This window comes from Onthophagus taurus, chromosome 5 (genome assembly GCF_036711975.1).
Source record: "Onthophagus taurus isolate NC chromosome 5, IU_Otau_3.0, whole genome shotgun sequence".
Taxonomy (NCBI): Eukaryota; Metazoa; Arthropoda; class Insecta; order Coleoptera; family Scarabaeidae; genus Onthophagus; species Onthophagus taurus.
In genome coordinates this window covers 12,228,690-12,300,778 of record NC_091970.1, presented here as the reverse complement: position 1 = coordinate 12,300,778, position 72,089 = coordinate 12,228,690, and the positions used below count along the sequence as shown (strand labels likewise).

Here is a 72,089-nt window from a genome sequence, read left to right as displayed (position 1 = left end):
CAAATGTAAAGAGGATGATAGCTCTAAGGCGTTATAGGAGAACGAATCCTGCACATTTTCAGTATTATAAGCAGTTACGAAATTTTGTTACGGGTGCAATTCGTCGTGAGAAAAGAGCTTTTATTGAACGGAGTTGTGTGATGGAAGGTCCTAGCTTGATGTGGAGGACTTTGAGAAAATTTAATCTTGTTAGGTCGAATATCACTGATTTACCTCCCCATCTGGCTGACCCTGATATTGTCAACTTCTTTTTTTCTAAATCTGTTGCTGATGTTGTTATTAAGCCTGACTCTGAGTTATTAACTTTCTATCATACCAGCCAATTAAGTCCTGACTGTACTCCTTTTACCTTCAAGAAAGTGTCTGGATTCTATTGAGCGGTATTTGCTTTAGTTGAAGTCTACTAGTGTTGGCTCGGATGATATTTCTCTAGATAGGTTGTGTTGTCCTCGTGTTTTGAATATTCTCTGTCATATTTTCAACTTTTGTCTGATAATGTCGGTTTATCCTAAGGCATGGAAATGTGGTCTGGTGACTCCTGTTCCTAAAATGAAACCAGTTAAAGAGCTTAAAGATTTGAGGCCTATTACTATCCTTCCGATTTTGTCTAAAGTATTAGAGAAAATTATGGCGGAGCAACTAAGATCCTATTTAGATACTTATAATATACTACCAGATAAACAATCTGGTTTTAGGACTGATGATATATATAGAGCTCTTGATGCTGATAGATCTACTGTGCTTGTGTTGCTTGACTTTAGTAAGGCATTTGATATCTTGAATCACGACCTTTTGTTGGCTATTCTTAAGTTTGTTGGTTTGTCTGAGTGTGCTGTTTCTTTGTTTAAGAGTTATTTGTTTGATAGAACGCAGGCGATTAGGGTGGGGTCACAGTGTTCTGATTCTATTGAATTGGTTGCTGGTCCTATCTTATTTACAATTTATACCAGCAATTTATTCTCAAAGTTAAAGTATTGTTCTTATCATCTTTATGCTGATGATTCCCAACTGTATCTAGATTTCCTGCCTGGTGAGCAGTCGGAAGCTTGTAATAAAGTAACGGAGGATTTAAATCACTTATGTATGGAAATTAAGAGACATGCTCTTTTGATCAACCCTGACAAGACTCAATGTATTTTATATACTAAAAAGGGTAGTTTATTTGTTAATAAGGATGATATTAATATTAAGATGCTTGGAGTGCAGTTAGGACTGACCAATTCGGTTAAGAGTTTAGGTCTTATTATTGATGATCAACTTGCGTTTGGTGAGCGTATTAATTTATTATGTAGGCGTGCTTATGGTTCCCTAAGAAGGCTCTACTGTAATTATTGTGATGTTGTATTTGGTTCATGTTTATCCCAGGAGAGTTTAAGGAGGGTTCAGGTTGTGCAGAATTCGTGTCTTCGTTTTATGTACAATCTTCGAAGAGATGATCATGTATCGCAAGTTTTGTTATCTAGTGACTGACTGAATATGCGACAGAGTGTTGTGGTTCACTACTTGTCTTTCATCTACGGTCTTATTACATCCGGCAAGCTGCCTTATCTGAGTCGTAAAATTACGTTCAGGACGGATGTTCATAACTTGAATCTCCGGCACAGATTTTGTTTAAACATTCCTTCGATAGGTCTTCAAAATTCAAGTGTTCATTTTCGTACCAGGTTGCTCGTTTTTGGAATTTGATTCCTGGTTATGCGGGGTGTGCTGACTCGGCTCGTGCGTTCAAACTCATTGAACGCTAGGCAAATTAGCTAGGCGTATAAACCAAGTATGCATTAAGAATCTAGTCAGATAGGCGTATTCGTGTTTATCATCAACCTAACCTTACTTTCTGTCATAAACACATGTGAATTCGTGACAGTTTAGTGTGTTTATAGTTAAGAGTCAAGTGCCAGTAGATTTTGATAATAAGCAATAAATAAATAATCAACTATGTACGGTGGAAAATCTAGGTCTGAATACATATTGCACATGTTAAAACTTCCTGAAGAAAATGGTGAGTAACAATGGATGTATACCTGATATTATTCTTGATTTATATACCTAATTATTATTACGCTAGGACAGCCTTCCTGTTCTTATGCTGCACAACAGGAAGCTGCACTAGACATAAATGAAATTGATTTAATAGAGCAAGAAAACGAAGAATATTATTATGATTCGGATGCCGACCCTGCTTATAAACCCGGTTCGTCTTCGAACGTTGACGGTATAGTAATTGAGCAAGTTAAGGTTACAACACCAGTAGTAGCAGATACCGAAAGAAATACTGTAGATTCTAATAAATTAGATTTGCAACAGAAGAGAGTGAGAGCGAAACGTGGCGACCCAAATACTTGGATAAAAACTGCGAGGAAACAAAAAAGAAACTTAGGAGTTTCTTACACAACAACTTCAACAAAAATTAGGCTAGAACGGAAATCAAGAAATATAGGAATTGAGTGTCCCTGTTTACGCAAATGTCACCTTGCAATTCCCGATGAAGGTAAATCACAAATTTGCTCTGCTTTCTGGCAACTTGGCGATTTGAATAGGCAGCGCGATTTCATTGCAAGTAATGTGATCCGTCAAAAATCTGTCAGAAGTTGTACAGAGAATTCAAGAAGACATTTTTCTGTTATGTACTTCCTGAAATTTGAAGGAAAAAAAACTCAGGTCTGCAAGAACTTCTTTTTACAAACGTTGGATATTTCCGAAAAGATGATGTGAGCAGCTTTAGAAAAAGCAAGTCGCAATGTTGCTGATATTCCTTCTCCTGATAATCGTGGTAAGCACCGTCCAGGGGTTAAGCATACAGAAGAAACAATTAAATTCGCAGAGAACCACATCGATTCTTTCCCCCGTGTGCCAGCACATTGGTGTAGGAGATATACTAAAAAAGATTATCTAGAATCAATTTTAAATAAAGAAAAAATGTATTCACTCTACAAAAAGAAATGTACAGAAATGAACCAAAAACCTATTTCTGCAACATCGTATAGAGAACTACTGATAAAAAAAATATATAGGATTTCACATTCCTAAAAAAGATCAATGTTGGTATCATTACTTCGACCAAATAGCCGCATTGGAAGAAAAGAAAAGCGATGCTTTAAAAGCAAAAGAAGACCCTAGCTATATTTCTGCCAATTTTGATCTTGAAGCTGTCTTGTACTCACCACTATTATTTGCTAAACCAGTTTTTTATAAACGGAAGTTAGCAACATTTAACTTCACGATATACGAAACAGCAAAACAGCAAGGTCATTGCTTTGTTTGGCCCGAATACGAGGGAAATAGAGGAGCCAATGAAGTAGCCACATGCCTTTCGAAATTTATACAGTCTCTTCCAAAAGAAACACGTCATTTAGTTCTTCATTTTGACTGTTGCCCTGGACAGAATCGGAATTCCATAGTGGCATGCATGCTCCTAGAAGCTGTAAAACACACCAGCCTCCAAATCATCGATTTGAAATTTTTAGAACCAGGGCACACTCACATGGAGTGTGATTCCATGCATGCCACTATAGAACGTGCTTCAGAGTATACTAAAATCTACTGGCCCAATGACTGGGTTAATGTCGTACGTCTGGCGAATAGAAAAAAATCGTACAATGTACAGGTGATGGAGTATAGCGACTTTTTAAATTATAAAGAATTGAAGAATAAAGTAATGGTAAGTAAGGAGCACTGTTGAGCAAAGTGACTCTGATGATGAAATTTCCCTGCAGGCACTCAAAGAAAAACTACTGCGCCGTAAATAGAAATTTCCAAATAATAAATTTTGCACCTACCAACTTAGAATTTTTCTATTTTGTTTTTTTTTCTCTTATGTTACTGTAAATGATCTCTTTAATTAATTTGTTAGTGAAACTACTATAAACAAAGTTAATAAATATTCTTATTCAGCTTACGTCTTTTTCTTGTACAGCTTTTGTGAAACATTATATCAAGACAGAAAGGCGTATGCTCAATTAATAGAAAAATATCCATGATGTCAAAATTTTAATTAACATGTCTTAATAATAAGCTTTCTAATTGTATATTCCCTAGTGACTTGAAGCCCTCGATATTATTTACTTTAGTTATTTTTATAACGGTTATTACTGCGGTCTTTCGATATTTGCCGACCTTATAGGGTGCAAGTTAAATCAGAGGCACTTTTGCCTTTTCTGCTCTTGCACCCATTGAGCTTGAATTGTGAATTGTATATTTCTTGATTTATTCTTATTTTGTTGTCTATTTGGCTCAATAAAGTATTATTATTATTATTATATGTGCGGCCGCGCGGCGCCAGTGACGCCATGTACAGCTGGGCAAATAAATGAGAGTATAGAGCGGAAAAAAAACAATATTTCCAATGTTACCGATCTTGCGGTAATATTATGTAATATTACCAAAATTACCGGTAACATTTCCTCGGTAATATTACCCTTTACGTCACTATGTATCCTACAACCGTATAATGCTCTGATGCGGAAGATACCGGACATCCTGTATATCGTTTATTGTATTGTACTTGGTTCATCCCAATAAACAAATATGTCATCGATCTTGTTCCACTTTTCCAAAATAATTTTATTGTTACAGAATCTGTAGTAATCTTTGGTTGCACTTTATTCCTTTTTATGACATTCACTTATTCTTCTCTCATTATAATGGATAAGATATCTTCTCATATTTCGTAATCGTCTCATCCACATTACCTATCTCCACATGTTTTCTCTTCTTGTGAATGCTGAATCTTAGTTTTTGTTCCACTGCATACTTATTACCCAAAAAGTGACTTTTATGTTAAATTAATTAAAAAAAATTCCATCAATTGAACAACATAATGAAATTAGCGATACCTCAATTTACGTTAGTAATTATCTATTTTATCTAGTATATAAAAAAATTATATAAAATTTATTAAAAAAATAAAAATAAATAAAAGATGTATATAAATTAAAATTAGTATTTTTTAACAGTTTGCGCAATCAAAATCGTGTTGATAAACGCAATAAACCACGATCCAATTGTAAACGACAAACATCGAGTTCAATAATTGATGTTTTCGCAGTTCGAAACCTACAGAGTACATTTTTAAAAAAAGTACGGCAAATTCCGAGACAATTACGATTCCATAATAATAAAGTAATGGTAAAAAATACTCGTAATTTTTCTAAAAGAAAACAAAATATAAGATTGTAACGATTTATACTTTTTTCTTTAAATTTACCCATGTCATTCCAATGATTAAAAGTCCATAAAATTCTAATGATAGAATTAGCGTTAATAATTTTAGGTCTCTTTCCATTTCCGGGGTGACCACACTTCCGGTTCTTAAACGCGCCCTCCATAAAACGCACGGTAAAGTTCTTCCAGCTTTTAAAACGCGTAAAAGATCGATTGCACTAAGAATCTTAGAAAAAATATTACTTAAAGAAAAGATTTTTTTTTTTGAATAATTTTATGGTTTAATTATTTTTAAACTTACAACTCCCAATAAGCCCAAGGCTACAACGTAGCTTTCCGTGCTTTGAAACCAAGGTAAAGCACATATTTTTCCGACCACCGTTCGTTTTTTAAATGGTCTATAAAAAAAATAGGGCAACATTTTTGTGCATTTTTTTTCTTTTCTATGTCACATTGACGTTTTCAAATTAATGAATCAATTTTGACAATTTTCTCAAAATCAACAACTTTATTAGTTAAAAACCAAAAACACAACTTATTAGAATCTATATCACTTAAAATCTACAATAAAATTAGACTGTGACCATCCCAGAATCAATTCTAAAGCACTGATAACAGATTCCAACGACCACTCCTTATCTATTCAATATTACAACTTTTTCTGCCACCGTTTATTATTAGACTTATCGAAGAACAAAGAAGATTATATCGCGACTTTATATTGTTAGAAGGTTAATGACTTTAATAAAGACGTTCAAAAGCTAGTACTGTAAGAAAGGGAAAAATTTGTCGAAGCTCGTAAATTGATTTATATCACTGAAAGCCATTCAAGAGATTGGAGCAAATTATCATTTATCAGGAAATCCAAACTACTGGCCTATTGATGTGGAGAAGAGACCTGATGTTGTGTTCTGTATGCTATTTATTTTGAAATGAACTGTATTTCTTTATTTTCTTGTTTTTAAATTAAGTGACATTTACAGATTTAGGTTTTTGTTTAAAGGATAACTAAAACGCACCTCATACCTTTTCTCATTCGACAGGAAGTGTCCATTTTTATTTCGCTGCCAACTTACAACTTAAAAATAACCAAATATTACTTTAAGTCAAAAAAAACAAAAACACCAGACAGAACATGCCGCCAGCCTTGAAATATCAATATTTAAAACTAACATACATAAATGAAAACAAATACAAATTTGTAGAAAAATAGGAATATATAATATTTGTAAAATATATTCACTGAACTGAGTCAATCTTCATCTATCGGTAACGGACAAACTTTTGCAACGGCACGTTTTACCATGCCGTTTCTTGTCCGTACTAACACTACGCGCACTATATGGTCCTGGCCGGGATATAGTTCTTCTATACGACCTAAACGCCATTGTAATGGAGGTATGTTTTGCTCTTTTAACAAAACCATGGTTCCAATCTGGACGTCATGATTATTGCGCGTCCATTTTGAACGTTGTTGTAAGGTGTGTAGGTATTCATGATTCCAAACACGCCAAAATCTTTGCAACAATTGTTGCTGTTGTTTAAAATTGTTTAAACGGTAGGTTGGTACGTCGACAACGTTCTCTTGAGGTATTGCTTGTAGTGGTTGTCCAATTAAAAAATGTCCAGGTGTAAGCGGCTCCAAGTCCGTGGGGTCAGAGGATAAAGGTAATATTGGACGGGAGTTTAGAATTGCTTCAATTTGAGTAAGCAATGTATAAAATTGTTCAAAATTTAATTTAGTTTCACCTAACACTCTCTTAATATGGAATTTAGAAGATTTAACTGCCGATTCCCAAAGACCACCGAAATGCGGAGACCTTGGTGGGATAAAGTGCCATGTTATCTGATTGTCAACAAAGTATGAATAATAATTTTCATCCTTAGCTGTCTCTTTAATAAGGTTATATAAGTTCTTTAAATCATTATTAGCGCCAACGAAATTGGTTCCATTATCTGAATAAACAGTCCTGCAAAGTCCTCTGCGCGATACAAAACGTTTAAAGGCGTTCATGAAAGCTTCTGAGGTCAGTTGTGTTACCAGTTCCAAATGCACAGCTTTTGTAGCCAAGCAGACAAATATACATAAATAAGCCTTAAGTTCCACACGACTTCTACTCTTACTATCTTTTATTAAATATGGACCTGCATAATCTAAACCGATTGCTGCAAATGGTCGTGTACGAGTTACTCTGAAATCTGGTAAATCGCCTATCAATTGATCAACATTTAACGGTTTGACTCTGAAGCAAGTTGTACAATTTCTCAAATATCTACGTACGGTATTTCTACCATCCAGTGGCCAAAATTTACTTCTAATACGGGATAAAACGAATTCTGGACCAGCGTGTAAGTATTTATGATGATAATACTTAACAATTAATTTGACAAAATGATGTTTTGCAGGTAAAACTATTGGAAACTTCTCATCATAAGATAATTCGGAGTGCCTTAAACGTCCTCCTATACGAATTAAGTTATTGTTATCTAAAAATGGATTTAAGCATACTAATTTACTTTGTTTATGAACCATTTTTCCTTGTTGCAAAAGAGATATTTCTTGTATAAAAGATTGGTTTTGCACAATTTTGCATAGTTTTATTGTAGCATTATTTAGTTCTTCCAAAGAAAGTAAACCGCTTAATTTAGTTTCTGATCTTATGTTGTTTACAAAACGAAGTAGGTATGCCATAACATGTTGTAATTTTAAAAATGTTGAATAGCGGGTACATATATCGAAGTCATTCACTATCAAATATGAAAAATTAATATTTTGCTTTCGAGCTTCAGGTACGTCGTCTATCGTTACCGTGTGGTTCTGGGGCCAATGCGTTTCTTCTAATGTTATCCATTCGAGACCTTTCCACCAACATTCCTTATTTTGCAATTCGTCGGGATTAAGACCGCGTGAAACAAAGTCTGCTGGATTATCAGCTGTTGGAACATGTTTCCACATTTCGCGCTCTGTCAATCTTTGTATCTCCGCGACGCGATTAGCCACAAAAATTTTCCATTTATGCGATTCGGAATTCAGCCACGAAAGAACAATGCTTGAATCTGTCCAATAATAAACATTTTTTTATTTGTATTTTTTCATTTGTTAACATTATTGATTTAATTTTTGTCATCAATTGAGCAAGCAAAAATGCTCCGCATAATTCCAATCGAGCTATCGATATTTGTTTAATAGGTCCGACTCGGGATTTTGAACAAATCAAATGACATGATTTTTCGCCATTATCATTACTCGAACAAACGTAAATGCATGCACCGTAAGCGACCTGCGAAGCATCGGAAAATCCATGTAATGTAATTGCCACTACCTTTGCTACAATAACCGGTCTTGGTATTGCTATTTTGCTTATCATTTTGATGCTTTTAATAAAATTTGACCATTTTTGTTTTAAACAGTCCGGAATTTCATCATCCCAATCGCTTTGTAATTGCCACAATTCTTGTAAAATTAACTTAGCTTTCATAATACATGGATTAATGAGACCCAAAGGATCGAATATTCGCGCCACCTGTGATAATATAACCCGTTTGGTAATTTTGTCATTTTTAATTTCAAAATCGGTACTGTAATGTAAAGTGTCTTCTCGTGGATGCCAAACAATTCCCAACGCTCTCGTCTCAATTCCGTCGTTAATCTGAAATTTGTCTAGCTGGTTGTTCTCATTGTGTAGAACCCTGCTATCGTTCGATTGCCATTTTCTTAATTTAAAGCCCGTATATACTAGCAAATTCATCTTTAATTTTCAATGCTTCTTGCCAATCATCAGAACCAGTTATCAAATCATCCATGTAAAAATCTCGTAATATGATGTTAGAAGCTACTGCGTTAGAATTTCTACAATTCAAGCTAACCTGATGTAAAACACGTGTTGCTAAAAATGATGCACTAGATGTGCCGTAAGTAACTGTGTTCAAACGATACGGCTTTATTTCATCATTAGGGTCGTATCGCCATAATATTCTTTGAAAATCTCTTTGTGTTTTATGAATAAGGATCATTCTGTACATCTTTTCTGCGTCTGCGGTTATCACTATCGGGTGCATTCTCATTCTAACAACTATATCGAACAAATCACTCTGGATTTTTGGGCCAACCTTTAAAACATCATTCAAACTTAAGCCTGATGTCGTCTTCGCTGAAGCATCAAATACCACTCTTACTTTAGTAGTGCTACTCGTTTGTTTTATCACAGCATGGTGAGGCAAATAAATTACAATGTCATTATCACACTTATCGAAAGAAGTAAGAGTCATGTGGCCCAAATCCTCATATTCTTTTAAGAATTCATTATACTCCTGCCGTAAATTTGAATTTTTCGCTAGTTTTCTTTCTAACGAGATTAGTCTGTTTTTTGCTATATCAAAAGAATCTCCTAATGATATGTGATTATCTCGTAAAGGCAATTTAACTGTAAATTGTCCGGTTTCGTCACGTTCAAACTCTTCTCGAAAATTCAATTCATATTCCATTTCCTCTTTTGACAATTTAGAGTTTGCAATTTCAATATTTTCAATTTCCCAAAAACGTTCGATCTGCTTGTGTACATTGTCGGTTGCCAAAAAACATCTTGTTTCGTTTTTCTGTTTTATTTTTCCTAACATGGGTCCGGCAACTATCCAACCTAACTTTGTATTTTGTAATATAGGACCGTGCTTTCCCAACTTTAGCTGATCTGGTTTCATTAAGTCGTAAAATATTTCGCATCCCAATAAAACATGAATTTCGTTTGTTTCGTTGTAACTGGGATCAGCTAATTTTAAATCACTAGGAATTCTAAGATTCGATGTATCGAACGAAGCTTGTGGTAAGCTACCAGTAATGTTGTCGATAACAAGAAATTCCAATTTGTTTTGATAGGAACAGTCTGCTGATTTAATAATTGTCTCTGTTTTACAAGTTATGTTGCAAATGCTTTGGCTAATACCGGAAACAGGTGCAGCTATATCTTTTCCCGTTAACTGCAATTTATCGAACAGAAATTTGGTGCAAAAATTTGATTGACTGCCCGAATCCGGCAACGCACGACATTTAACGAATTCTCCGTGCTTATTGTAAACATTAATAATAGCAGTTGGCAAAATTATTTGTCTTGTTTTAGGAATATAACTTTGTGATGTCATAGTGATTGGCGGTTTCTCATCGTTTTCTTGTTCGTCGTCGCTCCAACGACTTTTTTTGGTATCGTGATCAATTTTTGATATTTCGCTTCGACTAACGTGTGCTTTAATATTAGTAGCTTGTCTTTGACGTAAATGAAAATTTTTGTCATGTAAAATAGTATTATGACGTTTCTGACAAATTTGACAACTTTTGCTGTTGCATTTATTAGGAGTATGACCGGATTTTAGGCAATTTGTGCATATGTTATTCCTTTTTAGTTCGTTGTAACGTTCGTTAATAGGTAATTTTAATAATTTTTCGCATTTGAATGTATAATGATCATTGTTTTTGCAAAAAGTGCAAGACAAAAAGGCTGTTTTTTCGTTATTTGAAGTAATATGCATTGATGCCTTTTCGTTTGTACGTTCATTGAATTTATTTGCAAGTTTACCGTCTAATGATTCAAGAAGTTGGCATTTTTCTTTTAAAACTTTTAAAAATTGATCCAATTTCGGCGTGGTAATGTTTTTTGAATGAGTTTCCCATTCCCGTTGTGTTTGCTTATCTAATTTTATTGATACAATATGTATTAAAAGTGTATCCCAATGTTGTACTGGCTCACCTAATGTTTGTAAAGAACGAAAATCTTTTAGAAAATTGTCGATAAGTTTTCTTAAGTTAACGTGCGACTCTCGGGTCAGTGGTTGTAGCTCAAAAATGTTTTTTACGTGATTCTGTATCAAAACCTTTTTATTTTCATATCTTTCGCGTAATAGCTCAATAGCTACGTCATAATTTGCTTCTGATATTTCGAGTGAATTTATAATTCGTAAAGCGTCATCTTTCAAGCAAGATTGTAAATAATAAAATTTCTGAATTTTATTTAACCTTGCATTGTCATGTACGAGCGATTTGTACAATTCGAAAAATCTCAACCATTCTTCGTATGATCCTTTAAATTGAGGAAGATTCAAAGATGGTAAATTAGCCGAAAATTGTGAATAAGTATCGACAATTGTTGTCTTGTTGACTGATTTATTTAATTCGGTAATTTCTTCAGCGCGAGAAATAACCTCAAAATATTTATTTTCAAACGTTTCGCGTTCCGTTGATTGACTTTGTTCGTCACCTTTTTCGTTTTCTTCGATTTCCGTTTGTATGTTATCAAATTCGTCCCATAATTTTTCTAATCGTTTTAATCGTGTTTTTAATTCCGCGATGTTTTTATTACCCAATTGTACTTCGTCTACGAACGAACCGAATCGTGTAACTTGTGATTTTATTACGGCGCGCTTGTTTACTAATTGTTCCATCGCATCGATTTGTACTCGTGAAAGGGATTAAAAGGATGGACCAAATATAAAGGACACGAACCTGTATTGCCGTTGTTTAATATTAGCGTCTGTTGCCTTCCCATCCAGCGTAATGACGTCACCAATAAAGAGCGACGCGTCGAAACTTGTTGGCTGATGTAACCTAACCACAATGTTGATATCACTTAATTTTCGATAATCCGGCTCGAAGGACCAAATGTTGTGTTCTGTATGCTATTTATTTTGAAATGAACTGTATTTCTTTATTTTCTTGTTTTTAAATTAAGTGACATTTACAGATTTAGGTTTTTGTCTAAAGGATAACTAAAACGCACCTCATACCTTTTCTCATTCGACAGGAAGTGTCCATTTTTATTTCGCTGCCAACTTACAACTTAAAAATAACCAAATATTACTTTAAGTCAAAAAAAACAAAAACACCAGACAGAACACCTGATTTATTGGACTTCTTTATATCAAAGAAATGTTCACCCAATTTTCTGCAAGTGTATGATAACTACGACCTAGCTTCGGATCATACAGCAATGGTACTGACTTTAAGAGAAAAGATTATTGAAAAGGAAAGAAAACCAACTCTGACAAATGGTACAATGGATTGGGAAAGCTTTAGATTGCAACTTGAAGGAAAAATGCGGTTGAGCGTTCAACTGAACACTAAAGAACAACTAGAAGATGAAGTGGAAAACTTTGTACGAGATATTCAGAGTGCAGCATGGTATAACACAAAAGAACTGAAACGTAAACGATCACCCTCAAGAAATTAGAAAACTAGTTGCAGAAAAGGAAAGCTAGAAGAACATGGCATCAGACCAGACATCCATTCGATAAAAGTAGATTCAATAATCTGACACAACAATTAAAACGAGAAATAAAAGAAGATAAAGGAAGAATCGGTCAAGAAATATACCGATAAATACCTTACTGAGTTAATCGCAGATAAGGGAAGTGATTATTCATTATGGAGAGCAACAAGAAAGCTCAAACGTCCTATTACTCAAAATCCACCACTCACATAGGAAAAAATATAGAGTAAAAATCAACTCTAAAACATGGTTCAGATCGGTCCAATATATTATTTAGAGTTATTTTTTTGCACTATACAGTGTGAGTCAGAAAGAATGGGAAATACCGGAGACACTAAACACCAAAATATGACGATTTAACCTAACATGTCTTATACAAATGTCAGTGGTTTTTAATACACAGGGTGCTGAATCTTAAATTTTTATTTCGAAATTTCTTGATAATTTTGAAGGTTTTTGTACTATTAACATAAAATTTGGTAGATAGATGTTTTCGAGCATGACAAATACGAATTTGATATTTGTTGTGTGATTACTCGTAGAGAGCGCTAGATACACGCTGTGCGTTTGAGATATCAAGTCATGACTATTTTGTCAGTTGAGATATGGTGAATTAGAACCAGAAATCTGAAGGAGTTTTCAATTCTGCACAAAAAAGGTACTCTTGCTTACATTGTCTAAGTCTACTGGTTTCCAAGTTATCTGCTTTTAATTGTTTCAAAGTAATTTTAAGGTTAACATTTAAAATCAATAACACATAGTAACTATAGCAATTAGTAACGATAATAATCGAGAACAATAACAATTAATTAATAACAATAGAATATTGTAACCATTTTCAAAAATCCAGTGGACTTAAATCTGGATTTCTCACTATTAAAAAACTCATTATGTCGTGGTATTTTCAAATTGGTAATAACTTTATTGTTGTTAAAAATGATTATTGCACACGGAAATTAAATCAATGTTGACAATTAACAGGCAATTGTCGAAACATAAGCGGAAAATTTACCCAACTTTGCTTATGTTAAAAAATAAATATTTTAGAAGAAAAAATACATTTAAACATTTAAAAGTAAATAATTCGAAAACTGAATTTTTTATGTAAAATTGAATGCTCTTTGTGATTTCTAGCTCTTATTGGTCGTAGCTGTCGAGTCAAAAAACTTATGATTTGATTTATCAAACGAGCAGAGTGTATCTAGCGCCCTCTACGAGCAATAACAAAACAAGTTTCAATTTCGTATTTCTCATGCTCGAAAACATAAAACTAGCAAATTTTATGGTAATAGTACAAAAACCTTCAAAATTATCAAGAAATTTCGAAATAAGAATTTAACTTTCAACACCCTATGCCTCGAAAACCACTGACATTTGTATAAGAGATGTTACGTTAAATTAAAGTATCTCCAGTATTCGGATTTCCCATTCTTTCACCCTGTATAGTGTAGGTGAATAGATTAAAATTTTACACTAAATAGTAAGAAGATGGTGTTTATTAAATAGTGTAAAATCGTTACTCTATAACAGTGTACTATATGTAATCTAACTAGATGTTGTCGTGACTCTAATTAGATACATTTCTAATCTAATCAGTGTAAAATTAGCACTGTAAATTATTAAAGATTCGTTCTAATTTTACTCTATTAATTGACAAAATATCACTAAATAGTGTGTATCTTTCACTTATTAGTGTTAATTTTTAATAGGAAGTATAGAGTATTTTTAGGTCGTTTTTAGTGTGGTGTGAGGGACCACATTGTTATCGTACTCTGTGCGCAATGGATGGACGATCGCGTTACTTAAGCGAGTTTGAGTGAGGACTGTTTGTGGGTATGCATATTGAGGGTGTATCGTTCTGTGAAATTGCGCGTCGTCTCGAGCGGTCCTTATCGGTAGTGCAACGGGCATGGCGAGAATGGTTTGAGGTAGGACATAGGTACCTACAGCCGCGGCCGGGACGGCCCTGCGCGTCCCCAGCTCTCGAGGATTACGTTCTTGTACTCAGCGCTTTAGCGTCGTGTGTGTCCTCCTCAAGACAACTTGGAGCTGTTTAGCCACTGGCAGGGGAAGGCGCACTCACTACGCGAACTGTACGGCGGCGTTTGGTAGATAGTGGACTGGCCCGTGCGTCGTGCGATACAGTGGATTCCAGTAACACCCGAGCACCGCAGTATACGTCACGAGTGGGTCGACGCTAGGCATTAGTAGGTTGCCGAGTAGAGGGACACTTTGTTTTCCGACGAATCAAGATTCGAATTGAGCACCGGTGATGCGCGAATTTTAGTTCGTCGGAGCCGTGATGATCGTCTACTCGAGCAGTGTCTGCAAGAACGCCCTATCCACCGACAACCGAGCATTATGGTATGGGGTGCGATTACATATTGTGGACGTACACGTCTGCTGCGTGTATAGCAGACCATGACGGGTCAACGATACGTAGATGAGGTGCTACGGTACGTTGTGCTTCCCTACGTTCGGCGGCTCCCAGGTCTGCTATACATGCACGACAAAGTACGACAGCACATCGGGCGTGTTGTACAGACCTTTGTGGAAGAGCACCGTATACGAATGCTTCCATGGCTAGCTCGGATTCCGCATCTGAATCCGATCAAACATGTTTGGGACATGACTGGTCGGAGACTTCTACGTTATCCGGCTTCCTCGGCTAACGTTGAGGAGCTATGGAGGCGAGTTGAGGTGGCATGGTTGGCCATCCCTCTCGCTACAATATAGCGACTTATAGACTCCATGCCACGTCGTGTAGCGATGGTACGCTAAGCTCATGGGAGATACTCTCGCTATTGATGTTTCTCCTCCCAGCAGAGTTGTGCCGTTCTCCATGTGAGAGTAAGTTAACTATTTTAGTACTTCTAAAACTTCTATTCTTAGTACTTCTATACCAAATTTTATTGCGCTAGACACACGCGTTCAGATTATACAGGGTGTGCTCGTGAATTATTTCCAACAGTGTATAACCATACTTCATCCATTTTAAAGTTTCCACCGAGTCACCATGAAAACTACATCTAATGAGTCTTCTATAAGTTTTCTGTATGTATAGTTGCACATACTTACGAGTGCGAGAAGTTTGCCCCCCATTTTTTGATTTTTAAATTTTTCATTGTTGTTCTAGATTGTTCTAGATTGTTCTAGATTGTTCTAGAGTTGTTCTATTTTTATTGTCCTCTAGATGTCCTTGCTCTGTGTCGGTACTTATGTGAATCACCCTGTATATAAATATATTTCTGTGTGGGTGGGACACAGAGATATTTAATTTTAATATATAATGTATAATAAAAATAGTGTATTTTTTGTGGTTGATCGAATAGTTGGATTATTCATTTGTTGATTTATTATTTTTCTTTTTAGGTCTGTATTTTGTTGTATTTTTAAGAAGATATGATTTTGCAAAATTAATGTCACCAGAAAAACCCTTTTTCCCTAATTTAAACGTAAAACACGTCTAGAACAATTTGAATCAGCAAAGTTTGAGTTATTTTAGATTGTTCTATGTGTTTTAATTCTTATTGTGTAATTCAAAACCACTGACGCAAGAATAACTGACTAAAAGTTCCAAAAACTTTAATTTTCAAAGAGTAAAGTATCCTCTATAGAGTTGTTCTAGTGAAAATAATAGCTGTTCCAGATTGCTTTAGGTATAACAAGTATATATTTGTAATATGGAATTGAAAATAGAAAAACTATGGTCACAGTAATCAGCTAGATATTTTGGCGAGAATGAGAGCATGTACTTAAAGCGTTTCCTTTGCACTTCAACCAACATGTATATATCAAAGGTAAATCTGTGGATAGCGCCCTACACATGGTAGTGGGGCGCATCGAACAAGCACTTGATTCGAAAGAGTCCATTCTAGGAAGTTTCCTTGACATAGAGGGAGCGTTTGACAAAACCACCCTTAGTAGCATTAACCTGGGACTGGAATCTCGAAGAGTGCCATCGGTCATCGCGGGCTGGATTAAAACAATGCTAGCAAGCAGAGTTGTTCAGACTAAGGCGAAAGGACACACAGTACAGAGAGCTGTGGTTAAGGATTGCCTACAAGGTGGGGTACTCTCACCGCTTCTCTGGTGCTTAATAGTTGATGATCTCATTCGTGAGTTAAATAATAAATATCTCTTCACAGTTGGTTACGCCGACGACGTGGCTATCTTGTTAAGAGGTAAACCTGACAATTTTCTTTGTTACAGAATGCAGCAGGCGCTTAAACTCGTTGAACGATGGTGTGAAGAACATACCCTCTCTGTCAATCCTAAAAAGACTGAGACTGTTCTCTTCACTAAACAGAAGAAACTGGGACACTTAACGCCACCCAATTTCTGCAATAATCCATTAACCTTTGCTCCAGAGGTGAAATATCTTGGACAAAGGACTTACTTGAACATCACACATTAGTTGCAAAACCAAAAAAGCAACGATTGTACTGACTCAGTGCCGAAGGGCTATTGGGAATACTTGGGGATTAAATCCGAAAGTTACGATGTGGATCTACACTTCTGTGATAAGACCCATGGTAGCTCACGGAGCCATAGTTTGGTGCTCAGCACTAAAACACGCATATAAAGCTACATTGCTGCAACAATTGCAACGACTGGCCTGCCTGCTAATCACAGGCGCTATGAGATCTACACCTACGATTGCAATGGAGACTATGCTAAACGTGCTGCCCCTAGATATTTTTATCAGGGAGGTGGCCGTGATGGCATTGCTTCGGTTGCTTTTTATATAACCATACTTCATCCATTTTAAAGTTTCCACCGAGTCACCATGAAAACTATATCTAATGAGTCTTCTATAAGTTTTCTATACGTATAGTTGCACATACTTACGAGTGCGAGAAGTTAGCAACCCATTTTTTGATTTTTAAATTTTTCATTGTTCTATTTTGTTCCAAAGCGGCAAATAGAAAAAATAAAAACTCTGCGAGAAAATCGAAAAAACGGGTTTTTTGACAAGCCCCCCATTTTTGGAAAAATCTGATTTTCTTTGTTGTTCTGGGTTGTTCTAGTTGTTCTAGTTATTGTTCTAGAAAACCAAAATTATGGGATACAGCATTACGAAATTATAACTAAAAATAGGTTTGCAACAATTGCAACGACTGGCCTGCCTGCTAATCACAGGCGCTATGAGATCTACACCTACGATTGCAATGGAGACTATGCTAAACGTGCTGCCCCTAGATATTTTTATCAGGGAGGTGGCCGTGATGGCATTGCTTCGGTTGCGATCAGTAAATGAAAAGCAGATTGTTAAAATGGGAATAGTCCGGAGCAAGCTCTGGAGTGAGGCTGTTAGTAAACAACCCCTCCTTTAAGGTAGCACAGACTACATTACACCTACTTTCTTAGGCAAGCCACACTTTGGCATTGAAACGATACCCCAGAGCAACTCAAGCTCGGGCAAAACGCTGACCATCTACACTGATGGATCAAAGAAGGCTGGAGGTTCCGGAGCGGGAATTTTCTCGCACGATCTCCAGCTGCACCTTTCCACTTCGTTAGTTCAAGCCGAATTAATTGCTATAAACATAGCAGCCGATGCGATTATCGACTCCAAAAAAGTCGGCAGAAACGTTGTAATCTGTACTGATAGCAGACAGGCTATGCTGGCGTTGGCAGGCATCATACTGCATCATCGTTGGTGAAGTCCTGTCGGCAATCACTCGAAGAGGCAAACGTATACAAAAAGGACACATCGGAATTAAAGGACATGATCATGCGGACAGGTTGGCGAAACGGGCGGCTAACAAGTCATCGATCTCCCCTGAACCGTTTGTACCACTAGCTGTTAATACAGCATCAAAACTGATAAACTCCATCTCCCACCGAGCTTTTTGCGACAGATGGGATGGGACAGCAGTAGGTGCCTTTGCTAAGAAAACTCTGCTCTACCCTGACCGGAAGACATCTCAGTTTCTGGGAAAATCGAAAAGTGACTTGAGGCTTCTCACCCACTTCCTGACCGGACACTGCAGGTTACGTAAGCACATGTTTTACATGAAGCTGGCGAATATACCCCTCTGTAGAGGGTGTGAAATGGAAGACGAGACGGTAAGTCATATTGTTTGTGACTGTCCAAACCTCGCGTACTTAAGAGAATCTATTTTCGGAGTACCATGGCTCCAAATTTCGGATATAAGGAACATACCTTTCTGTTCTATATTAACGTTCATGAAAAGATTGGGCTGGTTTTCTGACCCTTGAATGAACAGTAAATTGTGGGGACGTACAAAGGGTCCGCTGGGGCCTAAGTGCTGTGAGTAACTCACCCCCACGTGAAACTACATACATACATATAGAGTAAAGTATCCTCTATAGAGTTGTTCTAGTGAAAATAATAGCTGTTCCAGATTGCTTTAGGTATAACAAGTATATATTTGTAATATGGAATTGAAAATAGAAAAACTATGGTCACAGTAATCAGCTAGATATTTTGGCAGCCAAACCTATTTTTAGTTATAACTTCGTAATGATGTATCCCATAATTTTGATTTTCTAGAACAATAACTAGAACATCTAGAACAGCCCAGAACAACAAAGAAAATCTGATATTTCCAAAAATGGGCGGCTAACTTCCCGCACTCCATACTTACCACTCTTCGCAAGGAACTCGTACGTAAAATCTTCCGGAAGTTCCACTAATTTCACAACACAAATGTTGGCAAACATAATTAAAATAAAAATAATCGTTCTTTCTTTTTATATCGCGTAAATCAGGTCTCGAGACGCTATCGAGTTCCGACCCGTTCAGTAGATGACCGAGCAAAATAGTGCGGTGCCTACGAAGTACCTGAAGGAAAAGTACAGTTTACACGTCTTGTGTAAAATTTAATGTTTTATATACTACATAACTTCACTAACCTAAGTAAAAAAGAACTCTCCTTTAGAGAACTGTAAAAACTACTCTATTAAGTGAATAATATATGAACTCTATATTAATATTAAATATAGTGTACATTAGAGTTGTTTTTACCATGTGGTATTACAATTTTTATTCTAATTCTTGTTACCAACTACTCTAAAATTTTTACACGACACGATTTTTTCCTGTGTATCGTTAAAAACTGAAAAATCGGGAATATCTCCAAAACCGTTGAAGATAGATACTATGATACCTGTATAAAACTGAAAGGAAGTTAAATTTTACATCCAGTTATGCAAAAACTAGTATATTGTTCCATTTAAAAAAAATAAGTTATCCATGATTAAAAAGTTCGAAAATTATAGATCCCTACTTAAGAACTCCGTAATATAAATGTATAATTTTCTATTAGCAAACGTGTGTTCTTTTATTGTTAATCCAAAATAGAAAACCAAATATTTCTAGCTTTCACAGCTTCGGCAATGTTACCAAATTTATAAGACGCTGCAAATGTCATTTTTTTTAAATCGTCATATAATTCAAAAACGGTACCAGTTAGACTAAGGTATCCTTAACAAAGTACCATTGAAATTTCGAAAAGAATCCAAAAATGCAATAATATATAGGATGTTCCATTTAAAATAACAAAGTTGATGAAGTATAACTTATGTGTTGGTTCTATTCTGATGGGTTTGTGTATACTTGACTGAACATAGCTCCCAGTGAAAGTATACATTGGTTGAGATTATACTATTACCGTAACATCTATATTAATCTATATTGGCTACATGAAAGCGTGAACAATGATATTACAAATCTTTTATTTTATTAATGAGAGATATCACCCTTCGTTTTCCCATATTTTCTTGTGGATACTCTAAGTTTAAAATATAAAACAATCCGAAGGCCACTTCCATCGCAGTTAAATGGCATGGTGTTTCGAATACTTGTTCTTTTTCTATGAACACACTATACGTTTTACCGATAGTATACTATCGGTACAAAAAGTCAAGGCCCCTCACTTTAGAGATCGATATCTTCGCAACCGCTCGATAAAAAAAAAATTGCGACAGTTTAAGCTCTCTACGCGTGTAAAGTGATCAATTCTCTATCAATTGGTCTCTTACAAAAATTTGATCAAAGCAATAGTTTTTAAGAAAAACACGTTTGTAGAAAATTTGTTAATTCAATCAAAAACTGTTGCTTTAATCAAAGTTTTGTAAGAGACCAATTGATAGATAATTGATCACTTTACACGAAAATACTGCCCGTTTGACAAAATTAGCAGTGGAGTTGAAAATATTTTTAAAAAAGGGCTTTTTATTGCAGATAATGTTTAATTTTAAAGAAACTTTGACCCGCTATATCTCGTTAAGGAGGCATTTGCGACCCCATGTATATTAAGACTTTTCACCTTAATTTTTGATGTATTACCTGCCCTATAAGTCTGTCAGCGGGTTTTTGAATCACCCTGTATATTTCATATAGTTTCGTGGAAAATCACGATTTAGTTGAACGCCGTTATGTCGAAAACGGCTGAATGGATTTCATCGCAGATTTGACCAAAATATGTCAAATAATTGCGTTTATCAGATACCGTTATCAGTTTTTCAAAGTTATGTCTCTCTAATTTTTTTTAAAGCGTTTTAAGCGAATTATAAAAGTAACAGAAATAAGCTCTACGGGAAGAGGGGGGTTTCGTCCAATCGGAAAAGATAGTGCGGTCCAGACAGTACGTCGCGCCTCTATCTTACATACATAAAGAAATAAAGGCGCGACGTCCTGTCTCTGGAACAAACACTAGGACCATCTTACACGCCTATTTGGTCACCTGTATATTGTTGTTTGTTAATGATTGAATAAAATTCATGCCAAATTTCATGTCTCTGTGTGTTTCCGTTCTGTTTTTATCACGAAATATCGGACTTTTGCAACACCCTGTATATTTAAAAAAATTAAAAATTATAAAATGAGTGTCAAGTTCACGGCCGTATCAATATTAGATAAATTAAATTGAGTGTTTATTTACTTAAACTATTTTAAATTAATTACTTTTACATTTCTAAGTATTTATTTCATTAAAAGATAGTATCTATTAAAATTCAAGTGTTTACTTAAAACACTTAAAAATAGTATATAAGAGGGGTTCGTATAAATTTTGATTGAGTTTAACTCGTTTCCGTAAAATGTCGCGATTTTTAACGATTTATTTATTTATTTTTGTTGGGTTCATTTCTCAACAAGAAATTTTCGTTAAAGGTGAGCTAATCATATTTTACTTATTTATTTAATTAAACTTAAATAATTATTTTTAGGTGCTGATGTATATTGGAGAGATTACGAAGGTACGATTCCTTCAGATGCATACTCAACAGGTTATAACACATATATTGCCCAAGTTGTTTATAATAATTCATTAATGACGGGAACTTTTTATCCGAGCAAAAAAATTGTTGTAGCCGAATACGACGGGAAAAAAGAATTCGATGACAACTTCAAAGTAAATTAAAATAAATTTATTTAATATTTATACATAATTTAGTAATACTTATTAATTTTTATTAGCTATTATGCACTTCAGAACCGCAATCTTTACAATGGGAAGCTGTTAATATGGGTGAATTAGATCACGAATTTCTTCATCAGTGCATCATCGGTGGACATCAAGCCGACGGAAAATTGTACATTGGAAAAATTTACCATGAAAACGAATGGAAAATAGGAAAAGTTGTGCCACCTACCAGCATATACAATAATTTGTACGTGTGGTGGAATAATGGGGGAACTTATGTTAGTCAAGACTTTGAAATATTAATGACTGTTTAATTTTCATACTTTGCTCAATAAATCAATTCTTACAATCTAAAAATTAATTAATAACGATTACAAAAATAAAACGGCTTTAAATGACGCTAAAAAAGACACCGATTATGATCAAAATTGGCGCGAAAACATTCATTTTTGGTGCTCCGTTACAATTTTCATCTTTGCACGAGCAAACTTCTTGTCTTCCACCAAACCCGGATCGTTGATAACATTTATCCGAGTGGCTTTTATCATCCCAACCGCAAGATCTTATAATTCTACTATCTGGGGGTACTAAAAAAATGCGATGATTTTAAATAAAATCATTTTAAAATAAGTATTTAATTATTTACATCCGTTAACTTCGAAATCGATAACTTGTTTGATTTTACGACAAAGAATGTAAGTTTTTCCATTTTTTGGACACTCCATTGCAAAGCTTTCTGGTACTTTTTCTTCGCCACAAGTGCTGTTTACGTGACTGTTGCATTGATAACATTTTAAACAATTTCCTAGAACAAAAAGTATTATTTAGTATTTTATAATTCTAATGTTCCACGTTTTATATATCAAGGGTGGTTAACTGTGGATCCATCCGGCTGTACAGTTAGTTATGTAGCAAGGTGCGCCGAGTGGAATGTAAACCACTGCGTTTGCATTTGAGGTTAGCAATTGGGCCCATTGGATGTTAGTTGGCCCCTTGTACCACCCTGGAGGTGACACGGCTGGCTCAAGTTGCAACCGAACTGGAGGCCTATAAACTGTTTATGCTGGGACTTAGCGAAGTGAGATGGCATGGACAAGGAAAACAGATAACAGCTTGTGGCAAAATCCTAACCTATTCAAGGAACGAAGAAGGAAAAAATGAAGCCAATGGACTGGGTATATTGATGAGTGAACAGGCCAGAAGAAGTATGATAGACTGGACAGCGAAGAGGTCGACGAAATCAGAACAAATATTGAAAGTAGAGAGAATCTTGAAATAGCCTCTTTTCAACTAAACAATATCATACATAATGCATATGAATCAAACTGTCCAATTTATTTATTTATTTATTTATTTATTCGAGATACGAATAAACAGGGTTTTCCCCCATAGTAGTATCCACTAAAAGAAATCATACAAACAACAAAAAAAAAAGAAATCAACATGTAACAAAATCGAAAACAAAATAGCAAAATAAATAACTAATTCTAGATATAACAACAAAAACAAAAAAAAGTGTTCCTAATTAATAATACAAGCCAGATTGAACTCGAATTACACAGATATTCAAACTTAATACACTCCTGCGGAAAGACGCCAACGAGGAATAAAACATATCACACATCGAACAATGACGATTGTAAGAGTGCATCAATCGCGGTAAAGGTGAGTTGTAATGGCAATTAGTAGTAGAAGCGGGCAATCGGAAAAGACATTGATCTCGAGTGGGATAGCTAGGAATTAAGAGAGGAATGTGTCTCACAAGTTCTGGCGAGTCAACAAAACCGTTCATTAGTTTAAACAAAAATAGCAAATCCGTAGCAGCTCGACGGCCGCGCAGTGTACGCAAACCGAATACAGTGCATCTTTGCTCGTAGGAGCAATAAGGCAATGCGAATTTGTGAGCCAAATAACGCACAAATCTGACCTGTAAGGCCTCAATGCGGTCAATGTACACAGCATACGCAGGATTCCATACAACTGAAGCAAAATTAAGAATGCTGTTTACGTAAGCCATGTACAAAGATTTGATGCACTGTAGATTGGTAAATGAATTTAACATTCTAATAATGAAACCTAAGCTCCTATTCGCCTTACTGATAAGTTCCTCTACGTGGTATAAGAACAATAGTTTAGAATCGAGCACTAAGCCAAGATCCTGAAGGGTGGGGTACTCAGTGAAAGCGGTAGATGATAGAAGGAGGGAAGGGATTGAGATGTGGAAAGAGCTGGAGAGCAGGGATAAAGATGTACAGAGGCAAGAAAGAAGGGGGCAGATAAGGGAGAGCAGGTACAACCCTAAGTACGAGGAAATAATAACGGAGGGATTGCCGAAGTACCTGTCGGTGGAGGGGGATGAGGAGGGGAAGAGGATGGTGGCAAGATTCAGATGCGGCAATGAGGAGAGAGCGAATAGGTATTGGATGAGAGGTGATGAGAGGGGTTGTAGGCTATGTGGGGGGGAGTGGGAGTCGTTGGAGCACCTACTGAGGGAGTGTGACGAGCTAAGAGAGGAGGTGATCGGCTGGAAGCAGGTGCTGGGGGAGAGGGCAGAGGGAAGAGAATGGATGAGGGAGGTGGTGGCGACAAGGCAGCGTAGGGAGATGCGGGGAGGAGATGGGGAGGGGTGGGATAGGAAATAAAATGTATTGTATTGTAATGTGATATATGTAATTGTAGTATTGTTAAAATTTAATTGTTTGTGGAATGTAATGCTGAGTTTGTAGCAATAAACTTAATTATCAACTAAGCCAAGATCCTTTACCTTAGACAACACTTAAAGGTCCGGGTCCAAGCTTATAGTTTTGATTTATAGTGTATCTTTTTCTGGTGAACGTCATTTGACTGCATTTACCATAGTTTAGAAAGAGATAATTATGAGTACAATAGGTTTGCAAACGATTAAGATCCATTTGAAGTTTTTCGCAATCAGAAGAAGATTCAACTTTGGAAAATATTTTACAATTATCGGCATATAGCAAAAAGTTACTATGGTGAAAGCACTCGTAGATATCGTTTATATAAGCCACAAACAGAACCGGACCCAAGTGACTGCCCTGAGGCACTCCTGAAGTTACCGGAATAAAGTTAGATATGTAATTATTAATTTTTACAGCCTGGCATCTGTCAGAGACATAAGACGCCAACCACACTAATAACCCATCAGTCAGGACAAATTTTTGCAATTTGGTCAGGAGTACTCCATGATGCAATTTGTCAAAGGCTTTACTGAAATCAGTGTAAACAGCGTCGACCTGGTGATTTAGCATTCAGACAAGTTTGAATGTAATTAATATAAGATACGAGATTGGATTCTACAGATCGGCCGCGAAGAAAACCATGTTGCTGCCGCATAACAAGCGATTGTATTGAAAGGTATATTTTATCATAAACAATTTTTTCAAAAACCTTAGATAAAATAGGAAGAATAGAAATAGGGCGGTAATTTGAAATAGAATTTCTACTTCCACTCTTATAGATGGGAAGTATATACGCTTTTTTCCACTCCAATGGAAATACTGATTGAGGCAATGAGCGACTGAAGATAATGAAGAGCGGTTTAGCAAGTTCGGAGGCACATGTCGCTAAGAAAATACCTGGCAACTGTTGCTACAATGTTTTTTATGTTTTGCGTAGGACCACAGTTGCGATGGAAAATCAATCAAAGTAGATTGCATGTTGGTTAAGTATGATTTATAATCACTCGAGATCAATGTCGTAGACCTTCTACGTAATACTTTGAAAGAAAGAAAATCTTTTCCATTTCTTATGAAATTTTAATTTTTCTTTAATTACTTTAATTGTAGAATTGGAATACCAACTAGGGTAGCGGTGTTTACTAAAAGTGAGACACGGGACAAAATCATTAATAATTCGGTTCAACTGGCTGTAAAATTTAGTTACGCATAGATTTACTTCGATACCATTAAATAACTCATTCAAGTCTACACTGAGAAGAGCATTTTTTATTCCATTATAATCAGCACGACTAAAAACTAAAGTAAACGAAGGACCATTACGTAAAAAGTGCGAGCGGTTAGACTGGTATAAAAATTCTAAAGCGGGATGATGATTATCGAGGTCAACGAGTGGATCGTCGCATGAGTGCACAGATGTCACCGTGGCTGAATTACACAAAATCAAATCTAAAGTTCTACTATTACAGTTAACTATGGTATTAAATTGTGTGAAATTACAGTAAGAGAAAACTGTAAGAAAATCGTTTGAACGTGGGTCGGAGCCGCCGGAAGGAACTAAGCGACCTCGAGGTGAACTCCATACAATATTAGGTAAGTTAAAATCACCACCCGTGCGACGATAGCAACAAACCTCCCAGCAACAAACTTTTACCCGTAATTTCCTATCTACTTTGTTAGCTGATGCTGATATCTTCCTTATAATTAGGGATAGCGAAAAACTAAATGCACCACTTGAAAGCACTCGTCTGCCGATAAGTTGATATTAAGAGCAATAAAAAATGAAGAACACCGCGCTGTACTTAAAATAGCTCAAAATTACCAAACTTCAAGGCCTTGTGCAATTGTTACGAAATCGAATTTTAAAAAACTGTTATCACAGTCAGAAAGGGCACTCCTTCAGCTATCTTAATCCGGGTTTTCGTCGGTCAATATCTATCGGTGTCATGCTTAAATCACCCTTAATGTCCATCCCTACACGCAGAAGCGCTTAAATACTCTTCCTCTAAACAACTTTCTTATATGATAGGGAGAAAACTATAGAAACATATCTATCTTATTGAAAATTTTCTGCTCTTTCTAGTGGTGTATAACACGTGGCGATCACGCGCTTGCACAAACACGTTTTGCGCCAAAAACTACTAACGTTGTGGATTTTTCTGTTTCTAGTTAACTCCCATTTGTGACAGAGTCTGTCACGACGACCTGAGTGAAAATCATTATAAACGATTTATGGAAAAATCCCTGAAATCGGTCTAAAGATTTAACTTTTGTGCAATTTTTTTGTATAGATTTCAAAATTGTTCCCTCATTTTTAACCCTTTAACGGTTAGCGGCTTTTATAGAGACCACTTGTCAATAAGGTCAAATAGTTGCATTACCATAACTAAATCGTTTCTAAAAACGAAAAAATAATTTACACGTTAAACGGTTTAACGAGTTATGACGCAATCGATATTTTTTTCAAATGGCAATCCCCCATTTTTATTAAGGAATACAAAAGAAGATTTTTTTCTGAATTTAGTACATTCAATATTAATATTGGTTACATAAGAAAATTTTCGAGAAAAATTAGTTTAAACTTTAATTACTTCAAATTTATATAATTATTTTAAACAATTCCCTGAGTGTCAAAAACTGATTTAGTAGCTTCTTGAGGTGTGGTGGCGCGCCATCTTGTTGAAATAACTGCCGTTGGAATTGAGTTGGGTCGAAATTAGCGGGATGGAAGGAATGGCAAAGTTTTTAAAAAATTTAAACATGTCTTTCCAGTTAAGGTTTCCTCAAATCTTATGCGGATATTGGGTGTGCGCATTTTAAAGTCTACAGTAAAGTAACTAAATTTAAAGTCTACTAGTATGTTTACTAGTAACTCTACTAGTATGGGATGTAATCACAAAGTCTCCTGATTTTTCAGCATATAATACGGTGGTGAGGGAAACAAGTAGAGTTGCCATTTAAAAAAATAACCCTTTTGAGATACGGAAATTTGACGCACATTTCTGACCATTCTGTATAACTTTAATTAATAATTGTTGTTAAATTAAAGTGTATAATTGTTATTAAAAGACACCATTAGAAAGAGCAAGAAATTTTCGATAAGATAGATATGGTTCCAGAGTTTTCTCCTGCTCATATAAGAAAGTTATCGACCCCAACAAGGTTTCAGAATGGCTAAAACGTGTGAATTTAGCAGTTTTTGGCCAAAAATGTACGTGTGCAAGCGTGTGGTCGCCGCGTGTTATACACCACTAGAAAGAGCAGAAAATTTTCAATAAGACAGATATGTTTCTATAGTTTTCTTCCTATCAAATAAGAAAGTTGTTTAGAGGAAGAGTATTTAAGCGTTTCTGCGTGTAGGGATGGACATTAAGGGTGATTTAAGCATGACGCCGATAGATATTGACCGACGAAAACCCGGATTAAGATAGCTGAAGGAGCGCCCTTTCTGACTGTGATAACAGTTTTTTAAAATTCGGTTTCGTAACAATTGCACAAGGCCTTGAAGTTTGGTAATTTTGAGCTATTTTAAGTACAGCGCGGTGTTCTTCATTTTTTATTGATCTTAATATCAACTTATCGGCAGACGAAAACCCGGTTTTAGATAGAGAAAGATTCAAGCTTTCAAGTGGTGCATTTAGTTTTTCGCTATCCCTAATTATAAGGAAGATATTAGCTAAGAAAGTAGATAGGAAATTACGGGTAAAAGTTTGTTGCTATCGTCGCACGGGTAAAATCATCAATGATTAAAAGATCATCGTCTGGTCACGTACGAACTGCACTTGTTGAAGAAACACCGAAAAGGGCAGAGGGTCACCGGGTGGAAGATAGACACAACACAGAATCACCCGCGTCGCACCACACTGTACACACAACCACAAGTCTTCAGCCCCTGTAGTATAATTCGGTAAAGGTGTAACGTGAATATTTTTCCTAGCAGCCACAAGAACTCCACCTCCATCACACTTAAGGGAGTCGGAAGTATTTCTATCCCTTCGGTAGATAACATAGTCGTTGCAAAGTATCTCCCCGTCATATATTGAGTTATTCAGGAATGTTTCCGTAACACAGATCAAGTCATACGCAAAGTTAATCGAGTTCTGGTAAGACTTTACAGTTTTTGTTCGTAAACCACGTACGTTCTGATAAAAGATGGATAGGGCCATTGTTAACAAGGAAGAAAACAACAAAAGAATCAGATAAAGATAAGGTTATTAAAGTTTCAGAAGGTCAGCTTCAGATTTTATTACGGAAGCTCTTGCGCGATCATCCTTCCGTACGTGAACAATACAATTCCTCGACCAAACATATTTATAACCCTTCTCTCGACACGCCGCCTTAGTGGATTTTAACAACTCTGCATTATTAATCGTTAAATGTTCATTTACAAACAATCTATCAGTTATGTTTGGTATGGTTACACCGGGACATCCGTCGCCGTTGTTTTTGCGGTAAGACTTTGAAGCCACTATAAAGTGGTCCCGTAATCTACGAGAAACGAACTTGACAACGATATTTCGTGGGTTTCTATTAGGATCACCAGATGTAGACCGAGACGGAAGACGATGAATGGCATCCATGTCGGTTTTCGTCACTGGGCAATTAATAACCTCTCCGATTCTGGATATAGTGGAACATAGATCCTCGTCGCGCTTTTCGGGGATTCAGATTATTCAATCTAGAGTGTTGTTCAAGATGTTCGACGCGTGAGGTCAAATCACCAACTGAAGACTTAAGTTTATCGTTTTCAGCGGCAACCGATTCAAAACGCTTCATTCTATCGCCCAAACCCTAAATAAAACAAACCCCAATAAAACACAAAAGAGCATAACTCAATGTGCCTTGGTGGAATAAGGACTTTGAGCAACAGCGAGTCATGGTTAGAAGACTGTATAATAAAGTCAGGTAGATATAGCATAAAAGACCTGCTCCCAGTAATAATATACCTATATATAGCAAGCTACAGCTTTAACTATACAGGGTGAATAAAAAGTCTGGAACACCTGAAATATCTTCAAAACGAGTTTTTTTTTGAAAGAATCCTTTCAGGTGTCAAAAGCTTTGTTCGTTGGGACTGCACTACTTGCACTCACTTGCACTATGCAGTTTAGTGCAGATGTTGTGTGTTCGTTGGGGATAGTGCAGTTTAGTGCAGTTGCACTCATACTGTTCGTTGGGCCAGGTGCAGTGCAATTTAGTGCAGTCGGTGCAAGTTAGTGGAGATTTTGTTGCACCTGCTTTCGATTAAGTTCAATAAGTGCAGTGTAACTAAAATGGCGGAATATTTGAAAGCGTGTTTTGTAATAATTAATATTAATATTAAATATTAAAAAATAAAACCTTATAACAATTAATATTTGTTGTATTAGAGAACTCAGTATATTCAATCCCAGTAGAGGCAGTAGAAAACTACCCCTACTTTTTTGGTGGCTGAGGTTAACTACCCTCACCACCCCAAATTTTTTTTTGCAAGTACTGCTTATCAATTTTCGTGCAATTTAGCATGTGATTTCTTTATACGTTAAGTAGTACTTTTGAAAGAACTAATAATGGTTAGTAGTTTGGTATAGAAAATATATTTCGCTAATAATTGAAAAAAATAAAAAATAATAGTAATAATTGATGAATACTAAAAAAACGCTACTAAAAAACATTCTGCGATAATTTCATTTTCCACGAGTATTTCGCTGACAATCTCCTGTTCGTCCATTTCAAATATTATACACTTTTTTTATAAAAATCTGTTCGTTGGGACCACGGTTTATACACTTTTCTGAACTGCACAAGTTGACATGACATTGCACTGACTTACACTTCATTGCACTATGACGTCATACGAGTGCCATGTCGTGCAGAGTAGTGCAGTCTCAACGAACAAAGCTAATGACTATAATAAATTTGTCGTCTTTGCCTATGTCTAATTTTCGGGGTCAAAGGGAGCAACGTTTTTTTAAATGGCAACCCCAATTTTTTATTCGATAATATGAAAGAATACATTTTTTTGAGTATCTTAGAGCAAATTTTGCATTAGGTTACATAAGAAAAATTTTTTTTTATTAATAATTATTTGATTTAGAAAAATTTCTAGAAGGCGTTGTAATTCCCATTTTTTTTTCCATAGCATACGGCCAGTTGACTTTAAGAGTAAGCTTTGTATTACGTTCCCATGTAATAATTTTATGAAAAGAAATACATTTAAATAAATAAAATGTCAATGAATAAGATGCTCAAACTGTTATCCATTTACTATTTGACAGTGCCTAAAAATATACTCATCTTGCACTCTATCAATTATGTCTGGTTCAATTTTTCTTATCTCCTTCTGAATTCGTACCTTTAAATCGTCGATGTTCGCGGGTTTATTAACGTATACCTTACTCTTTAAATAACACCAAAGAAATCCAGGAAGTTAAGTCTGGGGAACGAGGTGGCCATTCTAAAAACCCACGTCCACATATCCATCTTTTTAAAAAAATATCATCCAGATACGTTCGAACGGGAAGGGCATAATGAGGTGGTGCTGAAACCATAGTTGTCTATCGAATTTGTCCTATTAGTGTTGGAACCACATCTTCTTCTAAAAATTGCAAATATCTAGCGCCTGTCAGATTTTCATAAAAAAAAAATGGTCCCAATGTTTTGTTTCTCACTATACTAGTCCAAACATTAACTTTTCTTGGAAACTGTGTATGTCTCCTGCATCCACCTGAGATTCCCTAAGGCCTAATATCTGCAATTTTGTCGGTTTACGGTTCCACTTAAAGAAAAGATAGCTTCGTTCCAAAAAAACAATATTTTTCGCAAAGATTGGGTCATTATTACACAGAATTTGCATTTGTTCGCAGAATTGTAGTCAAAATCATCTTCTAGTAGTTCTTGAATTAGTGAAATTTTATAAGGATGGAATTTATGTCGGTGTAATACAATTGAGAACAGTACTTTGACTCAAATTCATTTCTAAACCTACTTCACGAGAAGCCGTACTCTTAACAAAATTTCAAGTTGCGCATCTTCATCGATTGTGGAACGACCAGATCTTGCCCATCTCTGTATTTAGCAAGAATTTTACTCACCGTGGATCGTGATATTGCTGGGCGATCGTTATCCACTTCATTGAAAAGTGCGCAGTAATTTTGAATATTCAAACAACTATTCATTTATTTGTTTGTAAAAATATCATTCAACGTAATCATAGCTACGAACAAAGCAAAGCCACTTCGATTATTTCGATAAGTTCATGCCATTGCCATAGTTTGAAAGCATTATCAATTAGTTTCAACGCCTACTAGAAATTTTTCCAAAACAAATATTTTTTCTTATGCAACCTAATTCAAAATTTGCTGTAAGATACTCAAAAAAATGCGTTCTTTCAGATTATCGAATAAAAACCTTTGACCCCAAAAATGTACGCTACTGTAAAAAAAATTTAGACATAGGAAAAGACGACAAATTTGTTATAGTCTTTGACATCTGAAAGGATTCTTTCAAAAAGAACCCCGTTTTGAAGATATTTCAGGTGTTCCAGACTTTTTATTCACCCTGTATACCTACACTATGGAAGAAAGTAAAGGTGGTTTTCATACCTAAAGGTAGTAGGCGTTCAAACACCGACCCCAAGGCATACAGACCAATTAGCCTACCTTCATTTCTCCTCAAAGGGATGGAAAAAATAATTGATCAATACCTTAAGAATGGAGTGCTCGTCACTAATCTACTCCATCCGAGTCAACATGCTTAGCAGAAAGTAAAATCAACAATTACTACTCTCCATGCTTTGACTAGCACCTTAGAGGAGGCAATTCGAGAGAGAAAATGGCGGACTCGATTTAGTGACGGCAGCAAGTACCCTAGACCCTAGTACCCGAGACTCAGAACTTATATAGCGAGTCAATGCAGATTCTGCAAGCTGCAAACATGAATTTAAGAAAGTGGTGCTCTAATGATGCAACAATGATGAGCGAAAGGTGTTGGGCATATTGAGGCATACATTACATGATGAATTAGGAGTAAGTGTACAGTCAGAGGAAGAAGACACAGTACCGACAAAGCGTAAAGTTCTGAAAACAGTAGCGAAGATTTACGGCCTATTAGGATTACTTGGACCATGCACAGTAAAAGCGAAAATTCTACTGCAAACCTTGTGGAAGAAAAAACTGAATTGGGATGATGTATTAGACCCAGAACAAAGCGGAGAATGGTCAAAATGGTGGAAAGAACTAAATGACTTGCCTGAGCTAAGAGTGCCCAGGTGTATCATTCAAAACAAAAGGGACAAGGTAGATCTTCACATTTTTGCAGACGCAAGTCCATATGCATATGGAGCAGTAGCTTACATAAGATGCCTATCAAACAACGAATGCAACTATGTGATGTCAAAAAACAGAGTTGCTCCAATAGACAAATCAGGTCAAAGGGAACTTACATTACCTAAGTTAGAACTGACAGCAGTTTTATGTGCAGCGAGACTTCAAAATTGCATTGCAAAAAATATGTTAATCAATATCCAGAAGACGACTCTGTGGTCAGATTCAAAAATATCCTTATATTCGATTAGAGGAAAATCCAAGAAATGGAAACCTTACGTACAAAATCGTGTAAACGAAATACACAAATTGAGCGATAGTGTATGGAGATATTGTCCGGGAAAAGAAAATCCTGCAGACCTACTAACGAGAGGAATTTCAGCCAAAACATTAATTGAATCTAACTTATGGTTACGAGGCCCTAAATGGCTGAATGATGAAGAGAATTGGCCGAGGGATAAATATTTTCAACCAGATGTGGATAAAGTTAGCAGTTTGTTAACTATACAACGAAACGAATCCACACCGGAAACACAGCCCATATTTCCATTGGAAAAGTATGGAACATATGAGAAAATTATACGAATCACGGCTTATATTATAAGATTTATTAAATTAACAAAGAAAATGTACAAATCAAAGCGACTATCGACACAAGATTTAAATGAAGCAGATACTTATTGGATAAAATATATACAAGAAAAGGATTTCCCGAACGAGTTGAAAGCTTTAAAAAGGGGAATGCCGATACAATCATCATCTTCGATTCTGATGTTGAAACCATTTCTAGATGAGCATGGTGTCATGCGTTTATTAGGAAGGTTAGATGAAGCGCCTTTGAGCTATGATGAGAAACATCCAATCATACTACCAAAACGATCAATGTTGACGGAAAACATTATAAGGAAATGTCATGAGGGGGTAAATCATTATGGAGTAAATGCGACTTTAGCTGAACTGAGAAAGAGATTTTGGGTTCCACAATGACGTCAGAAAGTTAAAGCAATCCTTAACCAATGTTTGAAATGTAAACGATTGAAAGGAAAACCTGGAAACGAAGAATGTGCTCCACTACCAAAAAACTCGCGTAACTATGACAAATCCGTTTAACATAACAGGCATTGATTTTGCTGGTCCACTATACGCCAACGTCGCAGGTCGACGAACGAAAATATATATAATGTTATTTACGTGTGCGGTTATAAGAGCAGTCCATCTGGAATTGGTTCCAGATTTGACAACTGAATGTTGTATAAGAGGGTTGAGAAGGTTCATTGCCAGAAGGGGCGTTCCTGGTGTTGTATACTTTGATAATGCCAAAACGTTTAAGAGAACAGACCTTGAATTAAGAAAATTATCCTCTATCTTGGAATCAGAAAAGATTCAGGATTTAGTTAGAAAGCAGCGAATTCATTGAAGGTTTATAGCGGAAAGAGCTCCATGGTGGGGTGGCTTTTGGGAGAGAATGGTAAAAACCGTTAAAGACGCATTAAAAATAACTTTAGGTAGAGCATACGTCGAACGAGACGAATTAGAAACTGCACTGTTGGAAATAATTCACGAGCACACCCTATATAATCTGAACGCGTGAAGATAAATCCATAATATTTGCGGAGCACAAAGATTTACTGTAGACGAGTTTATTCAGGGAGTTTCAAGTTGTTCCGTCGCGGCATTGTTGACTGAGCCGCCCTTCCAAGTGGAACATTCCGTCGCTATGGAGACCGAAGTGGATGGAAAATACCGGTCGTTTTTAGTGTGGTGTGAGGACCACATTGTTATCGTACTCTGTGCGCAATGGATGGACGATCGCGTTACTTAAGCGAGTTTGAGTGAGGAATGTTTGTGGGTATGCACATTGAGGGTGTATCGTTCTGTGAATTTGCGCGTCGTCTCGAGCGGTCGTTATCGGCAGTGCAACGGGCATGGGGAGAATGATCTGAGGTAGGACATAGGTACCTACAGCCGCGGCCGAGACGGCCCTGCTCGTCCCCAGCACTCGAGGATCACGTTCTTGTGCTCAGCGCTTTAGCGTCGTATGTCTTCTCCTGTTTGGCCACTGGCAGGGGAAGGCGCACTCACTACGCGAACTGTACGGCGGCGTTTGGTAGATAGTGGACTGGCGCGCACGTCGTGCGATACAGCGGATTCCAGTAACACCCGAGCACCGCAGCATACGTCACGAGTGGGTCGACGCTAGGCATTAGTAGGTTGCCGAGTAGAGGGACATTTTGTTTTCCGACGAATCAAGATTCGAATTGAGCACCGGTGATGCGCGAATTTTAGTTCGTCGGAGCCGTGATCATCGTCTACTCGAGCAGTGTCTGCAAGAACGCCCTATCCACCGACAACCGAGCATTATGGTATGGGGTGCGATTACATATGGTGGACGTACACGTCTGCTGCGTGTATAGCAGACCATGACGGGTCAACGATACGTAGATGAGGTGCTACGGTTGAAAAACGTTGAAAAGATTTTGGGACAGGTGGCGTTCCGATTATTTACAACAATTGCGGACAGCGCATCTAAGAAAATCGATAAATGCCAAATCATTGAATATTGGGGATGTTGTTTTGGTGCAAGAAAACAGTCCTAGGTTGCAGTGGAAGATGGGCAAGGTTGTAAATTTGTAGCAAGGTAGAGATAATAAAATTAGGGCATGTGAAGTAAAGTTAAGTGGAGGAACTACATTACGACGACCAGTCCAACTCTTGTACCCCTTGGAGGTACAAGCCTTTACGCCGGGGGAGGATGTGGAAAATTTAGAATGAATTAAACGAAGCTAGGGGAATCCCTGGTTGCGTGGAACATATCGGCGCAGCGACAACCGATAACGACTCGAACCAGCGAGGTGTAATGTTCGAAGCGCATCGCACCCTTACTTTGTTATATATTCTATTTTCTGTTGTTTCTATATAAAGTTACTTTATTGCGTTTTAAAGAGTAAATAAGTAAGGTTTTTTATGAACCGTGGTGAGTTTTATTGAACTAAATTCCACAGGCAATGACTGTCGGTGTTGTGTACAGGGTGTCCCAATTTCGATGTCCGCATAGGCTATCTCCGAAACTAAAAGAGATAGAAAAAAAGTAGCTTACATGTCATGATCTCGTTTTTAGAGAAAATGCTAATGCCGAAAACTCCGAACAGCTATCGGCAAAAACTGAAAATTTTGCGAAAACGACAATCGCGAATATCTCACTTATTATCAAAGATGGAGTATTATAAATAAAACATTATATGCGCAACTTTTTACGAAGAATTCAGTGGCGTAGGTAGAATTTTTTTCCCATCTTTGGTTTTCGAGATTTGAGACATAATTTTATTTTTTTAAATGGAGACCATAGTTGGCTATGACCTAAAATAATTTGTTATTTTCTTCTGACAACAAATATATATAGTTTGTGGGGTATATTTCTTATGGTTGTTGAATAATTAACATAAATTCATTTTGTTCTATCTAAAACTAATGTATGTATTTAAAAGTTAATGTTGCTATGGTGATAACCATACATACTATGATGGAACATAATGTATCAAATAATTGCCAAAGTTTGTATTTAAAAATTCGATAACAACTCTGGCATTATGAGCTGGTATGCATGTTAGGTGTCAAAGTATAACAAAACTAAATAAAACTTTACAATGAACTTCGAAAATTATGAAAATGTAACATGATGGAATGCTATATGTTATCAGATAAGAATGCGACGTTAGCCGCGGAATTATATTTCACAAGGTATCCGGAAAGAAGACAACCGCACGTAAGAACTTTTAGCCGGTTAGCAGAAAATTTAATAGATTTTTAGTCCATCCCCAAACCACGTGCAAAAACATACCAAAATGGCCTGCAAGAGGATGAAGTCAATGTGTTGGCTTCACTTGCGATAAATCCATCAACATCTTGCAGAGAAATTGAACAAGACGTCTGACCCAAAACCGCTGCTCCCGAATATGAAAGAAAAATATGTATAAACCATACAAAGCGGGCCTAACTCATTATTTACGTGCCGGAGATGTCAATCTAAGATTAGAATTTTGTAGATGATATTTAGAAAAATAAATAATCTGCTGTTTGTTCAAAATGTCATCTGGACCAATGAAGTCTCTGAGTGTTCAAAGAAGGTTGAGGTTCAATGTATGGTGTGCCCTTTTAGATAATAGAATGTTGGCATATAGTATCTGCCATAAAAACTTAAACTCAGGTAATACCTCAATATATCAAGGCAGCACATTGTGCCTTTGGTCGACAGTTTGCCATTAAATAAGTCTCAAATGATATATTTTCAATATGACGGAGCACCAGCACATAATGCCAGAGTTGTTAGTGAATTTTTAAATACTACTACAAACTTTGGCAATAATTGGAAACGATGGGCACGTTCAGCCGGTGTCAACTGTTAAGTTGCTATATTAGCAGTCGCTGCTGAACGATATGCTAAGTCAGCGCTGTTACGCAGCAGTTTAGTAAATATCTCAGCGTAAGTAATCTGCGCTTAGTTTGTCAGCGGTTGTGAAATTCTAGGTTAGGATTAATATTATTTGTTTCTCCCCTTTAATTTTGAAAACTGGCAGAACTGTATAAAATGAAATGAGCCTTAAAATCAACATCATCATCTATTATCTCTTGTAATAACACAAAATTTTCAAAAATATTATTGTTGGCCATAGTTTTAGGTTATGCTGAACTGCTAATTCTCAATCGCTTGTTCAGCCGATTTCGTTCCGCTGTATTAAAGCTCATACAACTAGCTGACTGATTTAATTCAACTGTTGACACCTGCTGAACGTACCCAATGTTTTCCATCGTGGCATTGTTATCACCATAACAACATTAAGTTTTAAATACATACAATAGTTTTAGAAAGAACAAACAAAATTGATACATTACGTTCCATCGTAGTATGTATGGTTATCACCATAGCAACATTAACTTTTAAATACATACATTAGTTTTAGATAGAACAAAATGAATTTATGTTAATTATTCAATAACTATAAGAAATATACCCCACAAACTATATATATTTGTTGTCAGAAGAAAATAACAAATTATTTTAGGTCATAGCCAACTATGGTCTCCATTTAAAAAAATAAAATTATGTCTCAAATCTCGAAAACCAAAGATGGGAAAAAAATTCTACCTACGCCACTGAATTCTTCGTAAAAAGTTGCCCATATAATGTTTTATTTATAATACTCCATCTTTGATAATAAGTGAGATATTCGCGATTGTCGTTTTCGCAAAATTTTCAGTTTTGGCCGATAGGGCGAAAACAAAAGACGATAGCTGTTCGGAGTTTTCGGCATTAGCATTTTCTCGAAAAACGAGATCATGACATGTAAGCTACTTTTTTTCTACCTCTTTTAGTTTCGGAGATAGCCTATGCGGACATCGAAATTGGGACACCCTGTACACTAAAGTTATGTGTTATCGACCTATTGATCTGTACTGTTAACTTTTGAAAATGTAATAAAATGCCTTACTGTATAGTAGAAACCACGAAATTATTATTATTAAGTTATTATTATTATTATTATTATTATATGTCAAACATTGTCAAAGATATTATCTAATGATTTTCCTTTCAAAGAAAACATTTTTCGAAAACTGCTATTAAAAGTTGACTTTTGCGTAGTACTTAGCGACCGTCAAAACGATAGTTTTTTGTCAACAGGACGTAATAGTATATTAAAAAACAAGTTTCGTAAGACACGCTTGAAATGCACGAATTCAAGTTGAAAAAGGAGTGGCGAAGCCACGAGTTTTTTAATGAATGAGTGCTTTAAGTCTTATGAAACGTGTTTATTATGCTATTTTTTGTAATTCGCGTTTTTATCCTTTTTTATCTCAAAAATAAAATAAATTTTGACAATGTAGGGAAATAGGTATGTAGCAGTTGGTAACACCGTAACACTTGAAAATAGAAATTTGAATTGACAATTAGAAACTGTCAAAACACAAAATGTATTCATCTGAAAAAAATGTTTCATGTACAACTCCCAAAATAAGAGAAATTGCTCAGAGTTCAATGTCCTCATCATTGTGGACCTTGTATTCGATGCTAAGAACGCGTTTAAACATCCATAGACAAACATTGTCACATTCACAACTAGAAAAATTAATGACCCAATGTCACCAACTTGAACTGGTTCCATAAAATGTTACTAAAATCTCATTACAGCATCGGATGCTGTAAGGAGTCTTATTACAGCACCCGTTTGAGTACTGTTATAGCTTCCATTATCGTACCGAATTACAAAAAAGTCTTTTACGTCCAGGACGCAAAAGACTTTTACGTCCAGCTACGACAATCAAAGAATTTGATACTATTAATTGTTAATTTATTGTTATGAACAAATTATAAACACAAGATAATCAACATTTAATTGTTTTATCATTTCATTTCACGTTTAAATGCAAATTTATAATAGTACATTTGTTCAATAAGTGAGGTTAAATCGATGTGACGTTAAGTTTTTAACATAACATTAAATGAATTCTAAATGTCATTATACCGAATTTGGTCTTTTTATTAATTTATAACTCTAGAATACGCAGTTTTCGAAAAAATGTTGTTTGATACACGACAGCGAAATTCTTTTGCATTCTCGAACGATTTTTTTTGCTCACTAAAGCTCGCAAAAAAACTTTCGTTCTCGAATGCAAAAGTGTCATTTCGCTATCTTGTATCAAAAATAACTATTTCGGCTTGTGAAAACACTAACAGATTCATGACAACGCTGACAAGACGTTTCGATTTGAGGTTATAATTATAGAGTTACATCCCTTAGAAGAACAGACGTACTTTTTCGACGTGGCCATTTGAATTGTACAGCAGACATATTAAACTAATGCTATCTCTTTCCAACACACATTACTCTCTAGCAGTTTGTGAATTTTAATTTACTACGTATTGCATTTGTAAGAGCGGAAAACGATGATTTACTGCCAACTCTCGTGGCGTCTACTATACCTCTTATTATTTTTCTTTCAACCTTACTTCTATACCTTATAATAATTTTTGATTAAGCAAAAAACTTCTTTTCAAATCTAGATAATTAATTATTCTATTAAATTAACAATTAATAAAAGTTTATAATTTTCCCTTTTCAAACCACTTATCATTAAGTTTACTACTTTTTAGTATATGGTTTAGTCTTGGTTTAGTTTCACAAACAGATAGATCATGTTTCTTGGTTTCAAAACCAGATAGATGAAACATAAAACAATTAATTTCTTAATAACTAACAATTCTTTCGAAACGATATTTTTCTACAACATAGGTATACCTCGTGCAAGCTGAATAAAAATTTAACATTAAAAAATAATAAAAAATAAAGACATAACCACATTTTTCTGTCTCCTGAAAATTAAAAAAAAAGTAATCTATCTACTTTTGAAACTAGACGCCTCAAATAACCATTGATAAATCTGGCAGCAGACAGAAACTGAAATACCAATAATGACACGTAGTAAACGTAAAACTAAGTTACCAAGTAAATTTAAGGACTTTGTAGTATATTAATTAGATTTAAGGGGGAGATGTTGTATTATTAAGTTGTGTATTATGAGTGGCCTAACAACTTTATTCTAAATATGTACTGCAACCTTTTACACAATAAACCAGTCTTCATCTGGCATTCGTTGGTGTATCATTTACTACCCTTAAGAATGCATTTACCAATAGAACACATCAATAGACGAGTCAGAAACGGCTGAATATATATTATGTAATTATGTCGCCAGAGGCCGTCTAAATCACAACATTTTCGGTAAAGCTCTTTTGACACCTACTGACATAAAGGAACCAGACCTTGCAGCAATACTAAGGTTCATTAACACGTTAACTGCCATCCCCAATATTTAAAAAAATATATACCGTGTCCCATGGGCCATGTTTGTTTTTTAATGAAAATGATGTTTTAGTGTTTAAAAATAAACAAATATTGAAAAACCAGTATTTTTTTTGTTAGAAAAAAGTGTGTCCTAATATGGTACACGTGGCACTTGAGTGAATATTACTTAATGTTTTTTGCACATCGTGCGCCATGAGTACCTTACGTGGACACGCACAAACTCGATGTTCGTTCGTTCAGCAGCGACAACTGGTTTCAGTAACCAGTTTGAAATGCAACAAGCGGTAAAGACTGCAGCAGAAGAGATTAAGGTTAGGAGAGAACTTGACATGAGTGATGAATTTTCAGACTTCTCAAATTCCGACCTTGATCCAACATATTCGGTAGATGAAACGAGCCTTAGGAAAACGAAACGTAGAGGTCGATCAAGTACGTAAAAAAGATATTACCAATAGCATAAACTTTGATTATGGTATAGTTTTAACTTTTTGATTGAATCAAAGTCTACAAAAAAAAGCTGTTCGATTTACCAAACCGCTACACCCAAACGCAGAGAATCCAGTAGAAGAACACAGACTTAAAATAGAATGTTTCGTGCTTTGCAGTCATTTTCCATTAATTTTATAAATAATTTTTATTAGTTTAAGCTAAACGTTACATTTTTGAACAGAAAGAAATAAATAATTTTGAAATATAAATTTTGTGTCATATTTTAATGTAATATTTGGTAATATAGTGTAATATTTTAATAATTAATAATATTTTAATGATTTCCAACGCGAGACCCACCCATACATACATTTAAATCAATGCTAAATGCGGCCACCTTGTGCACAGGGTGTCCCAATTTCGATGTCCGCATAGGCTATCTCCGAAACTAAAAGAGATAGAAAAAAAGTAGCTTACATGTCATGATCTCGTTTTTCGAGAAAATGCTAATGCCGAAAACTCCGAACAGCTATCGTCTTTTGTTTTCGCCCTATCGGCAAAAAGTGAAAATTTTGCGAAAACGACAATCTCAAATATCTCATTTATTATCAACGATGGAGTATTATAAATAAAACATTATATGGGCAACTTTTTACGAAGAATTCAGTGGAGTAGGTAGATTCTTTTCCCATCTTTTATTTTCGAGATTTTAGAAGTAACTTTATTTTTTTAAAAGGAAACCATAGTTGGCTATGACCTAAAATAATTTGTTATATTTTTCTGATAACAAATATATACAGGCTGTTCCGGTCACTCGGGGCATAAAATTAACCTCACATACTAGAACAAAAATGATGACGATTCGTGAAAAAAAATTATTATAAAAGTCTTCAAATGGCCAAAATATGGGCCATCAAAGTTCAGAAATGTTAACAAATTTTTCTAAATATTTTCGATACCATTTATGGTAGAGCGTTGAAATTTGGTACAGGGTAAACAAATATCAAGCAAAATCATTGAACCAATTTTGACTTTGATCGGGCGGCGGCAACCATGCTATACAGGATGTCCCTAAAATTTGTTTGCTCAGAACTTTTTTGTTTGCTCGTAACCCTACATTTATTTTTGTACCTTTTAATAGAAAATTTATTTTAGAAACTTTTATCACTCTTTGAATATTTTGATAACATTGACCGTTTTCGAGTTATACGCGAAAATATTTAGCTTTGATTTCAATGGTAACACTAAAAAACAAAAATCCTCGAAAAAGTCAAGGTTGGCCATGGCAATTAAAAAAAACAAATTGAGCTGTCAACTTGCTTATATCGTTTAAACACAAACGATAGTTTTTTGTTAGTTAAGTTTTTATTAATTTTAAGTGTTCAAAATGGAGAGTTACACATTTAGTGAACAAACTGACATGAGTTTGACATTAGAGGAATGTCATGGAAACGCCGTAGCAGCCGCTAACCGTTATCGGGAGAAATTTCCGAACCGCAGAGCGCCCAATCGAAAAACATTTTTAAGGATTGTAACCCGTTTAAGGGAAAATGGGACGTTTAAGCTGAAATTTACTAACAACGGTAACGTAAGATCAGTCCGGACACCCGAACTAGAAGAAGATATTCTAGACTACGTAGAAGAAAACACTACAGCTAGTACTTATGGCGATGCATTTTTTAACTTCAAAAACAACTGTCTGGCGTGTTCTTCACCAGCAACAGCTTTATCCATTTCATTGTTACAACGTTGAGGAAGTGCCAAATATATTGCCAAATATTGCAGCACAAAATTTAAGAAAACTTGGAAATCACAATGGAGATTTTCTCTTAACGTTTGGGCTGGCATTGTGGGCGATGTAATTATTGGACCCGTTTTCTTGCCATCAAGGCTGGATGGACATACATACAGACGACATTTAAAGGAATTAGATGATTTTTTAGATGACGTTCCTTTAAACACAAGGCAAGCAATGTGGTATATGCATGATGATGCTGCTGCACATAGCACACAGGCTGTCCAAAAATTTCGGAGGGAACGTTTTCCGGGACGGTGGATTGTACGAGGAGTAGGTGCACCGATAAGTTGACCCCCCCGATCGCCGGATCTTACACCTGTAGATTTTTATTTATGGAGACGCGTTAAATCGTTAGTTTACTGGGTTGAAATAACTTCAGTTGATCAACTGAGGTTGCGAATTGTTGATTCATTTGATCAACTTCGAACTGAGATCAAAGTTCTCCGCAGAGTGCGCTTTAATTTAAGACGGCGATATCAGGCAGTGTTTTTGAACATCTGCTTTAGTATTTTTTTCTTCTTTTTTATTTATTATTATTTGTTTATAATTTTATTGTTCTTGTTAATATTTTTGTTATGTTCTTGTTTGTTGTTACCGTGAAAATTAAATTTATTGTTTCGGAAATTACATTCTTTTATTTAACTAAAATAAATTAACACTGGATTTAACTAAATCTGCATTTAGAAATTTATGCAAATAATGGTTATTAGCTCAGTTCGTTTTTTAATGTCATCGCCAACTCAGATCTTGCGGAATATGTTTCCTTTTTTTGTTTGTTACGATTGAAATCAAAGTTTAACATTTTCGCGTATAACTCGAAAACGGTCAATGTTATCAAAATATTCAAAGAGTGATAAAAGTTTCTAAAATAAATTTTCTATTAAAAGGTACAAAAATAAATGTAGGGTTACGAGCGAATAAAAAAGTTCTGAGCAAACAAATTTTAGGGACATCCTGTATAGCATGGTTGCCGCCGCCCGATCAAAGTCAAAATTGGTTCAATGATTTTGCTTGATATTTGTTTACCCTGTACCAAATTTCAACGCTCTACCATAAATGGTATTGAAAATATTTAGAAAAATTTGTTCAAATTTCTGAACTTTGATGACCAATATCTTGGCCATTTGAAGACTTTTATAATAATTTTTTTTCACGAATCGTCATCATTTTTGCTCTAGTATATGAGGTTAATTTTATGCCCCGAGTCACCGGAACACCCTGTATAGTTTGTGGGGTATATTTCTTATAATTATTGAATAATTAACAAAAATTCATTTTGTTCTATCTAAAACTAATGTATGTATTTAAAAGTTAATGTTGCTATGGTGATAACCATACGTACATACTATGATGGAACATAATGTATCATTTTTTTTGTTCTTTCTGAAACTATTGTATGTATTTAAAACTTAACTGTTGTTATGGTGATATTATTAAATATTAAATATTATTGCCAATTCACTAACAACTGTGGTATTATGTGCTGGTGCTCCGTCATATTGAAAATATATCATTTAAAACATATTTAATGGCAAATTGTCGACCAAAGGCTCAATGTGCTGTCTTAATACATTGAGGTATTTACCTTAGTTTGTTTTTATGGTAGATACTATATGCCAAAATTCTATTATCTAAAAGAGAACACCATACATTGAACCCTAATCTTTTTTGAACACTCAGAGACTTCATCCGTCCAGATGACATTTTGAACAAACAGCAGATTATTTAATTTTTCTAAATATCATCTACAAAATTCTAATCTTAGATTGACATCTCCGGCACGTAAATAATGAGTTAGCCCCGCTTTGTATGGTTTATACTTATTTTTTTTCACATTCGGGAACAGCGGTTTTTGGGTCAGACGACTTGTTCAATTTCTCTGCAAGATGTTGATGGATTTATCGCAGTGAAGCCAACACATTGACTTCATCCTCTTGCAGGTCATTTTGGTATGTTTTTGCACGTGGTTTGGGGAATGACCAAAAATCTATTAAATTTTCTGTTAACCGGCTAAAGGTTCTTACGTGCGGTTATCTTCTTTCCAGATATCTTGTGAAATATAATTCCGCGGCTAACATCGCATTCTTATCTGATAACATATAGCATTCCATCATGTTACAGTTTCATAATTTTCGAAATTCATTGTAAAGTTTTATTCAGTTTTGATATACTTTGACACTTAACATGCTGGTGCTTCGTACCAGCACATAATGCCAATTATTTGATATATTATGTGCCATCATAGTATGTATGGCTATCGCTAGGGCACGGAACTTTTGTAACAAAAGGATAAGATTTTCCCCCTCCACTTGTTCTCATTGGCTAGTTTTCTGGGTTTGTTTTCTAGGATGCCACTGAGAATAAGTGGAGGGGGGAAATCGTATCCTTTTGTTACAAAAGTTCCGTGCCCTAGTTATCACCATAGCAACATAACTTTTAACTACATGCATTAGTTTTAGATAGAACATGAATTTTTGTTAATTATTCAATAACTATAAGAAATATACCCCACAAACTATATATCTTTGTTATCAGAAGAAAATAACAAATTATTTTAGGTCATAGCCAACTATGGTTTCCATTTAAAAAAATAAAGTTACGTGTAAAATCTCGAAAATAAAAGATGGAAAAGAAATCTACCTACTCCACTGAATTCTTCGTAAAAAGTTGCCCATATAATGTTTTATTTATAATACTCCATCTTTGATAATAAGTGAGATATTCGTGAATGTTGTTTTCGCAAAATTTTCAGTTTTTGCCGATAGAGCGAAAACAAAAGACGATAGCTCTTCGGAGTTTTCGGCATTAGCATTTTCTCAAAAAACGGGATCATGACATGTAAGCTACTTTTTTTCTATCTCTTTCAGTTTCGGAGATAGCCTATGCGGACATCGAAATTGGAACATCCTGTACACATGGCTTAGAAGGTGGTAGAACGTGTGTCCACTGATGGTACACATGGCGCTGGGGTTAATTTAACTGTGTCCATATATGGTACACATGGCAGTTAACGTGTGAAGGACCTACATTTGCTCTAAACTTTTTGAGGGTTAAAGTTACAATAGATCATATAATCGTTGCGTTCCTGCCCGTCGCGGTGACGGGCAGAAATATGAACAGGAAATTCATATTCCTGCCATTCATATTCATATTTCATATTCAAGTTGGGAGAGGGCGAGAAATATAAAGGATGGAAGGAGATGTGGTGTAGAGAGAAAGAAGGATAGGCGACCTATTTCGGAAATACTTCCCGGATGATAGGTCGGAGGAGGATGACGCGAGGTGGAACGGATGAATGAGTGGTACCGGCATGATAGGGATAAATGGATGGTGGAGAAGGTTAAGGATAGAGTTGGAGGGAATGATGAATAATGGAATGATAAAGGAATAATGAGAGGTTTTTAAGTGGGAATGGAGAGGAGTGATTGAGGGATTTCTCAGTGAGGGAGTGTTCTCAGAAGAGTGCACAAAATACAGTGTGGCTACCGAAACCAAAGGTTGGTTTATGAGAGACTTCGCCAATTATTTTTCAGTTATTAATCGAGGAACTTTGGGATTTGGAACGGAATCCATCCCATTAAGAAATTCTATAAATGCACAAGACGTGAAGTTGAATCATGTATCACTTATTTATCTATAGTTGAATAACATATAAAAAAGAAGAATAAAGTGATGAGAGATGGAAGTGAAAAGAGTTATTACATAAGGTCATCATCAAGTTTTAGAGTATCAATTTCCTCTCGTCTTAATCGGACACTTATTAGTGACACCAACATGTTTCTAAAATCGTCTGAAATTATTACTCTTTGTTTACAATTTAGCAAACTACACTATTACCAAGCAAGTATAAATCATCTAATGAAGCTTGTTAACAACGTATCTTTTAATTTCTTAATTCTCGTCTTATAAACTCCTTGCGCGATCATGAATTCTGCACAACAAATTAAAAAATCCATTAGATTATTACATATAATAAATTTTGACCTTGAAGTTGTAAGTTTTTAAAAATACATACAGTGCCTCGCAAAAGTATTCGGAAATCAGTTATGGGACCGGAGAGTAACAACAACTTCCTTAAGTTTTCATTTAAAACAAAAACTTAATCAATATTATTTCATAGTGGTATAAACTTTTATTGAAACGTAAAAACTAAACTTTTTCTCAACATAAATACAAAAAAAATACAGCAGTTTAACTAAATAATGAGGTTGAATCACGTCACAAAAGTATTCGTAAAAAAATAAACTAGTTCAATAAAACTTTTTTTTTTTTTAATTAATATCGAGTAGCATATCCTTTCATTTTAATAACTTCTCTTAATCTGTTCTGCATCGAAAACACTAGTTTTCGTGTTCTCTCGGCTGATATTTTTTCTCATTCTTTGACTATTGCTGTTTTAAGTCTATCTTTTCGTGGTCGCTTTTGATTTTCTTCACATTTTTTACACCACTCTCCGTATTTAATTAAATCAAAAATGATTCACCAAAACTTTACATTCATATTGAATAGATAACCTACAGCAATGCGTGTTTGTCTGCTAATGTAGTAGAATTTTAGAAAAAAACCGACATAGCCTACTGTGTTTTAAATTTCCGAATACTTTTGTGACTATATTCATAACAGTTTAATGTATAAGTTAGGTTAATATCATATTTTTGTTCTGTCTAAGATATGAGACTTTATTTGTAATAAAAGAATGCTTTTATTATGTCAAAATCGAAATAATAAACACCGTATTTTGCATTTTTTGGGTGAAAACAAGACTTTCCGAATACTTTTGTGAGGCACTGTAAAATTTTTGTGTAAAACACGAATGACATTGACGCGGAAAATGTCAATTTAAGATATTTTTTTATTAAATAATTACTTGTTATTTCTAAACTTTTTTTACAATTACATTAATAAACTTTCCATTAATCTTAATTTATTAACTTCTTTAATTATTTTAAATAATTATTTAAACGAATCAATACAAATTAATTTAATTTTTACAGTTGGTACAATTGCAACAAAAAACGTCAAATTTAAGTTTTAAAAATATTAATTTTAAGCTTTGTCACCAACTTTAAGAAATTTTGGCACAAAACAACTAAATGAACGGTAAGTTTTTTATATATATATTAAAATTGAAATTATTTTTTCGGATAAATCATTTTATATTTGACATAACCTCGAAAAAAAATTTAAATATAACTTATTAACTTACCTTTTTCAATAAAAGCCATAAATGCCACACCCACAACGATAAAATTTACAACGAAATTCATTGTAATTTTTTCTTTGATTGTAACCACACAGATTTAATAACTTGACCTAATTCTCCGTGGTTTCATATGCACTGCGTATTGATCAAGCACCTAGAAGAGAAAAGAGTGAAGAGTTTGCGCCGTTCCTCAACTAATTTTACTCGTCAATTGGTTAATACATGTCTTCCTCAATTTATTGTTCAAAGTTTATTCTCGAAAATATGTGTCCAAGACCCCATTTTATTATACTTTTATATTATATTAAATTGATTAAACAGATTTTTCATTTTACCTCTTTTTCAATAACATTTTTTTTGCACTGGTTATATTTGCAGTTTTGTTTGTCCCCCTCCACGAGTTACTTACAATTAATTAAACACTCCGTAAAATAACGTAAACTCATTGAATGGGTTAAAATTACGTTGAATAAATAAGTCTGAAAAAAAGACAACCTCAAAAAACAATTTTTTTTATAAACTTTTGGTTCACCTGCAACTTTTAAGATCACAAATATGGATAAAAACGTTGTTCTTTTAAAATTATTAATATAAGATGGTTAAAACATCTAAAATTATTCATTTACTTAATAAATTCTTAATTTGTTTACGTTTTGAAATTTGACGTTTGTTAGATCGTTGGCGCCATCTTTTAATGGATTGAGGTAAGTTTGATTTCCGATAAAAGAAATATTTATTGATAATATCAAACTGACAAAAAAATCGTCCTAAATTTAACATTACTTCTAAAAATACATATAATTGATGTATTTAAGTTTTGTAATTTGAAATTTGTATCTTTTTGATAGTAGTGCCACCTATGGACGAAAAATTCGCTTCATCTTTTATTTAATTTTTCAACCATTAATAAATAATGGGAGAACAATAAATCTTTTAAAGTTAAGAATGAAAAGTAATTGTTTAGATTGCATAGAGAGTTTGCGCCTGATTTAATTCAACAATTAGAATGAATTATGCAAGAATGTCAAAGATTCTTTGGTGTGTCACTCTACCTGAAGTTACTGTTAAATTACGTTGTAAAGGCCATTGTATTGCAAACTATTTGGGATTAATATATACGTCAGAATGTACAATAAGGAATAAATTAAAAAATATGTATATAGACTGGTTCAACATTATACAGGATGAGTCAGAAATACAAAAAGCTTAAGAATAATTATAAATTTGTATTAATCACGAAATTTGTTTGAAAAGTCATTTATAATCTTTTAATGATCCCATGGAAACGAAATTCGTTTTTGAGCAAACGATTTAATAAGTGCCAAATATACATAATATATATTTTGTTAATGATACGAAATGTTTATACATATACAGAATGTTCAAAAATTGGTGGATAATCTACACGTAGCGACATTCTGCGACCGACTCTGAATCGAAAATCTGAATGTTAAAATGTTGTTCTTAATGTTGCCAAATGTGTTTTTCATGAAGATATGATAATGAAGATAGTGAGAATGGCGGCTAAGAGTGGAGGTGTTTCCGCTCCGCTTTTGGATGTTGATAACAAACAAGATACAAATGATCGTGATGTAATGTGTGCAGGAGGATGTGGTAAAACAGCAATCAGAAGCCTGACTGCCATCAGAAGTGCCTTAAAAATCATAAATGTAAACTAACCTTAAAAGGGTAACACAATGAACAAGCTAGTAATATGGATAATATGTCTAATTCAGCACAACTTACGCAAAAACAAACATCAACAATCAAAAATAAACAAAGTGGTGTAAATAATGTGAATAAGTCTTCTCTAAATGAAACACGTAAAAATTTAGTAAACACAGTTAAGTCACGTGTCTTAAAAAATGTACGAGTTCGAACAGTGGTAAAACCGGTGGTGTGCTTCTCGAATGTCAAAACAAACATGAATTGGGAAGTATAAAGCAAAAACTTTCAACGGATATGGGTGAGAAGAAAATAAAACAGCGTATAAAAGTACTGTCTTTTGTTAATGAAGGTGTGTGGACAATAATATGATTCAAAAACATATATTGATCAGAACGACATAGACGATAGTTTGGTGGCTCATTTTAGCTTGAGAATATTGTATATAACTAAAAAGAAATCTAATTATTTAAATATTATTCTTGAATGTGATGCAACGACGTTTGCAACACTTATGAAGTATGGCAGGATTAAGGTTGGACTTTTGAATTGTCGTGTTGTGGAGCATTTTAGCGTTTTGCGCTGCTATAGATGCCTAAGTTTCGGTCACAAGTTTGAAACATGTTCATTGGCATGCGCGAGATGTAGTGAGGATTATAAGTCCGAGGATTGTAGAAGTTTGCAAAATTTTCAAACAAAGCTAGATGTAAATCATAGTGTATGGGATTTGAAATGTCAAACTCATGTTACAATGGATATAATCAGAGCCGCGACGTTGTCGGGTAACTCATTGGCGGCTCGTCTTCTTACGGTAGAGACTCGGGCCACATCACGCCACATATAGTATACCACGCCACTATAAGCAGGTTATTCAAATCGGTGGTGATTTGATAATAAATCAACTTTTACTGATCGTGAACTTTTCTATAAGAGACTGTGTTTTTCCTAAGATCTGGAAGAAGACTACAATAATTCTTGTAGCAAAAATTAAAAATTCGAGAAAATGCGAAAATCAACGTCCTGTCAATACAATTCTTTTATCAGCTAAAATTATGGAAAAAGTGATCCATAAACAGTTGAAAGATTTTATTTCTCGCAATGAAGTGCTCTCTGACTATCAATCGGGGTTCCGAGAGAGCCATTCTTGTGAGACTGCATTACAACTGATTATATCTAAATCGAAATATGTATTGGATACACCAAACAAGATTATATTAGCTGTCTTTTTAGATTTCAAATGAGCCTTCGAAACGGTAGATAGAGAATGATTGCTACATAAGCTACGATGTATTGGAGTTTAAGTAGGACAATTATGTGGTTTAGAAGCTACCTTAACGATCGAGTTCAACAGGTAAAATTTGGGGATGTACTATCTACAGAAATAGGAACAACTTATGGAGTTCCTTGTGTATCGTATACGGATACGACATCGTATCCGTCTGTAATGGTGAGGCCCTAATAAATCTTTTTGCTGACGACACACTTATAGCAGTTGAAGACAGCAGCATCGATTCAGCTACAGATAAAATGAATGTGATCTTGCGTAACTTGGAAAAATCACTAATCGTTAATAAAGTAATTGTGAATACTGGTAAAACTAAACCTATGGTTCTCGGTCAGTTCGGAATTAATTGTTTTAATGAGGTTTCTTTAAACAGTGATGTGATTGAGTATGTAAATATTATAAAATACCTAGGAGTGTTTGTAGTAGTTTCACGTGGGGGTGAATTACTCACAGCATTTAGGCCCCAGCGGACCCTTTGTACGTCCCCACAATTTACTGTTCATTCAAGGGTCAGAAAACCAGCCCAATCTTTTCATGAACGTTAATATAGAACAGAGAGGTATGTTCTTTATATCCGAAATTTGGAGCCATGGTACTACGAAAATAGATTCCCTTATGTACGCGAGGTTTGGACAGTCACAAACAAAATGACTTACCGTCTCTACAGAGGAGTGTATTTGCCAGCTTCATGTAAAACATGTGCTTACGTAACCTGCAGTGTCCGGTCAGGAAGTGGGTGAGAAGCCTCAAGTCACTTTTCGATTTTCCCAGAAACTGAGTAGATGTCTTCCGGTCAGGGTAGAGCAGAGTTTTCTTAGCAAAGGCACCTACTGCTGTCCCATCCCATCTGTCGCAAAAAGCTCGGTGGGAGGTGGAGTTTATCAGTTTCGATGCTGTATTAACAGCTAGTGGTACAAACGGTTCAGGGGAGATCGGTGACTTGTTAGCCGCCCGTTTCGCCAACCTGTCCGCATGATCATGTCCTTTAATTCCGATGTGTCCTTTTCGCCATTTTATCGTGATGTTGTTGTATACGTTTGCCTCTTCGAGTGATTGCCGACAGGACTTCACCAACGATGATGCAGTGTGATGCCTGCCAACCGCCAGCATAGCCTGTCTGCTATCAGTACAGATTACAACGTTTCTGCCGACTTTTTTGGAGTCGATAATCGCATCGGCTGCTATGTTTATAGCAATTAATTCGGCTTGAGCAGTCGTGCAATACGATCCTAACGAAGTGGAAAGGTGCAGCTGGAGATCGTGCGAGAAAATTCCCGCTCCGGAACCTCCAGCCTTCTTTGATCCATCAGTGTAGATGGACAGCGTTTTGCCCGAGCTTGAGTTGCTCTGGGGTATCGTTTCAATGCCAAAGTGTGGCTTGCCTAAGAAAGTAGGTGTAATGTAGTCTGTGCGAGCTTTATGGAGGGGTTGTTTGCTAACAGCCTCACTTCAGAGCTTGCTCCGGACTATTCCCATTTTAACAACCTGCTTTTCATTTACTGGTCGCAACTAAAGCAATGCCATCACGGCCACCTCCTTGATAAAAATATCTAGGGGCAATACGTTTAGCATAGTCTCCATCGCAATCGTAGGTGTAGATCTCATAGCGCCTGTGATTAGCAGCAATGTAGCTTTATATGCATGGTTTAGTGCTGAGCACCAAACTATGGCTCCGTGAGCTACCATGGGTCTTATCACAGAAGTGTAGATCCACATCGTAACTTTCGGATTTAATCCCCAAGTATTCCCAATAGCCCTTCGGCACTGAGTCAGTACAATCGTTACTTTTTTGGTTTTGCAACTAATGTGTGATGTCCAAGTTAGTGCTTTGTCCAAGATAACACCCAGATATTTCACCTCTGGAGCAAAGGTTAATGGATTATTGCAGAAATTGGGTGGCGTTAAGTGTCCCAGTTTCTTCTGTTTAGTGAAGAGAACAGTCTCTGTCTTTGTAGTATTGACAGAGAGGGTATGTTCTTCACACCGTCGTTCAACGAGTTTAAGCGCCTACTGCATTCTGTAACAAAGAAAATTGTCAGGTTTACCTCTTAACAAGATAGCCACGTCGTCGGCGTAACCAACTGTGAAGAGATATTTATTATTTAACTCACGAATGAGATCATCCACTATTAAGCACCAGAAAAGCGGTGAAAGTACCCCACCTTGTGGGCAACCCTTATCCACAGCTCTCTGTACTGTGTGTCCTTTCGCCTTAGCCTGAGCAACTCTGCATTGTTTTGATACAGCCCGCGATGACCGATGGCACTCTTCGAGATTCCAGTGCCAGGTTAATGCTACTAAAGGTGGTTTTGTCAAACGTTCCCTCTATGTCAAGGAAAGTTCCTAGAATGGACTCTTCCGAATCAAGTGCTTGTTCGATGCGCCCCACTACCATGTGTAGGACGCTATCCACAGATTTACCTTTGATATATGCATGTTGGTGCAAGTGCAAAGGAAACCCTTTAAGTACATTCTCTCTAATGTAATGATCACATAGTCTTTCAAGCGTCTTTAAAAGAAATGATAAGAGACTAATTGGTCGAAAGGCTTTAGGATCCGCTGGGTCCTTTTTTCCATTCTTGGTATAAAAGTTACTGTAACTTTCCTCCAGCTGATGAGAACGTAGTTAAAGGCTAAGCAGGCTTTAAAAACTCTCATCAAGTGTATTTTCATATCCTCTAGACTCCATTGAAGAAGAGCAGGAAATATATCGTCGGGTCCGGGTGTTTTGAAGGGCTCAAAACTGCCAACGGCCCACTCTACCAACTCATTCCTTACAACCTGGTTAGCTATTTGCCAGTCCTGGCTGCTAGGAGAGTTGTTAAATTCCACTTGGTGTAGAAGCATTGAAAAATCTTGCAAAGAACCTGGAAAATGAACATCCATTAATAAGGAGTAACAGGAGTATTTATTGATAAAGATCTCAAATTTAAATACCATATCGCAAATGTTATTGATAATGTTAAAGATAAAGTGAATTATTTTTGTAGAATTTGCAGGTTGTTATCTGTAAACGTTCGAATTGTGGCGTATACGTCATTACTTAGCACGATTTTTGAGTGTTATCCTACAATTGTTTATTATGCTGGGGAATCGGAAATGCAAAGTTTACACATCATACAAAATAGGGCCATGCGAGCGATTTTGGGTTGTAATATGTTTACTAGAATTAATGATATGTTAGACCCATAATGTTTTTATTCTGTGAAACTGAGATATGTTAAATATATGTTTTGTATATAAATTGGTTAATAATTTGTTACCTCGATATTTGCAAGTGTCAAAAGTATCCGACATACATACCTATAACACAAGATCTCGCAACAGTTTGTATATTAGACGGGTTAGTCATTCATACTCGCAGGATTGTTTATTTTTTAGGGGGTTTATTTTGTTTAAGGTCACCGTTCAATGGCCATTTTTATATGGGCCCATACAGGCCGATAGAGGTTACTTTCTAACACAATTATGACTTTATGCCAAATTATTACAGAAAAGTAAATACATAGGATTGAAGTACACATATTGTAGTAGTGAATGACATAATTTATTTTGTAAAATAGTTGTTATATTAACAATAATAAATTACTAAACTTTGTTATAAAAATTGCGTAATAAAAACAGACTTTTATGACAAATTAAGCACTTAAACGAGGTGACAATGCTTCATTCACTAGATGTGTAATATAAGAAGAGATTCCGTGACAGTGCAAGTATAATAGATTTGTTGTTATCTCGGGATTGTGTTTTATCTAAAAATGTGCAATTTTCACGTAATTATTGAAATATGTAAGGGAACCTGCTGAACAACCTAACTTTGATATTTTCGCAATCGTCTTATAGATGGCGATATTTAAAGAATAAAATATTGCTTTATTATTTTAACTTTTAAGTTTCATGATGTATTGTTCGAGCGGACACCAAAAATAGAATTCTTCAAGTCCTCTTAATTCATTTCCAACATTATTTATATTTTTTTATTTTGTTTTGTTAATATATTAGCTTTGTTCCAACAAGCGTCGGAACTCCTGCGAAACTCGTCAGTTATATTCGCACACGTCAATAATGCAGTTATATTTCATTAGATTTCATTACATTACTTAACAGGTGCGGCTATAACTGACGAGTTCCGACGCTTATTGGAACAAAACTATTATATACTCAGGTAATAAAAGAAAAGAAAGTATAAAAGATTATATTTTATTTCATTGTAGGCTGTATTATTTCAGGTAGCATTTCATCCTTGTAGAATACAACTAATTTTGGCAACATAATATTTTTCCATATTTCTTCATCCCGTTCTATAACCTCTACAAACAACGGCCCTGTGTCGTTAATATACACTACAAAGCAAGGTTTATAGAACATAAGGTTACCTCATTCCCTATGCCTCTGTAGTATCGATTATTACCCCGAAAATTGACGTCACTGGTTCGATACAGTCAGAATAAAAGATATCCTATACGTGCCTATCTAAAGTCTATATAAAATATTTAAACCTCGCATCGTGTTGTGTTGTTCATAGAACCAGCTACGTCACTGACCCACCTTGCCTCTCAGAGGAGGAGAATCGGTATTGGGTAACCTTATGTTCTATAGACCTTCACTACCAAGGTCGTTATAACGTTATACGCCGTTCTGAGACATGTTTGAACTTTTTATCACTTTTGGTTCCGGTAATTCTGTCGACCATATTTGCGATATTCAGGGGCCAAATGTCACATTGGAGCATGTTGGAGATAAAAAACAAAATGTGCCCAATACGTGATATTATGACGTTATACGCCGTTCTACGCCATGTTTGAACTTTCTATCACTTTTGGTTCCGATAATTCTGTTGACCATATATGTGATATTCAGGGGCCAAATGACATATTGGAGCATGTTTTAGATAAAAAACAAAATGCGCCCAAAACGTGATATTATGACGTTATACGCCGTTCTGAGCCATGTTTGAACTTTCTATCACTTTTGGTTCCGGTAATTCTGTCGACCATATATGGATATTCAGGCGCCAAATGACATCTTGGAGCATGTTGGAGATAAAAAACAAAATGTGCCCAAAACGTGATATTATGACGTTATCCGCCGTTCTGAGCCATGTTTGAACTTTCTATCACTTTTGGTTCCGATTTATGTTCTATAGACCTTCACTACCAAGGTCTATAGAACATAAGGTTACCCAATACCGATTCTCCTCCTCTGAGAGGCAAGGTGGGTCAGTGACGTAGCTGGTTCTATGAACAACACAACGCCCTTGTTTATAGATATATCTATAAACAAGGACAACACGATGCAAGGTTTAAATATTTTATATAGACTGTACCACAGTATAGGCACGTTGGCACGTATCTATCTTTTATTCTGACTGTATCGAACCAGTGACGTCAATTTACGGGGTAATAATCGATACTACAGAGGCATAGGGAATGAGGTAACCTTATGTTCTATAAACCTTGCTTCACTACAAAGTAGCATCGCTGCCTTTGACATATGTTTAGTTGCCCTTGTACCTGAAATAAGAAAAAATACTAATAAAATTATAAAAATTATTAGAACATGAGGTAATTGTGTAATATAGCATTGTAAAAATAAAATTTTTTCCGATCGGGTTGTTTTCGAAACTTTGAAGTCAATTTTCAATTTTTCTACCAGAAATATTAGTTCCTTTTTCTTTTTTATTAAAGCAGGCGCAGTTGTTACGCCTGAAAATGAAACTTAGAAGACGATTATCTCGAGCTGATCGGAAAATAACTTTTCCAAAATTATTTTATCAAAATTTCTTTGTTTCATTTCAACTTGAAATTGAAAGTTCTATATAAGGATTCAGATTGGTGCTCTACTTTTGATCACCTTGGATATATCTTGGCATAAAAACAAAATACTTAATTGGTAAAAATAATTGTGATTCCTCTTAAGGCGTATTTTTCCATTTTCGATTTGTACACATAAGTTATTATTCTTTATCGCAATGGCTTCGCGCAATGTCTTCCTGGATTTGTGGACACTGTATAAACATTTAATTTCTATAATTGCGTCGTCGCTTATTAGTCCTACCAGAAAAAAAGAATCTTATTATTTGTGGTACAGAAAAGCAGATAAAGAAATTTACTATCTGGTGATGCACCTAAAAATCCATTTTCAATGTCAACAAACAAACCGGCAGGCATTACTGCTACACCAAATTCCTTTTCAAACTTTGTACGTGCTACCACCTCCTTTTCACTACCGTACTTCATCGCAGCACTTTTAAAAGGTTGGTGGTATAGGAGCCGGTGTAGCAGATTTTTTGATGTAGTTGTTTGCCGCCTCTTAACTACTTCACACCAAAATTTGAAGCTGTTAAGCGCCGTTTCTTTTCATGCATATAGATTTGTGAGTTATATTGCCCAATAGTCTGCTTTGCGATTGCACAACGTTGTTCTTGTGTTACCTAACATTGCAATTTAAATATTATTTTGATGTGACAAGAACAAATAATATATTCAGCTACGTACATACTTACAGTTGTAATAATACTATTTAGCGCTACTTGTACAAAAGAGTGGTTAAGGTATTAGTTCCTATTAAAAAAATTAAGTTAGTCACATATCAACATATGAAAATACTGTATAACAATACAATACCTGTTGACTTAATAAAACGATACTTAACAATACACATACTACTTACTAAATAAAATCTACACTACAAAATAACTCTTTAATAAAACTAGTACTATCTGAAAAAAAAAAAATTAATTAACTATACGAGACCTGCAACGAAACTAAGATTCTTTCAGATTCCGAAGCTATCTCTGCCGAAGAAAGCTTTCCTTGTAAAACATTTGGACCGTAATCCTTATTTTTACACTTAGAAGAAACTGGTGGCATTCTTTTCATTGACGGTTTCCGGCATCTAATCTTCTCATATTTATCAATATATTGAAGAAACCGATAGCCAACCTTACCACCACCAGCCTTCTGTAGACAATGCGTTTGCCATCTATAACCTGCAGAACAAAAATTAATTCATGTGTATACTAAATCATGTATACATCACAATAATAATTCTCGTGTTTTCGTGTTGCAGAAAAATACCTGTGTTATAACCTACAGCTGCAATGTGTGCCCGCGATTGAAAAGATCCTCTCTGTATTAAATTTAATCTTTTCCCACAGTTAAGCTTTGCTAACAGGGACATGTATAGTTCGGCTTTGTTATTGGTTTCATTATTCACCAATTTATGACATTTTTTCAATAAATTTTCCATTGCACCTACATTTAGACAAAAATATTAAGGCTAATACAACGTTTTATTGGTATTGTCATACCCCTAATATGGTATAAAATTCCTGTTGACCTCAAATGATTAATTACGTCAGGATTTACTTTACCTCTATCATTACATGATTCAGAACACAACACGTGGTCTTTAAAAACATGATTGATAGAGTTCGACATCTCTTGTTGAAGCCGTACCACATCCCCCTTACAATTGTACATGGCCTTCTGAGCACTCCTTTGAAGTTCTTTTATAATGACTGTGGTAAGGTGTTTTCGTCCCTGTATATTTATAGAGGTGTCTTTCTTTATTTTGTGGAGAGACTTTCCATAATTTTTAATAGCGTGTTTACTGCATTCAATTTTTTCTACATCATTTCCATATGAAACTTTTTTTTGAATTTGAAAAAACACACTAGAATCCCCATCAGCAACAAATTTCAAATACCTCACCCCATGCATTTTAAGACTTTGCGAAAATCCCTCAACGATAATGTCTGCTTCCATTGCAGATGAGGACCCTTCCCAGTTTTTGAAGCAATGATGCATAGGTGTTATACTATTTTAATTATGGGCACGTGCATAAATAGAACAATATTTGTTTCTTACCCCTAAAAACAGTAATTGGCCAGTGCGCTTGCCAATAATGACACCCTGTAATATATTACAATAAATATTACAGTTTCAAAGGTAGTAGTTGCAAGTAAGGTTACCACACCAGATGCTGCGTTACAGTTATGGCCATACGATCTTTTGCTCCAGCCACCATCGCAGTATACAGTTATCCATGGAGTTCCTTCCACATCAACGACACCTGCTTCCATGGCTAACCGACATTCCTCTCTACCTGCTGCCTCCATTGACAACCACAGCTGTTCCTCCCATGAAGCACTTAATTTTCGTTGTATTTTACAAAATGTATACTTCGTTAACATGGGGACTTCTAATGTGGATAATAAGTGGTCGGTTTGTGTATAAGTACCCCCATTCACAATAGTACCCCATACCAACGACACATTCAGTGATAGTGGTTCTTTTTTGAATGTGGAACACACGAATTTTTTGTTACATGCCTCACAGGTTAATATGACATCAGTCGACAATCCATCGCGCTTTTCGTTATCTACAGTTAGTTTTCCAAACGTACATTTTTTTAAATGCTCATATTGAATCTTTAATAAACATTCAGAAAAAAATTGTATATTTACTATCCTATTACCATGTAATTTTGGTTTTGGGGCACTCACACTTTCCCTCTCAACCGATAATTGATGGCTCATTACACTAAAATATATAGTATCCATATGAGGTAAGGTATATAAATTAATGTCTGTGAAGTTAGATTTTCAAAATTTCAAATAAATAACTATAGTTATGATAGCCCCCAAAGAGTTCTAGAGTTTTCTGTGAAAATAAAAAATAATTCCATTAATTAACATAGCGAAAACATCAAATGGAAAAACGAGCTCTACCGATTATTCTTATGAACCGTTGGGGTTTCGGATTTGAAATAAAAAAGTTCTAGCCGTATAAATTATTTTGCGATATCGAAATATTCCAAGTCCGATGGGGGTGATTTTTTTTGGAAATTTCCTCCAATGGGACTGAATTTTATTGAAAAAATCTTAGTAGGCTTTGCAATCTTTGTCAGAAATATTTTTGACGTTTAAATGTCAGTGGATTTCTTACTATTACTATTGTTTTTGAAATAAATTTTTAAATAAAGTTCTATCGCATTTGCGCTCGTTCACTCGACGTTTCAAAATTTTAAATAAAACAATAATAATCGTACGAAAACCACTGACATTTAAACGTCAAAAATATTTCTGACAAAGATTGCAAAGCCTACTAAGATTTTTTCATTTAAAATTCATTCCAACTTTCCATTAACAACCCTACAGCTTAACAGTTAGTGTTTGCTTAATTATTTTTTTTCTCAGAAATTATTAAATTTTCGAAGAAAATCAGAGAGACAAAAAAGTTTTAGAATAGTTTTATCTATCTAACTGAAATTTTTCCAATGTATTTATCTTCATAAAAAAAATCTAGGCATAAATTGAATGGGGGTGGTTACGTTTAGTAGTTTAGAGGGGTAGTGTTACGGGGGATGGATTGCGCCGAAGAAGAAACAACAGTTGTTGAATAAAACGAAATAATTTATTTACAAAATATGTACACAAAAAAAAAACCTTCAAAGGTTTTTTTTTAAGACGAAAGGGGTCGTCTTCGAATTGGCGGTTGAAGTGCTGGCTTGTTGTCGCTGTTGTTGTCGCTTCGGAGTTCGGTTGGAATTCACCGCTGATGGAAACCCGGCCGCCTTAAATAGGCGCCCTTGGGTAAAACCCTATCAACCGGGCGTTGTGGTTGGTTGGCGACCGTCCGATCCGTAGGTCGGGTTGACGACCAATGGCCAAGCAGATCGAACGGCGCTCAATTCGTACTTGGCGACACCCCCTCCCTCAAGGCGCTGGTTCGGGCTGGGTGTCGCAGGTGGGTGTCGATGTGGTGGAGGAGCCAGACGTAGGTCGTTGATGTGGACTTTGCTGGGCTCTGCAGTCTGGTGTCTGCGGATCCAGTACGTTGTAGGTCCGGCCTCCTCTATAACCATGTGGGGTCCTATCCAACGAGGACCAAACGGCGTCGCTACATGAGCCCGCTCCATTACGAGCTGCCTTGGCAGGAACCGCCTGGGTGGTGGTACAGCCCCAGCGTATCGCTGGCGGTATCGGTGTTCGTTCCTGTGCGCTCGTCTTCTTCTCTCGGCCCGTCCTGCCGCTGGCTGTTGACCATCTTGGGGGCCCTCAAGAAACCATTCCCCAGGTCGCGGTAACTCGTATCCCAACAGCAGGGCGGCAGGGGTTTCTCTTGTCGCCGCGTTGCGCCGTGACCGAACGTTGAATAGAGCCCGATTGATGTGTCGATCCCAGGTCGTTGGATTTATGCCCTGGAGTTGGATCCGTATGCATTTCTTTATTTCTTGAATCCTCCTCTCCGCAGGATTGGCCTGAGGGTGGTATATCGGCGTCGTCCAGTGGTGGCACCCCCAACGTCTCAGCGCGGAGTCCCAGTTGGCGCTGGTAAACTGAGGCCCGTTGTCGGATAAAATGGCCCTTGGATAACCATACCGGGGAAACACCTCACTCTCCAGGATATTTATGATTTTCGGAGCGCTACTGGTAGCGGCCGGAAACGCCTCCACCCATCGACTGAACAGGTCGGTGACAACGAACACAAACCTGTTGTTATCTCGTGTTTTCATGTATGGGCCCATGAGGTCTACTGCCAAAACTTCCCATGGTTGTGTGGGCGCTCGTGGTCGTAATGGAGCCCGTTCCTGTAGGGGTCCCCGCTTGAGCGATGAGCAGGCCCAGCAATCCCGGACGTGTCTGGCCACGTCTTCCTCTACGCCGAGCCACCAGTATTTCCTCAGGATGACCCTCGTGGTTTCCTCAGCTCCGGGATGGCCTGCGGTGGACGCGTCATGGTAGGCGTGCAACACCTGGTCGTGCATGTCCTGTGGCACGATCAATCGGTTACCATCGGGATGTCGTCTCCACAAAAGCCCATCATGCACCAAATACTGGGCGGCGACTCTAACTTCCGCCGGGTTTGCGAGACCCGCCTCGTTGATTCCGTCCAGGGTACGAATCAGGTTTTGGCTGTGGGGATTTCGTCGTTGACTGTCTTTTAAGTCGTCTGCTAGCCCAGGGAATTCGACACATGCGATGTGGGGTCGGACGTTTTTTGGTTCTTGTTCGACGGATGGTGGAAGAAACATCCGGTCGACGTCAGCTGTGTGACCCGCAGGGGTCGTTGGCTCATGCCCGGGTTGGCGCGAGAGAAAGTCCGGGAGTTCGTTCTGTTCCCCCGGGACGTGTTGTACGTCAAATTTATATTCCTGAAGAAGGAGCGCCCACCGGGTTAACTTGGCGTTCCGGTCCTTCATGGTGTCAAGCCATAACAATGCTCTACTGTCGGTGCGCAGGGTGAATCTTCTGTCCTCCAGGTACGGTCGGAAAAATCGCACCGCCCAGACGACTGCCAAGCATTCCTGTTCGTTAGCATGGTAGCGCTGCTCAGTGGGAGACAACTTGGCGCTGGCAAATGCGATGATCTTCCTTCCCGGTTCTTGGTAGAGGACCGCGGCAATTCCCTTCCCGCTGACATCGGTCTGTAGCACGAAAGGTTGAGTGAAGTCCGGGCGTCTAAGTTGCAGTGGGCGGCTCAGTAGCTGTTTAATTTCGAGAAAGGCGTTCTCGGCTTCAGCTGTCCACTTAAACTGTTTCTGGCCCCGCAAGAGATCTGTCAGCGGGGTTAACACTTCGGCGCAGCGTGGAATAAACCCGCGTAGCCAGTTACACAGTCCCAAGAAGGATCGCAGCTGCTTCTTGTTGGACGGTCTCGATGCGTCGCAGAGGGAGTTGACGTGGTTCGGTAAGGGCTCCACTCCTCCTGGTGTAATCCGGTGACCCAGGTAGTCGATGGTTGTTGCCCCCAAGTGGCATTTTTCCGGTGATAACCGGAGGTTGTGTAACCGGAGTCGTTCAAACACCAGGTGTAAGTGTCTAAGGTGTTCTTCCCAGGAGTTGCTGTAGACGATGACATCATCCAGGTACACCAGGGCGAATTTCCGGAGGTATCCAGGGAGCACTTCTTGCGTCATCAACTTCTGGAACGTCGCCGGGGCATTCTTCAATCCGAAAGGCATGACGCGAAACTGGTAGGTGGCACCGTCGGGAGTTGTGAAGGCGGTTAAGGGTCGAGACCCCTTCTCCATTGGGATTTGCCAATATCCGGACCGCAGGTCGAGGCTCGAAAAAACGGTAGCCTGGCTGAGGTCCCGCAGCGTCTCGTGGATGATTGGCAACGCTGAAGACTCGTCCACCGTTTGCTGGTTTAATCGACGGTAGTCGACGCAAAACCTCTTGGCCCCATCTTTCTTCTCCACCAGTACGATCGGAGATGAATACGGGGAACGACTGGCTTCAATGACACCTTCCGCCAACATCTTCTCTACTTCACGGGCGATAAATTCCTTTTTGGTATAGGAGCAGCGGTATGGCGGTAGTCGAAACGGCCTTGCTCCTTCGGTGAGCTCCAGTTTGTGCTGAGTTGCCCCTGTGGTACTCTTATGGGAGTCGGTAAACACGTCGGGGAAGGCACGAAGCGTCGTTAGAAAGGCCTCTTTGTGTTTGTCCGGAAATTGGTGACGGATAGTACTGACGTCCAGAGCGGGCAGTGGCGCAGTGGGGCTGCCCCGTCGGAAGTACATCGTGGTCCTCTTCTCTTTCCCGAAGTGAAAACAGCCTCGTTGGAAATCGAGGATCACCCCTTGGTCGCGGAACCAGGGATCCCCAAAAACAAACGGGGTGCTGAGTCGGGGAACCACCAAAAACTGCTGGGTGCACTGGAGTCCACCGATGGTGAACTGGATTTCGGCCTTCCCGAGGATGGGCAGCTGGGCATTCGGGTCCGCTTGGGTGGCGTAGGTGTCTCCCAGCGGTTTATAAGACGCGACGGCTCTTGAGCTGACGAAGTTGCTAGTCGAGCCGGAATCCAGGAGAGCTAGGCTGCGCCTTCCTGCTACCTCGATTATTACAGTCGAGCGGCTGGAGCAACCAGGTTCCTCCAATGTGGAGATTACTGCGGCCGTCCGGGTTGTCCTGGGCGAACGGCTGCCGTTTCGTTTCCCGAACCGGTGCTGCGTTGTAGGGGACAGTCACGGTTCCAATGGTACCCGGGGCAGTACCGGCATCGGGGCACCTTCTTCTTGGGGTCCTCGTTGTCCCGTTCAGGAGTCTTCTTACCCTTTGGAGATGGTGTTGTGGGTTGTTTGAGGAGGCCCGACTTCTTCAGAAGCGCCTCCGTGCGAATTGCTTTGTGTCGCAACTCGTGTATGTTGGCCGGCGTGGGGGACAGGTGCAGCTGTAGCTGAGGTAGCAGCAGGGCAACCATCATTCCAATGTCGTCGTCCGGTTTTCGGTGCAGACGACGGGCTTGCAGGTGTTTGCGTTTCAAAAATGCCTGCACCGATTCATCAGTCTGCTGTTGGCGGCTGAAATATTGGCCGTTGACTTGTGCCAATATTTGCGGACTGTTGAACCTTTCCAATAGCGCTTGGTGAAATTCCGCGAAGGACATCTCCAAATCATCGAATGCACTCCACCACACAGCGGCATCTTCTCGAAGAAAACTGGTCGCTTTCTTTGTTTGTTCCGCTGATGGAATGCCGGTGTCAGTGAAATATGTCTTTATTACCTTGATGAATTCTGCAGGATCCTCCAAGGAATCGCCGGTGAAGCACGGGGGCTCGGCTTTTGGGATGCAGACATGTTCGGCCAATAACTTTGACAGGGCGCAAACCTGTGTCTGAACGGTCGCACTGTCTTGTTTCGGTTCTTCGGCGGTCTTCCCCATCTTCTGCGTTTGGGATTCTTTTCCTTTCTTCTCTTCTTTAATCGGTTGGGTGGGCCCCTCTTCTTCTGAAGAGCTTGCCAAATCTTCCTTCGTCGGATATGGCCGTGTCGACAATGAACGGCTTCTCGTTGTTGGTCCTTTTGGCATTATCGGGCCATACGTTGGGCGCCAATTGTTACGGGGGATGGATTGCGCCGAAGAAGAAACAACAGTTGTTGAATAAAATGAAATAATTTATTTACAAAATATGTACACAAAAAAAAACCTTCAAAGGTTTTTTTTTAAGACGAAAGGGGTCGTCTTCGAATTGGCGGTTGAAGTGCTGGCTTGTTGTCGCTGTTATCGTTGTCGCTGCTGTTGTCGCTGTTATCGTTGTCGCTGTTGTTGTCGCTTCAGAGTTCGGTTGGAATTCACCGCTGATGGAAACCCGGCCGCCTTAAATAGGCGCCCTTGGGTAAAACCCTATCAACCGGGCGTTGTGGTTGGTTGGCGACCGTCCGATCCGTAGGTCGGGTTGACGACCAATGGCCAAGCAGATCGAACGGCGCTCAATTCGTACTTGGTGACAGTAGGTTGAAAGTACAAATAGGGTCAAAACGTGCCCTATTATGAGTTAAACATATTCCCCAAATTTCATTTTCCTAGTGTTTATGGTTTTTGAGGAAAAGAAATTAAACCAAAATTTTCCGCCATTTTTGGAAGGGTGTAGCTCCTTAGGGGAGCCGAAGTCGCCCATAGTTTATATATCAAAGTACCCTTAAAATTCACTAAAGAATCACCCCTTGAAGTTTGTTGCAGTCATTCAGATACACCCTGTATATAACTACAAAGCAAAAATATATATAGTTCTGAAAATGTTAAAAACGAATTTTAAAGCTAAAAAAAATAACTTTAACAAAAATACTAATTTTCAAAATTCTTTGTATTTTAAATTACAGCTTATTTATCAAGAGATATTGAATATTAATGATTATTTATGGACAAATTATCCGAGCTTTGAGAACCTCATGAAGACGTATGAAGCATGATACAACATTTTACAATTAAGATTTTCGTTTTAGAATCGAACGTAGAATATCGCTACGTATAGATTATCCGCCAATTTCTGAACATCCTGTATGTATATACAGGATGTTTCTGTAAGTCGTGGCATAATTTTAATCACAGTCAAAAATTTTTCTTCGAAACCCATAACTAGCTAAGATTTAGGCCATCAAAGTTAAGAAATTTTTAAATATTTTCAGTATGTCTTAGAAAGATAAAATTTGGCAAACAGTGCAATGTTATCATGAGAAATTGTTTAAGATCACGTTTATAAGTATGCAACTACGGGATTAATGCTATACACGGCGTTCACAAGGGTTATTTCCTTAAAACTTTTTTATTATGTCGTAAAACCTTAAATTCTAAAATGATTCTAAAAGCCCATTTCATTTTAAAATTATTTTCACTCTTAGAAATTTTTAATTAGACGCATCGTTTTAGAGTTATTCACAAAAAGATACAACCTCGTTTTTGAGATACTCGTAGGCGTATAGCAGTCTATCAAATTATTATCCAACGTAGCGTAAAATATGGATTTTATTTAGTCCAATTATAAATATTTTTCAAATTAATGGTCATCAGTAGTACATTTTTCCATCATAGTACAGTTTTGCCATACTGTTCTTGAAACGGATGATCAGCAATTGCACTGTAATAATTGTGTAGAATAAATAATTTTGTGGAACCATGATTTGAAGCATCAATTAGAAGGGCTACAGATTTTGCTTCACGGAGATGCTCTTTTAGCTCAGCTATCGCCATAGGTGCTAATGCATTAACAACAATCGCTTCGGATTTAGTGCGAGCTCATCTGAATTTTTGCTCGAAACAAACTTGCATTAAGCTTGTCTCACAATCATGCTATGATTTTCCTGAACAGTATGATAAGCCCACGCACCCTCCGCAGCTGCAACCTCTAAATCTTTAGAAGGTGGAGAAAATTGCTTGATGCTGCGCTTTCATCTGATAATATATGGTTTTTTGATTTTAAATGTTGTTCAATGTCACTCCGTGTGCAACACTAAAGTTCGAACGGCACTTATCACAGGTTACATCTGAGGGAGTTTTATTAAGCTTTATAAACGGATATTTTGCTTGCAAGTTTGTATTAAATGTACACTTGCGTTTAGGCATTGTTAGAATAACTCTCACAAACAAACAAACGAAAGAGAAATATGACTAATAAGGTATAAATTAGATAGATGCTTAATAAGATTTACGCACGTTGCACTGGTAAGTTGGCAGCACTTATCTGTAACGGTAGTAGAAGCAACATTTGAAATAGAAAACTGTAATAATACAGTTTTCTGTAATAATAATATTGTAATAATCATTCTTTTTTTTAAGTTTTATATATGTAGTGTTTCGCTTGAATAATTCACCAAAACCCCACTAGTTCTTAATTAATTTATTATTTATTTCTATTAACATTTAAACTCATTTGATTAACTAATTTCAACACAATACGTCTTTACTGTTAACTCGTCTTCTAACTTCTGCCTGCTTCTCCACATCTTCCCTCATCTCACATCTGCTTCGGTCGATCGATCGACCCGAGCCCTTGACCGAGTACATTCGAAGGGTTTCGAGTATACCCGAATCTTTTCTACATATATTTATGAAAACGGGACGTTTTAGAGTTTGTTCGGGACAACGGGACCGGTAACATAAAAACGGGACAATCCCGTTCAAAACGGGATATATGAGGTGCAAGTAGACATATAGGGCTTTCGAGTAAAAATCACCAATCACCAAAATTCTTATTATTATTAACAAAAAAAAAATCGCAAAGTTAGGTGTAATTTTTGACCACTTTGTGTTGTTTGTGTTCTTTTTATAAAAAACGAAGTAAGGCACAAATCATTCGGGAAATACCTTTACTCGAAGCAGAACAGTCCGCAGAAACCGTTTCCGGTCATATCAACACATTTTGTTACCTTAATTAGCAGAAAACTTGGAACTACGAAATTACATGTAAATTATATGGAATAATAAATAAACCGCTGACATAGGCAAACACTCTAACATAAAAATAGTCCATGGCGCCATATTTATAAATAAAATATTTATTAAAATAAAATTTTAAGTATATTAAGCCCCCTAGTTACTAACGTTGTAATAATAATTTTTTTATTACAAATAAAAGTAATAAAAGAAATTAGTGGAACGAAAAATATAATATGACGAAACATTTCGTCGAAATCCATACAACCGTTAGCTACGCGGATTGATGAACTGGTTTGGCCAATAAACTTCCAAACGTAGCGGGTTCAAGCCGGATGAGAAGGATACTTCTTTTTACTTTTATGGAAAAGGCAGAGGCGGCGCTACCGGGGGGTGCAAGGGGTGCACTGCATCCGGGCGCCGCCTAAAAGGGAGCGCCGGCGCCTTTTAAATGTTTTCTCCAACAATATTTTATCTTTCTTTTGCAGTATTTAGACCTGTTAGCAGTATCTAGTCTTCAGAAAGCAGTATTTAGTCTCCACAAAACAATTTTAGTCTTTAGAAAGCAGTGTTTAGTGTTCCAGACGCTGCATTTAGACATGTCGGAAGTATCTCGTCTTCAGAAAACAGTATTTAGTCTTCTAGAAACAGTACCTAGTCTTCTGCCAACGTTATGTATGTTTTCTCCAACAATATTTTATCTTTCTTTTGCAGTACTTAGATCTGTCAGCAGTATCTAGTCTTCAGAAAGCAATATTTAGTCTCCACAAAGCAATTTTAGTCTTTAGAAAGCAGTATTTAGTGTTCCAGATGTTGTATTTAGACCTGTCGGCAGTATCTAGTCTTCAGAAAGCAGTATTTAATCTTCCAGAGCAGTATCTAATCTTCAGAAAGCAGTATTTAGTTTTTTAGAAGCAGTATCTAGTCTTCTGCCAACGTTATGTATGTTTTGTTCTTGATACTGACAGCTACTTCTTTCTGGGTGTCTATCATCATCTTTTGGGAGCCTTTTGGGATCCGTATAGATAATACGGAGCTTGTACCACCCAGTATCTCATTTCTGCAGCTGTTACTTTGCTTTTGTGCTTATCCTGCATTGGCAAAGTTTCCGTATTGGTGATTTCCTGTCCTCTGCAATAACAAGACAAGTCCATTGGTTTGTTGTTCATATTCTTCTCATTCTTTTATTGAACACATAAGTATTGCCATGAAAAATCATGTTTGGGTTATAATCAATTTTTTGTTTTCTCTGAACAGTAATTTCAGACTTCGTGTGGACTTTGAACAATGTAATTCCTGTTTTGCTATTCCCTTATGTTTGGTTTTCACCAGTATAATTCTTAAATTTTTGCTGAAGTATGGATTATGATTATTCCCGATTATTCCAGTCTTTTTTAAGTTTATTTGTTTGTTTATACAGGGTCATCCACGATGACCGTCCATTAGAACTTTACAGGGTTCTGGCCAAAACAAAAATTTGAAAATTCAGATGTAAGTATTATTAATTGCGTTCTCTTCGACTAAAATATTTTCAGATTTCTAGCATTTCCGGTTACACCGGAAGTCGCCACCTACTTTATTTTTTTAAATGGAACACCCTATATATTTTTACATATTTGGATTTGTCTGTTTTCAAGGTTTATGAATAACTTTACTTTTTGCAATTTGATTCCGCCGATCGAGGCATATTATTTATTTATTAAAATTATACAGGGTGTGTCAAATGTCTGGAATATAGCCAATAACTTCGCCATTTGTAGTTTTAAAGAAAAATGTTTCAAATACAAGTTTCTTTATTAACCATGGCGCATTTGTTGGCGATATTAGCTTGTTTGTATTGTTTTTTGTTTCGTTGCTATGGCAACGCATAAAAAAAAATCGAAAAAAAATGCGTTTTTTGAAAGTCTTAAATCAGCTAATTACAATCAAACTAGGCGCCGAAATAACGCCGTTGATAGTTTTAAATGTCAAAAAAATTACAGTTTCAACAATTATGACTAATTCATAATGTATGGTTAATGGTAGCTGTCTTCGACCATCAAATTTTTGGAAGGTTTTTAACACTTCCGGTGTTAAAATTTTTGTTTAATATTTTGTATCCGGGTAAATATGTATTATTGAACAGTGTACAATCTTCACTTTAAGTGCGTTTTGTATTACCTGCACCGTACCCATACATTATTAATGTTTGGATTCTTTGCCGTTCGCTTAATTGCGCCATATTTGTTTAAACTGTCACTTTTTTTACATTTAAAGCTGTCAACGGCGTTATTTCGGCGCCTAATGTGATTGTAATTTGCTGATTTAATATTTTCAGAGAACTTTTCTAGAATATCTGACAAATTTTGAAGATTCATAAACTGAAACTCCAACACTTTTTGAATTTTGTCTTTATTTTCACGAATAGTTCTCACATCGCGACGTTTACATGTAAAATTTTTAATGAGGAAACCGCGTAAATAGAGGGACTACCGAAATATACTACAAGTCTAATTTTCAATTTTATTAAGTTCACTCGACGTTTTTGTCGTTTACCGCTTGAGGTAGCATGCGCTGGAATACCCCAACCCGACCGTTTGAATAGCTATGTATATCTGTAAACAATGACGTTTGCAGGAAGTTTTGCACAAAGCTAGACTATCCTTGTGGACTTGTCGCAGTCTTTGTGGAAAAAATTGGGGTCTTACCTCTGAAAGACTGTTCTGGCTCTATGTGACTGTGGTTAGACCTATGATCACATACGGAGCAGCAGCCTGGTATAGAAAAGTCCGACAAACTTCAGTTATCAGTAAACTTTCACGAATTCAACGAGTAGCTGGATTGGCAATCTCTGGTGCGATAAGCACAACGCCAACTCTAGCAATGGAGGTTCTGCTTGGCCTATCTCCTCTGCATTTGCATATAGAGAAAGTGGCTAGAACAACCATTTACAGATTTAAGCAATATGCTCAAAACCGTTCCGACATGTCCTATCAATGGGCTACGGAAGACATTATAAGCACTGATACTGTGCTATCAATGCCGTCAGATTTGGCGGTATCACTGTCAGTGATTAATGCTCGATACCAGATGCCTGAGCGGCAGTCCTGGATCGAAAACGAAAATTCTCTGGTTCAGGCAGATATGTGCGTGTTCACAGATGGATCTAAAATGCCGGAAGGGGTCGGAGCAGGAGTATACTGCCAGACACCTCGAATTAAGCAAACCTACAGCCTGGGTACATACTGTACTGTATTCCAAGCGGAAGTATTTGTTATGGACATGGGTGCTAAAATCCTTCTTGAGAGAGGGGTGAAGAAAAATTATTATATTTTACAATTAACTTGTAACTACACACACCAACAAAATCAAAGACTTACGGCAAAAACACAAAGGAAGCTTGACTTAGAAAAAACAACTTCTCTTCACGACAACACAAACAACGCAGAAACTACTTACAGATCGATTAACTTCCCGTGAGACCTTTCCTACAAAATCAAAAGAATATTTCAAAGTAGCAATATAATAATGTCTTTCAAGAACAAGAACACCATTAGAAACTTGTTGGTTAACAACAAAGACTGAACACCTCTATTATCCAAGAGTGGAGTTTATATGTTGCAATGTGATACATGTTCAGCAACATATATAGGTGAAACTGGGAGAAGCCTGCAAACCAGAATTAAAGAACATAAAGTCAGCCCAAAATCCGTCTTCGGTAGACATTTAACCTTCAATAACCATGTGTTTCAAGAAGATAAAAATATTGAACTTCTACACCAATTAGAAAAGTGCAACTTAATGGAAATGATCGAATCTTACGAAATTAATAGCTTTATCACGAACAATCAAAATATTATCAGTTTGAACGAACAAATTATTCCCAATACCAAACCGCTGTATTTATGCCTGAAGAATCCATTTCCTAAACTAAATAAATAATAATAATAATGCCATATGGTAACGAACTCCACCGAATGATCGTTGCCCGGTTCCCGATCCTACATGGGAAGAAATTACAAAACATACTAGACCAAAGAAGATCTATATTTATCAACAACCGATTGTCAATAGATACCATCAACAGAATTAAACGAGAGGTGGAGGTGGAACTGAGAATGAGAACACGAGAGGAGATTGATGGGGGTGGGGAAGGGGTGGAAGAAGAAATAGAACCGGAGCCGAAGGGAAGACTAGAAGAAGAGTTTATCGTACAAAATATGCAACGGGATGGGGCAGACCCAAGATCAAAACCGCACATCCCAAAAATTATATTTAAGCCAACTACGAATGCGATAATTGCAGAGACCAACGATATAATCGCAAGAAGAATCAACCATGAGACGACAATTCAACAGCTGCACAATTTGGTGTATGCGGGTGCATAGACGGTGATT

At 36.6% G+C, this 72,089-nt stretch overlaps 4 protein-coding genes across 5 annotated transcripts; 1 reads left to right on the top strand and 3 right to left on the bottom strand.

Annotated features, from left to right (window-relative positions):
- Positions 1 to 4,858: 4,858 nt before the first annotated feature.
- On the bottom strand, positions 4,859 to 5,637 carry LOC111424628 (uncharacterized). The gene is made up of 3 exons (XM_023058239.2): positions 5,462 to 5,637; positions 5,204 to 5,386; positions 4,859 to 5,146 (listed from the first exon to the last, which is right to left on the bottom strand). The coding sequence occupies exons 1-3, from the start codon at positions 5,579 to 5,581 to the stop codon at positions 4,946 to 4,948; spliced, it is 504 nt and encodes a 167-aa protein (XP_022914007.1). The 5' UTR covers positions 5,582 to 5,637; the 3' UTR covers positions 4,859 to 4,945.
- Positions 5,638 to 21,456: 15,819 nt separating this feature from the next.
- Positions 21,457 to 22,122, top strand: LOC139429756 (uncharacterized). Its single transcript, XM_071195824.1, has 3 exons — positions 21,457 to 21,555; positions 21,612 to 21,796; positions 21,862 to 22,122. The coding sequence occupies exons 1-3, from the start codon at positions 21,483 to 21,485 to the stop codon at positions 22,120 to 22,122; spliced, it is 519 nt and encodes a 172-aa protein (XP_071051925.1). The 5' UTR covers positions 21,457 to 21,482.
- LOC111424656 (UPAR/Ly6 domain-containing protein CG9338-like) lies at positions 21,798 to 48,773 on the bottom strand. 2 transcript variants are annotated; one of them, XM_071195825.1, is made up of 5 exons: positions 48,629 to 48,773; positions 48,432 to 48,575; positions 48,100 to 48,250; positions 22,455 to 22,613; positions 21,798 to 22,395 (listed from the first exon to the last, which is right to left on the bottom strand). In XM_071195825.1, exons 3-5 carry the CDS (start codon positions 48,158 to 48,160, stop codon positions 22,199 to 22,201), a joined length of 417 nt encoding a protein of 138 aa, XP_071051926.1. In that variant the 5' UTR covers positions 48,161 to 48,250; positions 48,432 to 48,575; positions 48,629 to 48,773; the 3' UTR covers positions 21,798 to 22,198. The 2 variants fall into 2 exon arrangements, with proteins under 2 accessions (XP_071051926.1, XP_022914045.1); XM_023058277.2 differs by lacking the exons at positions 48,432 to 48,575; positions 48,629 to 48,773 and having other exon boundaries at positions 48,100 to 48,260.
- An 8,907-nt stretch (positions 48,774 to 57,680) lies between these two features.
- Positions 57,681 to 59,656, bottom strand: LOC111424618 (uncharacterized). Its single transcript, XM_023058228.2, has 5 exons — positions 59,022 to 59,656; positions 58,918 to 58,962; positions 58,359 to 58,590; positions 58,126 to 58,302; positions 57,681 to 58,037 (listed from the first exon to the last, which is right to left on the bottom strand). The coding sequence occupies exons 1-5, from the start codon at positions 59,610 to 59,612 to the stop codon at positions 57,787 to 57,789; spliced, it is 1,296 nt and encodes a 431-aa protein (XP_022913996.2). The 5' UTR covers positions 59,613 to 59,656; the 3' UTR covers positions 57,681 to 57,786.
- Positions 59,657 to 72,089: the final 12,433 nt, after the last annotated feature.

Bases quoted from the DNA above. Each gene is read 5' to 3' on its own strand.
- LOC111424628 (XM_023058239.2), bottom strand. From the start codon at position 5,581: ATGTTGCCCTATTTTTTTTATAGACCATTTAAAAAACGAACGGTGGTC. The intron at 5,387-5,461 runs GTAAGTTTAAAA...ATTTTTTCTAAG, and splicing joins CCTTGGGCTTATTGGGAGTT to ATTCTTAGTGCAATCGATCT. The intron at 5,147-5,203 runs GTAAATTTAAAG...GTTTTCTTTTAG, and splicing joins TAATCATTGGAATGACATGG to AAAAATTACGAGTATTTTTT.
- LOC139429756 (XM_071195824.1), top strand. From the start codon at position 21,483: ATGTCGCGATTTTTAACGATTTATTTATTTATTTTTGTTGGGTTCATT. The intron at 21,556-21,611 runs GTGAGCTAATCA...AATTATTTTTAG, and splicing joins ACAAGAAATTTTCGTTAAAG to GTGCTGATGTATATTGGAGA. The intron at 21,797-21,861 runs GTAAATTAAAAT...AATTTTTATTAG, and splicing joins AATTCGATGACAACTTCAAA to CTATTATGCACTTCAGAACC.
- LOC111424656 (XM_071195825.1), bottom strand. From the start codon at position 48,160: ATGAATTTCGTTGTAAATTTTATCGTTGTGGGTGTGGCATTTATGGCT. The intron at 22,614-48,099 runs GTAAGTTAATAA...TTTTTGTTCTAG, and splicing joins TATGGCTTTTATTGAAAAAG to GAAATTGTTTAAAATGTTAT. The intron at 22,396-22,454 runs GTAAATAATTAA...GCATTTTTTTAG, and splicing joins CGATTTCGAAGTTAACGGAT to TACCCCCAGATAGTAGAATT.
- LOC111424618 (XM_023058228.2), bottom strand. From the start codon at position 59,612: ATGGATACTATATATTTTAGTGTAATGAGCCATCAATTATCGGTTGAG. The intron at 58,591-58,917 runs GTAAGAAACAAA...ATAAATATACAG, and splicing joins GCCAATTACTGTTTTTAGGG to GGACGAAAACACCTTACCAC. The intron at 58,038-58,125 runs GTATTTTTCTGC...TTTGTTCTGCAG, and splicing joins AGCTGTAGGTTATAACACAG to GTTATAGATGGCAAACGCAT.